Source organism: Bos grunniens, chromosome 11, assembly GCF_055505025.1.
Source record: "Bos grunniens cultivar Pamir isolate PY7600 chromosome 11, Bosgru_T2T1.0, whole genome shotgun sequence".
Classification (NCBI taxonomy): Eukaryota; Metazoa; Chordata; class Mammalia; order Artiodactyla; family Bovidae; genus Bos; species Bos grunniens.
The window spans coordinates 1752656-1807700 of record NC_141175.1 but is presented as its reverse complement, the minus strand read 5'-3'; the positions used below and the strand labels follow the sequence as shown (position 1 = coordinate 1807700).

General features: G+C 65.5%; 4 protein-coding genes and 1 long non-coding RNA gene across 22 annotated transcripts; 3 read left to right on the top strand and 2 right to left on the bottom strand.

The window, feature by feature from the left end:
- The first annotated feature begins 409 nt into the window (after positions 1 to 409).
- On the top strand, positions 410 to 16273 carry TRAF2 (TNF receptor associated factor 2). Of its 6 annotated transcripts, none has more exons than XM_086324140.1 (11): positions 410 to 481; positions 5765 to 5980; positions 6350 to 6428; positions 6577 to 6675; positions 10355 to 10516; positions 10653 to 10727; positions 11920 to 11994; positions 13266 to 13592; positions 14014 to 14191; positions 14576 to 14724; positions 15109 to 16273. In XM_086324140.1, exons 2-11 carry the CDS (start codon positions 5793 to 5795, stop codon positions 15325 to 15327), a joined length of 1551 nt encoding a protein of 516 aa, XP_086180266.1. In that variant the 5' UTR covers positions 410 to 481; positions 5765 to 5792; the 3' UTR covers positions 15328 to 16273. The 6 variants fall into 6 exon arrangements, with proteins under 6 accessions (XP_086180266.1, XP_086180263.1, XP_086180267.1 ...); XM_086324137.1 differs by having other exon boundaries at positions 13840 to 14191; XM_086324141.1 differs by having other exon boundaries at positions 442 to 668.
- A 4099-nt stretch (positions 16274 to 20372) lies between these two features.
- Positions 20373 to 24737, bottom strand: FBXW5 (F-box and WD repeat domain containing 5). Of its 13 annotated transcripts, none has more exons than XM_086324124.1 (9): positions 24557 to 24737; positions 23361 to 23576; positions 23063 to 23220; positions 22601 to 22775; positions 22329 to 22513; positions 21837 to 22254; positions 21488 to 21635; positions 21203 to 21415; positions 20373 to 21111 (listed from the first exon to the last, which is right to left on the bottom strand). In XM_086324124.1, the coding sequence occupies exons 2-9, from the start codon at positions 23551 to 23553 to the stop codon at positions 20868 to 20870; spliced, it is 1734 nt and encodes a 577-aa protein (XP_086180250.1). In that variant the 5' UTR covers positions 23554 to 23576; positions 24557 to 24737; the 3' UTR covers positions 20373 to 20867. The 13 variants fall into 13 exon arrangements, with proteins under 13 accessions (XP_086180250.1, XP_086180253.1, XP_086180260.1 ...); XM_086324127.1 differs by having other exon boundaries at positions 22329 to 22477; XM_086324134.1 differs by having other exon boundaries at positions 22329 to 22442.
- Positions 23744 to 26881, top strand: C8G (complement C8 gamma chain). Its single transcript, XM_086323911.1, has 10 exons — positions 23744 to 23859; positions 24006 to 24961; positions 25151 to 25310; positions 25508 to 25631; positions 25701 to 25837; positions 25941 to 26011; positions 26079 to 26186; positions 26429 to 26530; positions 26619 to 26657; positions 26739 to 26881. The coding sequence occupies exons 1-10, from the start codon at positions 23744 to 23746 to the stop codon at positions 26750 to 26752; spliced, it is 1827 nt and encodes a 608-aa protein (XP_086180037.1). The 3' UTR covers positions 26753 to 26881.
- Positions 26882 to 32145: 5264 nt separating this feature from the next.
- LCN12 (lipocalin 12) lies at positions 32146 to 34776 on the top strand. The gene is made up of 5 exons (XM_086324180.1): positions 32146 to 32343; positions 32705 to 32841; positions 34062 to 34141; positions 34221 to 34337; positions 34436 to 34776. The coding sequence occupies exons 1-5, from the start codon at positions 32227 to 32229 to the stop codon at positions 34657 to 34659; spliced, it is 675 nt and encodes a 224-aa protein (XP_086180306.1). The 5' UTR covers positions 32146 to 32226; the 3' UTR covers positions 34660 to 34776.
- A 5321-nt stretch (positions 34777 to 40097) lies between these two features.
- Positions 40098 to 43773, bottom strand: LOC147362240 (uncharacterized). The gene is made up of 2 exons (XR_015136060.1): positions 43588 to 43773; positions 40098 to 40469 (listed from the first exon to the last, which is right to left on the bottom strand). It is a non-coding gene; the product is annotated as an uncharacterized LOC147362240 (long non-coding RNA).
- Between the last annotated feature and the right edge of the window lie 11272 nt (positions 43774 to 55045).

Here is a 55045-nt window from a genome sequence, read left to right as displayed (position 1 = left end):
TGTAACCCACTCTCGGGCTCAGCTCTGCGCCGGGACCCTGGGCCTGGAGTTGACCCTCCGAGAATGAACAGCTACCACCGGCATAAGGAGCCGCGGAGTCCTTCCAGGACAGAGCCCTCGGGAGACTTAAGTACCCAAGGCGCGGCAGCCCCGCCCAATCGGTGCCCGCTGAAGCTCCCTGCGCGCTTCTGGTAGGCTCCAGTGTCAGTCCGTCAGGAGGCGGGAGGGGTGGGGACAGGGCCGGCCAATCGGGCCCCCCGTGGCTCTCTGCAGGCCCTTGGTAGGCTTTTGTGTCAGTCCGTCAGGTGGGCGGGGGCCCTAATGAGGGGGCGGGGAGAAATCTAGCCAATAGGTGCTCGCTATGGCTTCCTGGGCGCCTCTGGTAGGCCCCCACAGCAGTCCGTCAGGCGGGCTAGGGGGCGGGTCGGCGGCACCCGCAGCGGCTGGCTGGCAGGCAGTTCCGGGCGCGAGGCGACCGTTGGTGAGTCCTGACGTCGGGGTCGGGGTCGCGGTGGGGTTGGGGGTCGGGGTCTAGGGGCGGGGACGCGGGGTGGCGGGGCGCGCGGACCCGGGAGGCCCGGCGGGAGGCGCGGACGCCGCGGCGCGCGCGCCTGAGGGGATTTCTCGGGGCCGGAAACTGAAAGTCGGAGCGGGCCCCACTCAGGAAGGTTCGCGAACGGCGGGGCGTCCGCGGGGGCGGGCCCGGGTCCGGTGGGGCCCCCGCGCCTCGAGCCGCCCGCCAGCTGCGGCCGCGGCCCCGCTTGGGGTGCGGACGGGCTCCCAGACCTCGGGGCCGCCGCGGGCTCCTCCGCCTGCCCCGGCCCCGCTGCGCTTTGGCCTTGCCCGACGGTGACCCCGGGCCCCGGGGCGGATGCGGGGTCCAGAGCGGAGGCAGCTGTCGGGGCGGGCGGAGCCCGGGGACGCTGCTCTGCCGCGTGTGTGGGGCCTCGGGTTCGGTGGACGCCGAGCGGGCTCCCGGTGGACCCGGCGGCGGGCACAGCGGGAGCCGGGGACAGCTGCGCCCGCGCCGGCCGCCGTTGGGCGGATCAGAGTCTGGCAGGGCAGGGGGCGTGCCGGGCCTCGCGCCTGGCCCTGCGTGACTCAGGGGCCACATGTCCCCGGCGGTGGGGCCGGCGACAGCCTTTGCTGCTCAGTCTCTGGCTTTAGGTGGAGGTCCCAGCCTGCCCAGAAGTGTGGCTTGAGTTGTTTCTGTATTTTTTAACAGCTTTATTGCGGTGTAGTTTGCATATCGTAAAACTCCTCATTGCTTGAATTTCAAACTCCTAAGAAGTGCTTTTGTAAAGCCTTTTCTGGGGGGCAGGAGCCTTTTCACACATTTGGGCGTCTGACTCTCTGATTCCAGCCCCCAGCCTGGCCCAGCTCCCACCTCAGCCTGCCCTCCGGGGACCGAAGCCCCGCCCCCCTGAGGCTGCAGCCCGCGAAGGCCGCGCTGGGAGCCGAGCCCCCGTGCGCTCCGGTCCTGTTGCGGGGGACAGCTGCGTGGGCACCTCCTGAGACACCCAGGCTGCACCACGGGCCCTTCGGGCATCCCCCTGCCTGCGTCCCAGACCTCTGCTGTCCCAGGCTGCGTGGTGCCCTGTGACCCCGGTCTGTCGGCTGTACTGGTGGTGGTGGTGCCACTCAGCGTGCCCAGCGCCCTGCGTGGCGCACGGCAGGATGAGGTGAAGGTCACGTGTGTGCATCACTGACTCGGTCACTCTGGGGAACTGAAGGAAGGGGCTGTTTCAACAGTGCTTGTGAGCTGGGGCTGGAGCGGAGAAGTTATAGCCATCACTAGGTGCTGAGGACAGTATTTTGGGGGGGAAGAATAGACCTTTTGACTTGAGTCAGGTGTGGGCCCCTCTCAGCAGTGGGAAAGGCCAGCCTACCTGCCAGCATGGTCAGCGCACCAGTGTGGACTCGGCACAGCCTGGCAGGTGGGTTTCCATGGCAGGATGGCACACACACAGGCAAGGGGAGGAAGGTCAAGAGAAGAAAACTCAGAAAAAAGTGACCTGCAGGCCCCACAGGTCACGTGGAGCGGGGTGCACACATCCCGTCCGTCCCCGAGTCCAGGCTTGGGCTCGATGCCCCGTCATGAAGGGTGCTAGGACTGCCCTTCCGGGAGATGGGTCCAGGGGGCAGGTGTGTCACTGTTCCGTGGAGGGGCTGTGTCTCGGGAGAGGGACCGAGGCAGGCTCCACAGAAGCCTGGCTCCGAGCAGCAGGGCAGGCCCGCAGGTGGTGGAGAGGGGTTTGGGGCAGGTGTTCTTGTGGACTGGCTGTGGTTTAGGAGGTGAATGCACAGCAGTGGTGGGGGTAGGAGGTGAGTAGCAGGGGTGATGTGGTGCGGGTTCCAGGATTGGGGTGCCCTGCTTTGGAACGGGGTAGGGCATGGCTGGGCTAGTGTGTGTGGGGGGCAGCACAGAGGAAGGGCCGGACCCAGGCATGGGAGTTGGTGACCAGCGGGAGCCTGGGAAGCAGGGAGGGCAGTCATAACCCCCTGCACATGCCCGGGCCACTCCTCCCTGCCTCTAGGCCCGTGATGCCCTTGTGCCAAGGGAGCAGGTGAGGGCTCTCTGGGACTCCGAGAGCCTGCTTGGGCAGCCTGGGGGTCTGAGGGAGGAGCCGGGTCCCCGTCACGTGTTTAAGGGCCTGGGGCGGCCCTGCGGTAGGTCACATCGCGGTGGACGGTGGCCTGGCCCAGCGGTAGCATTGTGGTCAGGTTCTGGATGCTGGTTTTTTTTTGGGGGGCAGGGATTGTTGGGTCTTCATTTCTGCAAGTGGGCTTTCTCAGTCTGAACATTGCTGGACTCATGGGGGCAGGATGTGCCAGCTTGGTCAGTGGACGCCAAGCGGGCTCCCGGTGGACCTGGCGGTGGGCTTAGCGGGAGCCGGGGACAGCTGCGCCCGTGACGGCTGCTGCTTGACCAGAGTCTGGCGGGGCAGGGGGCTTGACAGCACGAGTAGCTGCGAGCGGGTGCTGCGAGCGGGTGCTGCGAGAAGGGCGGGCGCAGCATGTCCTCCTGCGCTCTCGTGTCAGCAGTTGCTGGGTGCTGAGTTGGTACCCGATCACGTGGCATCGCGTCGAGCTTGAAGGAGGTGGACGCCGTGTGAACGGTGCTGCTCACTGGGGCTCTGGTCCTGGGGCCGCGCTGCGCACCACACGCAGATGCCAGGCCTTGACTGTGGCCGCGGGAGGTCTGCTGTGCAGGCAGCTCAGCCCTGGGGGGTGGGAGCCCAAGCACTGCAAGCAGCAGGGGCGGCTGTCGGTGGGAGCGTGGGTTTGGGGGAGTTCAGTCCGTGCATTGGGGCATCCCAGAGGGAGGCTTTTGAGTTGAACCCGTGTGTCTGCTGGCGACAGGTGGCCCCCCAGCAGCCGCCTGTTCGACTCTTGATGTGACGCTGGTTTGGGCAGCAGCTCAGCCTTCTGAGATAACTCACTGACACCCATGCAGCGGGCGAGGACGGTGGGGCCCAGCTGCCCAGTGGCCTCGGGCTCAGCCGGGGTCTGGGCGATCTCCCGCAGGGATGGCCCTTTCCACGGGTCCTCCCGCTCTGCACGCAGGTGGGACCTGGGCTTGCGAAGGAGGCCTGCAGTGAAGGAGATGGCAAGGAGCAGTAGGTGCCAGGCGCCTCCACCCTCCTGGGGGCTGCAGCCCACCTGGGGGCTTCTTTTGAGTTTAAGCCCACTTCTAAGGTTGCCCTCCATTGTTAGCGCTATGAAGCAGGGTCGTTCTGGATGAAGGTACGTGAGTGTGCCGTAATTAGGGCTTTCACCATCTTTTTTGGATTCTCTGGGAATACAAGCTCCGTCTCTTTATTTTTAAAATGAAATATTTGTACAGAATCCGTGTCTCCTGCATTGACAGGCCGGTTCTTCACCACTGAGCCACCAGGGAAGCCCTCCGTTTCTCGATGGACACCAACCGGTGTCCTGGCCGCCTGGAGTCAGCACAGGCCCCTCACATTCAGGGCTTGGCCCCACACGGCTGCCCCCACCCCACCTCCGATGGCAGTGGGTGGGCGAGGCCTCCTGTACTTCAGACCCACTGACTGTAAATTGAGGGTTTTCATGACCCCTCCTTGGGGTCAATGATTTGCTAACAGAGCTCGGAAAACTCAGAGAATCTCAAGTGTCGGCCTGCTGGGAGAGACACCAAGGGCCAGGTACGGGGGTGGGGAGGGCAGCCAGACCCCCTCCGTGCATTTCCCGTGTCCAACTAGCTCTCCAAACTCCCTGGTTTAGAGTTTTCTAGAGGGCTCCACTGTGAAGGTGCGCTTGATAAATCATCAGTAAGTCACCTCTAGTTCCCCTCACCCCCAGGAGATGGGGGTGGTGGTAGAGGGGCCATCCGGCCCCATCGCTCAGGAAGCCCTGGGGGGTCTGGGTGCTGCCGGCAGGGAGAAGCCCCCGCGCCTGCTGCCTCAGAATCGCCCCAGGGCAGCCGCCCCCCAGCTCCTTCGTCTCCTGTTAGCTTTGCCTGTCCTCCAACTCCCTGTAACTGGAATTATTCTATAAGTAATTTTTTGTGTCTAGTAGAAATGCCATTTAGCAGAATGTCACTTTGTTGTGTAAAGTCAGTGTGTTCCCATCTGGAGCGTGTTTTGGGGTGTGAGTTAAGTGTGAGGCCAGGGCTGGGCACGCGGAGCACTCCTTGCTTTTTACCACCTTGCCCGAGAGAAGTGAGGACTTGGAAAATAAACTGGAGGCTCGGAAGGCCCAGGAAGGGTTTGGTTCCTGGTTGGAGGCTCCTGACACTTGACCCCTCACATCTGTCACCCTGAGTACAAAGGTGGCCGGCCACCCGCCTGCAGTGCGGGAGGGTGCAGTGCAGCCCGGAGGGGCCGAAGGGGCCGCAGGTGTCTGGGCGGGCGGCTGCAGCAGCGTGCGGTTCGGGTGGGGTTTGGGCACGAGCTTAGAGCCTCTGTGGTGTCCCTGTTATGATCCTTTTTTTTTGTTAGTTCTACCAGTTTATGGCTACCCACCCATGTCCCCCCACCCTCACGCACATGTGCTCAGTCAGGGGACCCATGGGCTGCAGCCCGCAAGCTCCTCCGTGGATTTTTCCAGGCAAGAATACTGGAGTGGGTTGCCATTTCCTCTTCACTCCGTTAGGACTAAGAGTTAAAGTGCATTTATAGATGTGATGGAGTGAAACATTTAAGGCTTTAAGCACTGAGACCTCCCAGGGCGCCCTCGCTCTGGGCCAGGGAGCTGTGACTGCTGAGGGGGACGTCGAGGCCTGCAATGTATTGGGGCTTTTTCCCTCTTTATTGCTCAAAAAAGAGACCGTTGTGTGGTTCTTCAGCGTCCAACAGGAGTAACAGTCTGTGGATTAATGGAATGAGCTCAGCGTGCCACAGGAGGTGTGGCCAGCCAGCCGCATTTGGGTGGAAAGCTGCCGAGGGAGACCGGCTGTCTTGGGGCTGGGGTCAGCGCGGCGGCACCTGGCTGCCCGGGGGCCCCCTGCAGGCGACTGTGAACGCTGTCCAGTGTTTCCCGAGCACTCCACGATCGCCACCTCGAGGAGATGCCAGCCCCAAGAGTTGAGGGCTGCGGTCTCCGTCGGACGTGGGCTGGGCCGGCTGGCCTGGGAGAGGGGCCACCCCGCAGTGGGGGGTGCCCGCTGCCTCAGCCTCGACCCCCGTGTGTACGAGACCAGCGTCCCACCTCTCAGGCTGGACCCCCACAGCCCAGCGGCCTCGGCCCCTGGTGGCCGCGCGTCCCCGGACCCACCCTGACGCGCTGTGCTCTCCCTTAGGGCGTGGGCTTGGTGGGCTGCGGCGCTCATGGCTGCAGCCAGCGTGACCCCTCCCGGCTCCCTGGACCTACTGCAGCCCGGCTTCTCCAAGACTCTCCTGGGGACCAAGCTAGAGGACAAGTACCTGTGCTCGGCCTGCAAGAACGTGCTGCGCAGACCCTTCCAGGCTCAGTGTGGCCATCGCTACTGCTCCTTCTGCCTGAGCAGCATCCTGAGGTGGGCCCGTGGTGGGGGCGAGGCGGTCGTCTCCTCAGGCCAGTCTTCCCGCTCCTCCGTGTCTTTAGTGGGAACCGCACAGTCTGACAGAGTCGCAGGCTCACAGCCCTTTTGCTCCGGGCGCCCGCGTCCCCGAGGGGCTGGGAGGCGGGGGCGGTGGCTGGTCCTCAGGACAGTGGTCCCCGGTCCCCGCGACAGTGTCCCCGGTCCCCGTGTCCGTCTGTGGGGTGCGCTGGCACACACTGCCCTGTGCCTGCTGGCCGCCCTACTTGGTGGCCGTGAAAGCGCCAGGGCCATGGGGTGGGTCTGGTGGCTGGCAGGGGCTGCTCGCCATCGGCAGCAGGCTCACAGGGCCGCTCCCCCCTCCAGCTCCGGGCCCCAGAGCTGCGCCGCCTGCGTGCACGAGGGCATTTACGAGGAGGGCGTCTCAATCCTGGAGAGCAGCTCGGTGAGTGAGCTGTAGGCGCTGCGCTGGCCGCGTCACGAAAGGGAGCCTGGGGGCAGCAGCTGCATAGGAGAGGCGGCCCTTCCCGAGCCTCGGCTCCGGGCCTGGGGTGGGTGGTGGGGGGCTCACCCGAGGGCCGCTGTCTCCCCAGGCGTTCCCGGACAATGCTGCCCGCAGGGAGGTGGAGAGCCTGCCGGCCGTCTGCCCCAGCGAGGGCTGCTCCTGGAAGGGGACCCTGAAGGACTACGAGGTAGGGGCCTCCACGGAGGAGAGCAGCCGCCACTTGGGTGGCCGCACGGAGCTGCGCGCCCGGGGCTGGGGAGCTCACCATGTGTGCATGCTCCTGGGGTGGCCGGGGGGCAGGGAGCAGCAGCATGAGCGGGGCCCGGGTGCGGCCGGAGCACCACGCAGGTGAGAAGTCAGCTTTCTCGCTGCTGGGGTGGTGGTGTCTCCTCGCTGAGCATGTTCACGCTGGAGGATGCAGGAGTGGCCCACTTGTCAGTCCTGGGGTCACAGGAAGGCGTCTTGACAAGGTGCCAGCGACAAGGGCAGTGGCCGGGTGCGTCTCTTGTGGGCCCGTCTGGCAGGTTGGGGAACCTCTGTGCCAGCCACACCCTGGCAGCTGGGCCTACCATGCCGCTGCCTCCTTGGGAGCCGGGCCAGTGCTCTTCCTGGAGGCTCTCCTCTGCGGGGCGCCCGCACAAGCGGTGCCCGCAGCACTTCCCAGTGGTCGGGTGCTCCCCGCGGAGGACGCGGTGCCCACACTGTGGCAGGTCACACCCCGGGCTAGGCCTAGTCTTGAGAACAGGGGAGCCCGCCCCAGGCTGCAGGGGGAGGGGCCTTGGGCTGTTACACCAAGGCCACTCTCAGCCATGGGGTCCTTGACACGGGGTCTGAGGGAGGGGAGCGCGACAGGGCAGAGTGGCCAGGCCCAGCCTGAGGGGCTGGGGCTCGTGTGTCGGGGCGGGGGGGCCCCAGGCTGGGCCCCGGAGGAGGCCTCGATGCCCGCACAGCCCCCTGGCGAGGCCGCAGGGCTGTCTGCAGGGCACCTGTTCTCTGCCCAGGGCTGCCCAGACCACAGAGCAGTCTCCCAGCCGGGGGGCAAGTCCAGGCTGTCCTGAGTTTCTGCCTGAGGGTGGGGCCCGTCGGCTCTGGAGTGGGACCCTGGGTGCCCGCAGACCCCCTCTTCCTGTCCCAGCCTGGGCCCTGCCCAGCGGTGCTGCGTGTTTTCTTGCCCAACTCGACATCGTGGGCTTCGGGCTCTCGGGGTCTGCATTTTGCCAGAACAGCTTGTCCACGTCTGTGGAGGAGCCTGTGGGCAGATGGACAGCACGTATGCTCTGCTCTGATTAGGCACCGGGCCTGGACGCACAGGCCTTTCTGCGCCCCTTCCGGGAGCGGGACTCCATGGGCCACCATGGGGCAGGGGCACGGACGGGTCCCGTCTGTGGACGGGCCTGCGCTGTTGCTGCCCGGGGCTGTCCAGAGAGGAGGCCTTGGGGCAGGGTCTCCCTGCAGGGGTGGGGGGGGTGGGATGCTGTGATGCTTTTTGAGGGGACCAAAGGTCCCTGGGGACAGGTGGAGTAACCCCAGCTCCCGAGTCCTCGGGGGCTTCTGCGTCCGGCTGGCAGTGCGAGGGCAGCTTCGAGGACCTCTGGCTGAGAGCCTGGGACCACAGCCAGCCGTGGGCCCGCCAGCCCTGCAGGCACGCGGGCTGGAAAGTCCCTGGCTGGGCCTGGGAGCTCAGGAAAGTCCCCAAGGGGGTGGTCATGTGGGAGGCAGGCCCGCCTGGTCTCTTGAGTGCAGCCCTCGGTGCAGTTAGCTTAACCTGTCACTGGCTCGAGAGGCCACAGCCGGCGAGGCCCGCCTCGGTGTGCAGGCAGCCACCTTGCTGCGTGGCGGCCCCGCCCTCTGCCCTGCGCCAAGACATCTGCCCTCTGGGTTGCTCAGAACTGGGGCCGTGCTGGGAAATGTTGGGGCTGCAGCTGAGCTCCGGAGAGTGTGGAAAGATGGGGAAAATCCTGTGTAGCCTTTGAATAAGCTTTTCCCTTGCAGTGATGTCTAGCGTTTTCTAAGAACCCAGTGAGATAATGTTCCAGTTCAGTCAGAAGGTGGTAGAGCGCCTGCCAATGCAGGTGGGGGCGGCTGGGGGCTGCTCTCTGGAAGGGAGAGGCAGGGGATGGCGGAGGGAACAGCAGGGAGAGAGGACCTCGGGCTTCAGAGGAGGGTCCGGGCGGACCTGGGGGGGCCAGGCTATGGGGCCGTCGCAGCTGAAAGGGGCGCACAGCGGGGGTGCTGGGCCCTGCCGGGGCGTCCAGAGTTGAAACACCTGAGCATTTGGTTTGAACTCTGGCTGACGGCGTGTTTGTTGATTTCTCCGTGCTGTCCGAGAGGAGTGGGAGCTGACGGAGCCAGCCCGGCCCCTGAACGGGACCCTGAGCCTGGGGGCGGCCGCCGTGGAGTGGGGCCAGGCTCGACCAGGCGGGCCTTCCTCTCCAGGCTTGGTCAAGCTGCCCCGTGCCCAGCCTCCAGCATTTCCTTTGCTTTGATCAAACCCAGGTGCCCCTTGTTTGTGCTTCAGGAGCCGTGGTGTCTCAGGCTTCCCTCGGCCTCCGTGTGGTGGTTTGCCCTGCGCTCAGTGCGGTCAGACCAGAACCCTCTGGGGAGTTGCGGGTGCCCTGGGGGTTCAGGGACGTGCCCCCTGGGCGTACCTGCAGGGCAGTGTTTGAGGCGCTGTCCACGGAGCGGAAGCCCTGGGGCAGGATCCCTCCGCTCTGCTCCCTGCATCCGGTATTGTCCTGCCCACCCGCTGCGCGGCCCGTCTGTGTCCTGGGGCCCGGCCTCCGCAGCAGCGTCCCTGACGCCCGGCCCCCCCCCCGCCCCCCCCCCCCCCCGCCATGTGGGGCTGCCTGGGGGCTGCATCCCATCTGATGCGCACCCCTGGGGCGGCGTGGTCCTGGGGGCTCCCCGGCTGCCTGGAGGGCCCCCCCCGTGCCGAGCCTCCAGGGTGCTCCTGGGGTTCTGCTTTCCCCGCAGCCAAGCCTGCCGCGCGGGGTGGAGGCCGTGTGCCCGCCGTCCTGGACTGTGGGCCGCGTGGAGACGGCCCGAGACAGGCTCCTCCTCCTTCAGGGTCACTGTGGCTGACCTCTGGGGCATCCAGCCCTGCAGATCGGCCCTGCAGCCCTGAGCGGCACCTGCTTGGTGGGGGCCCAACCTGCATCTCCACAGAGGCTCTGGCCCCGTGGGGTGGTGTGCTTGGTGCCTAGCTGTGCTCCTACGAGTGGTCATGTTCACATGATGTGGATTTGACTGCAGTTTTTATAAAAGCACCGCACACAAAGCGTCACGTCCTGTGTTCTGCTTACTGCCTCTTCCTGCGCCCTTTCCGGCCAGGCTTCCTGACGGCTCTCCTGGTCTCCGCCTGTCCCCTGCGCCCACCACCCCGCCCATTTCCCGGCCCACCCTTTCTCTCTGCTCCAGCTGCCTCCGCCTCCTCTCTCACCCCGTGGCCACCCCAGTGCCCGGCAGGCCTGGCTCTCACGGCCGCGGCACAGCCACCCACGTCGTCGCCTCTCCTGGGACAGCCTGGGCCTGGCTGATCGTTCGGAGCCCCAGGCTGGGACCCCGCGTCCCCGGCCACATCACCCATGGCCTCGGCTCCAGGAGGGTGAGGGGAGGGCCTCCGTCTGGCTGTCGCCTGGGCCGGAGTGGCTCTCCTCTGTCTTTCGTCCTCTGAGAGCCTGTCCCTCTGCCTCCGTGCCCCCCTCACCGTCCCCTCTGTGTCCAGAAGGTGGGGCTCCGCTGGCTGGACCCGGGTCCTGATCTCTGCCCTGGAGCAGGGGCGCCGGAGTGAGCGTGGGGGTCCCGTGGCCTGGACGCGGCCAGAATCCCGCCACTGCCCCGCCGACACCCGCTCCCTCTGTTGCCAGAGCTGCCACGAAGGACAGTGCCCGTTCATGCTGACCGAGTGCCCAGCGTGCAAAGGCCTCGTGCGCCTGGGCGAGAAGGAGCACCACCTGGAGCACCAGTGCCCGGAGCGGAGCCTCAGCTGCCGGCACTGCAGGGCGCCCTGCTCCCCTGCCGACATGAAGGTGAGCGCGCCGGGGCGGCACGCGGGCCTGCGTCTCCCTCCCTTGGCCTCCTGGCGTCCAGACGGGCCGGCCCCGAGCCTGTGGATGCCCCCTGCATGCCGGGCCAGGGCCCTGACGGCCGCCGTGCCCCTTTCAGGCGCACCACCAGATCTGCCCCAAGTTCCCCTTGACGTGCGACGGCTGCGGCAAGAAGAAGATCGCCCGTGAGAAGGTGGGTGCTCTGGGCCAGAGTGGGCTCCATGTCTCTCCCGCCCCCCCACCCCCCAAGGCACTGCCCGGTGTCTGCGCCCTTGGCCCGCGTGGGCGGGGACCTGGCGCTTGGGTGTTCCACGCTGTGTTGGGGCTCCCAGTTTGCTGGGGGTCTCTGTCTCTGAGGGCGGGGCGGGGCGGGCAGCAGCTCTCGTCTGCTCCCGCAGCACGTGGTCTCACGGGCCCCTCTCACGTCCCTGCTGGCTGTGTGGGGATCTGACCTGTGTGGCCGGCTGTCTCTCCAGCCCTCCAGCTCTTGGGGGAGGATGAGAGCCCTGTGGCCTGTTTTTGGGGAGGCAGCTGTGGTGCGTCTGACAGAGTCCGTCTGTCTTCTTTTCCTTTGAGTGTCTGGGGTCGCTCTGTAGAGAGAACTTGTTTGTGGCTGTGTTGAGCCGTGACGGTGCTCCAGGGTGAGGACTGGGCGGTGGGTGCTTTCTGGGTGCCTGGGGCTCGGGTCCCTCCCAGGCCGGGAGGGGGCCCGTCCCGCCCCGCCCCACCAGCCTTGGGCCCTCAGGCCTGGCCACACAAGCGGTGAGGACTGTGTCCCGGCTGGTTTCAGGTGGCGATGCTCGGCGTGTGAACATGGCCAAGAGCTTTTCTGCCTTGAGTTTCACCAGCATCCCCCCCAGCTTTTTTTTATATTGGGGTGTAGTTTGATCCCTGGAGGAAGGCATGGCATCCCACTCCAGTATTCTTGCCTGGAGAATCTCATGGACAGGGAAGCCTGGCGGGCTACAGTTCATGGGGTCACAGAAGGTCAGACACAACTGAGCGACTCCCGCTAACTCACCGCTGGCCTTAGAGCCCCGGGGCCATAGACCAGCCGTAGAGGGGAGACGGCAGGGCTGCTTTCTGGGACTCGGAGGCCTGTGCGGGGAATAGAGGCTCCGCGAATGATCTGAGATGTCCTCAGCCTGTGCTGGCTTCAAGCACACACATGGCTGAGTTTGCATGTATGCGTGTGAGTGTGAGCGTGCATGTGCACGAGTGTGCACTGCAGCTTTGGGAGCACCTTGCTGGGCCTTGTCTGGCCTGAGTGTGCAGAAGCCGGTGGGGTGGGTCCAGGGACCTTTGCTCGGACTTTGACCTGGTCGGGGCCGCAGGGGTGAGTGGCCAGAGCAGAGGCGGAGCCGTGTTGACTCCAGGCCTGTCAGTTTCAGGACCACGTCCGGGCATGTGGCAGATGCCGAGTCCCGTGCCGATTCCACGCTGTTGGCTGCCCCGAGATGGTGAGTCCGGGTCTGCAGGTGGCCCGGGTCCTCGTTCTCAAGCAGAGGCCCTTCTGGACACGTCTCCACTCTCACTCCAGCCCGGCCCACGGGTGTCTGGCTCTGTCCATTGTCCTCCCAGTGATCCCCAGTGCCCAGCCTTGACCACCCAGTGGAAAGGATGCCCAGCATGTTGCGCCCCCCGAGGGCTGGCCACGCCCCCTGCCCATCTGCTCACCTCGCTTCACCTGGCTATTCTGGCCAAAAGCCCCATGGTCATCCTGGACCTGCCTCCTGTCTCTCGTCACGTCCAGTCTCCAGCCCAGCTTCTGTTCTTCCCAGACGGCCCCTAGCCCTCCCCACCTCACTTCTGTGGCCTGCGTGGCCCTGCTGTGTGATCTCAGTCCAGCCACTGGCCCAGCTGTCCTCCAGCACGCCAACTTTCTCTGGACCTTGAACCCACCTCCTCTCTGTGGCCGCTCCTGCCAGCTTCTGGGCGGCTCCCTGTGCGTGTGGCCCTGGCCCTCCTCTCTCACTGGTTCTGTGTCCCCGAGGGCTGGGACATGTGCAGGCCTGGCCCGTAGAGATGGGCACCCCAGCCCTCTGCACTCGGCGGGCGCGGCCTGCTGGCGCCGCTGGTACCTGGTGACTTGGCGTCGCCGGGTCTCAGCACCTGCCCTGATTTTCTGAGGTTGAATGGGGGTGGGGCTCCCTCCATCCCTCGGTCTGTGTGTGCCCTCCTGCTTCTGGGCATTGCAGCGCTGGTTATTTCCCACATGGGCCCAAGGGCTGTTAGCGGCCAGCAGAGGGGCCCAGGGCATGAAGGGCCTCTTCTCAGCCTATGGAGGGTCCCGTCCTGTTGACCTCGTGGCTCCAGCAGCAGCCTCGGCACAGCCCCCACGTCAAGCGCCCCAGGTTCCCGGGCACGAGGCCTCCCCTGCAGCTGCGTCACTTTATCTGTGCTCTAGACTTTCTCGGCCCTTTTGACCCTCCACACTCGCTGTGGAGCTTTGCAAGGGACGTGGCTGCAAAGTCAGATCTGTGCGGGGGGACCACCTGAAGGTGAATTTTACCCCCACCCCCTGCCGTGTGGCAGTGTCTTTGATGGCTCCTCCCGCGGCTCACACGCGGGGGCGGCCCGTGGGGAGGTCTGTGTCCCAAGGTGGGGGTGGGTGGTACCGCGCTGCCGCTCAGTGTCAGGACTCACCCTCCTGCCACCACGCGCTCGGGCACCGGCGCCTGCTAAGGTCTGCACCCGGGGCCTGCAGGGCTGAGCGCTGTCGCCCCGGCAGGTGGAGAGCGAGCAGCAGCTGGAGCACGAGGCGCAGCGGCTCCAGGAGCACCTGGCCCTGCTGCTGGGCGTCCTGCTGGAGGCTGGGCGGCCCCCGGGGGACAGCCGCCTGCTCCTCAGGCCAGGCGAGGGCGCCTTGGAGGCCGGCACACCCTCCAGGGTGGCGGAGCTGCTGCAGAGGTGCGAGGCCCTGGAGCGGAAGACGGCCACCTTCGAGAACATCGTCTGTGTGCTGAACCGGGAGGTGGAGCGGGTGGCCGTGACGGCTGAGGCCTGCGGCCGGCAGCACCGGCTGGACCAAGACAGGATCGAGGCCCTGAGCAACAAGGTCCGTGCTGAGGGCAGGGCGTGTGCCCACAGTGCCCAGGCCTCCTCAGACAGGGGCCAGGGGCCGCGGGGTGTCCGAGCCAGGGATGGAGGGTGGCGCTTGGGTGTCCGGCAGGCTCCCTGCTCCACCAGGGCCTGAGCAGAGCTCCTCTGAGCCCCTCCTCCGACGGGGGCAGAGGTGGCCACAGGGGGTGTGCTTGCTGCTTGTGTGCACCCACGCGCGTTTCCTCCTGGGGTGGGGGTCTCAGGGGCATGGAGCCCACCTGCGAGCAGCTGAGCCAGGAATGCTGAGGCGCTGGGCGAGGGGCATCCTCCTGGAGATGGGGACAGGCATGGAGGTCTGTGACAAGCTCGTGTGTGCTGGACGCAAGTTGGTCTCTGAAGGCCTGGTGGAGGCCCGTCCTCACAGCCCCGCACCCCAGGTGCAGCAGCTGGAGAGGAGCATCGGCCTGAAGGACCTGGCCATGGCCGACCTGGAGCAGAAGGTCCTCGAGATGGAGGCGTCCACCTTTGACGGCGTGTTCATCTGGAAGATCTCGGACTTCTCCAGGAAGCGCCAGGAAGCCGTGGCCGGCCGCACGCCCGCCATCTTCTCCCCAGGTGCTCTTGGGGGCTTTCCCGCCCCTGCCCCGGGCTGAGGTCTGCCGCAGGCCTGCTCCCTGCTCCTCACCCCGCTCACTCTAACACGGCCGCCCCTGCTGCGTCCAGTGCTCAGCCCTCCGCTCCTCGCTGGACGGGAGGCTCGTCCAGACCGGGGGTGGCTGGCCTTGGCCCTCTGCCCAGAGCCCTGCGAGCTGCGCGTTGACCCAGCCTGAGCCTCCCGGCCGGCAGCAGAGCCAACGTGGGCTCACATTCAGGCCCCGTTTCTCAACGCTCTGTGTCTGTCTGTGTCGGTGGCTGACCCCTCCTCGAGCCCGGGCTGAGTGGCAGGCGCTGTGGGGGGAGCCGCACGGCCGGCCTGAGCTCACGCCTGCCGCCCCGCAGCCTTCTACACCAGCAGGTACGGCTACAAGATGTGCCTGCGCGCCTACCTCAACGGGGACGGCACGGGGCGTGGCACGCACCTGTCCCTCTTCTTCGTGCTAATGCGTGGCCCGCACGACGCCCTCCTGCGCTGGCCCTTCAACCAGAAGGTGCGTGCAGGGCTGCCTCAGAGAGCTTGTGTGCCAGGGCGGCGGGCAGCCGGGCTGAGCCGGGCACCCAGGTGTGGGTCTAGGTGAGGACGGAAGTGAGGGGACGCACAGCCCCGTGGCCCTCGAGGAGGATGTGGCGTCCCCGAGTGCAGGGCAGGGTCGCGCTTCTCCCCGGGGGGCGCTGCTCCTGGGCCGGGGCAGCTGGGAGCTCCTGCTGAGAAAATGCCCATGAGAAGAGTGTCCTCAGAGAGAAGGCCCGAGGGCCACGCATCGGCGCCAGCCTTGGGCCTCTGTCAGCAGACAGGCCGGGACGGGCCCAGAGGGACACGCCCAGCCGCCCGCGGAGCCGTGATTGCCTGTGGCCCCCGGGCGCTGTCCTCCCAGGTGACCCTGATGCTGCTGGACCAGAACAACCGGGAGCACGTGATCGACGCCTTCAGGCCTGACGTGACCTCGTCCTCCTTCCAGAGGCCGGTCGGCGACATGAACATCGCCAGCGGCTGCCCGCTCTTCTGCCCTGTCTCCAAGATGGAGGCCAAGAACTCCTACGTGCGTGACGACGCCATCTTCATCAAGGCCATTGTGGACCTGACCGGGCTCTAGCCGCCTCTCATGCAGCGCGGCCCTGTGCTGGCTGCACGCCTGCTGAGCTCAGTCCTGAAGTGCCCGTCCTGAGCGGGGCCGGGCTGCGGGGCTGTGTGTCCCTGGCGGGTGCGCCCCACGGCCCTGGAGCCCTCAGCCCACAGCAGGGCGGCCGCGGCTAGGAGCCCGGGAGAGGAGGGTCGGCCTCGGGCCTGGCTGCCGCTCGGAGGAGAGCCCTGCTGGGCCAGCCTGACAGGCTGCACGCGGGGGGTGCCCCGCGTCCCCGGCCCTGCAGGGTGTGTGGGGGGCCCAGCCCTGCCAAGAGACACGTCAGCTTTCCCGTCCGTGCGGGGAGGTGTTAGCAAACCCTCAGCTCTCTGTGCTGAGTGCTGTCCTGGCTCTGGCCCTGGGGGCAGTGACCCTGGCCGTCTCCCTGAGTGTCCCGTGGCTCCTGGACACCGCGGACCTCAGGGAAATCGGCTGTTCTCCTGGGAGACTGCTTGTTGGGCGGCTTCCCTCCCTCAGGTCTCACCAGGAGCTGCCGTGGAGAGCAGGGCCCCGGGCCTGAAAAGTGTCAGTGGCTTTGTCTTCAGTGGGGGCCTGATGTGGTGTCGCCCCAGGAGCAGCCTCGCCCACCCTGGGGGTCCCCTTGACAGCGGCAGAGCCCGGGCGGCCTGAGCACGGGGTGCAGCTGGTGGGCCCTGTCGGGGCCTCAGCCTTGGGGCCCCCGGCCAGGCGCAGGTCCTGGCCGCTGGCTGTCCACACCCAGCTGTGCTTGTGACTGCGCCTGGGAGACTCGAGGGCCAGGTCCTCAGAGAGCCCGGGACACGCTCAGCACTGCCACTCACGTCTCTGGTCTGAGTTGTTAATCAGCAGCAAAGCACGGAGAGATATAAACTCCGTGCCCAGAGTTAACCATGTACACGTTTTGAATTACATATTTTAATTAAAAAGGCATTGCAGAAAAGCGGAGTCCTGCTTCCTTTCCCTCGTGCCGCCTTAGCTGGCCAAGGCGCTGCCCTTGCGGATCGGGTCTTCTGCTGTGTGTGTGATTTCTGTCTCTGTGTCTGGTCTCCCACGCGTGACATGTGTGCACTGGGTCCCCTGCCCCAGGGTGGAGAGCCTGGCGTGCTGAGCACGGTGGGGGTGTTAATGCCAGCCCCCCAGTCTGTCGCCTCCCCACTCCACTCCCACAGGCACACACCTGCCCGCGCCCGTCTCCGGGGCTGGCCGGACGTCCCTGCTGCCCTGCATCCCATCCAGCCCTGCGCACAGGCTCACAGCTTCGGCAGGATCCCTCCTGGCTGGAGGAAGCGCCTGGAATCCCGTGCCTGTCTGTGCTGCTGTGGTCGGGGAGGGGAGCGTCCTGTATGTACCAGATTTGTGGCTGATACTCGTCATGGGGTGAACTGTGTCCCCCAAAAGCTACCAAGTACTGTTTCTCGGTGCTTCTTAGAATGCGACCTCGTTTGGAATGGCAGCCTTTACAGAGATAAGTTAGAGGGAGGCGTTAGGCTGGGCTCAATCCAGCATGCCTGGAGTGGACACGCAGAGCGGCGCGCATGTGCAGGCCTGGGGAGCGTGCTGCGTCGGGGGGTTGGGTGCGTGTCTGTGTCCGGAGCCCTGGAGACCGAGGGCGAACCCAGGAAGAGCCCGGGAGGGCACCTCCCCAGGAGCGGCCCTGCCAGCCCCGTGAGCTCCAACCTCAGCCTCCAGGACTCGGAGAGGATCAGTTCTCCATTTTAAACTTCCCGGTGTGCCGCTCACTGTCTGGGCCGCCTAGCCCGGGGAGGGCTCGGCTGTGTCTCCACGGCCTCTGCCCACTGGCTTCATCTTTTGCTGAGAGGAGCGACTGGCCTCTCCGGCGGTCACTTCCGCCGCATCTCACTTTACTGCCATGTGTGTTTTGAGGCTCTGCTGTTAGCTACACACACGTGTGGGATGGTTCTCTCTACTTGATGAGTCAGCTGCCTCACCAGACATCGTAACTGGCCTCTTCCTAGTCAGTCGTCACACGTGTTTGGAGAACTCGGGAGAGGGTTCCCGTTGCTGCCGCTGCCGCCTCCTGCTCACATCGTGTCCTTCCTGTCGGGAGAGCGCCTCCACCACGCCCAATGGAGTGGGGCCTTCTCACTGGAGACCTAGTTCTGGGCTGTCTCCGTTTGTCCAGCACTCGGAAGATTCTCTGCTTCTGGGCCTCCCTGGCGGGCCAGCTGCTAGGGCTCCAGTCACTGCCACGGCCCGAGTTCAATCCCCGGTCGGAAGTGGAGGTCCCGCAAGCCGAGGCATGCCCACCCTGAGTGCTGCTTCCTGTGGCCCCGGGCCTCTGGGAGGACCGCACGGCCCCACACGCTGTCCCCTGGGGTGAGCTGCGTCTCCTCTCTGCCGTCAGTGTCCTGCCTTCAGTTTTCACCTCTGGTTACTTGTGTCCGGATGTGTGTGCTTGTCCCGAGTCCTGCTCAGCTTCTTCGATCTGTAGGTTTGTATGTTCCACCAAATCTGCGGACGTTGTCAGCCACTACTACTTCGAACCGCTTCCTTCTGCCCACAGCCCTCAGACCCTCACTCGCCCTCCCCTGCTCTCCTCTCTGCCCTGTCCTCAGTCACGTTCACTGGCTCTCCTCTGACTTCATCCTGCTGTTGAGTCTGTCTAGTGAGTTTGTTTCTTTGATGAGACGTATCTGCCCTAACGTCTGTGGCACGGCGTGTGCGATGCTCGCTCAGGTGTCTCAGCAGCCGCCACAGTCCCTGTATGCTCACGCTGACACACTCGGCACCTGTGGGCGTGTCTTTCCCCCAGTTCTATGAGAGCCACCTAGCTGTGCATTAGACTCTGAACATGGACTTCATCTGGTCTGGGTCTGGTTAGGCTCAGGCTCACGGCCCCACTGCAACCTGTGGGCTGGACCCCACATCTGCTGCGCCCCCAAGCCCTCCTCTCTGGACGGGCCACGTGTGCACCCCCAGCCCTGGGTGGGCCCCCTGTGTGTGCACCCCCAGCCCTGGGCGGGGACGCAGGCACTGCTCTGTGAGCTCACCAGGCATTGGGTCACATCCTCGGGAGCAGCCCCACAGCCAAGGGGCTCCTGGGCCTTGCGAGCCCTGCACGGGCTGTTTCTCAAGCCGCTCCCTCTGGCTGGTTGCTGGCACCCCGTCTGGCCCCCCCGTCTGGTCCCCAGCCTGAAACCTGTGGCCTGTGGCCTGGCTGTCAGTCCTCTCCTCAGGCCGCCGCACCTGGGGCCACAGAGCCCTCAGGGGTGCCCCGCCTCTCAGCACTCAGTCCGCTTCGTGAGCCCCCTTTCCTGCCCCTCGGTGGGCTGGTGGCCATGCTGCAGGCCCAGCAATCAAAGATGGGCGCTGGGGAGAGGTGCGGTGCTGGGGCCCAGCTGCCCCGGTGCCTTCTGCAGAGCCTTGGGCGGTGGGCCCGCCGCGCTTTGCCCGGGAGGGGCGGGGCCTTGAGCTGCTCCCCACCGAGCTTGGAGGCTCGAATGGGGCTCCTGCCCTCCATCAGACCTCTGTTCGCACCCTGGGGACAGTCTCCTCTTCAGAGCCACCTCCCAGGCCCCCCTGTTCCCCTGTTCTTCTGGCAGGTTTCTGTTTCTCTGCTTTCTGTTGTCTGATTCCACAGCAGCTGGTCTGGGTCCAGCCTCCTTTCCCTGCGTGAAGCATTTAGCCCAGTCGCTGTGCCTCTTCCCTGTCAGCTCCCTTTTAAATGTCAGTTTCTGCCTGTTCTCAATTCCTATTCTGCTGCTTCTGCTTTACAGGTTTTGTATTTCCTTGATGGCTTTCATGGAGAAGGCAATGGCACCCCACTCCAGTACTCTTGCCTGGCAAATCCCATGGACAGAGGAGCCTGGTAGGCTGCAGTCCATGGGGTCGCTGAACAACTTCACTTTCACTTTTCACTTTCATGCATTGGAGAAGGAAATGGCAACCCACTCCAGAGTTCTTGCCTGGAGAATTCCAGGAACAGGGGAGCCTGGTGGGCTGCTGTCTATGGGGTCACACAGAGTCGGACACAACTGAAGCGACTTAGCAGCAGCAGCAGATGGCTTTCAATTAAACATATCCCTGGTCTTTTCCAGAAACTGTTTCATCTTGCAGCTCCTCCGGACAGTAGCGTCCATGGGGTTTTTGCTGGTTCCTGCCCATGGCCAAGCACAGGCTCCGGACTGCGGCTCCAGCGGGTCCAGGGCAGTGCACCCCGGCTCCACTGCTGTTGGGGCCCCTTCCCTGTTCTCACGGGTCCAGCGGTTTGCAGACAAATCCAGGGATGTGAGCGCCCCTGCGTCTGACACAGCGCTGGGGCTGTCCTTGGGGAGCCGCTATGCTGCTAGCTGGCTCCTCCAGGCACGTTGAAGTCCTCCCAGGCTAGCTCACCTGTGTGCGCCTGGCCTTGCCTGGCCCGTCTCCCTGCGGCCGGCTTGACTATGACCCCGCAGGCGACTGGGCCAGCCTCTGCTCACCACTGCCCCTGGCTGGAAGGATGTAAGGTCCCCGAGGGCCTGTCCATGACTCTCTCGACCATCCTGTTGAGGCGCCGTGTGTGGGGCTGCTCGGCAGGCCGTCGCCACGCCAGAGCCCCGCCACGCCAGGGCCCCCACCCCCAGCGTCCCCAGACGAACACACGGGCCGGGTGAGCCCTGGAAGGGCCGGGGCCACCCCTGCCCCTCTACTGTCCACTGTCACGTGCCAGGCGCCACAGGGCTCTGCCACTGCCCCAGCCAGGGCCCCCTGAGGACTCCAAGCCCTGAGCCGGTGGCTCCACAGGCACCCAGGGAGGCGGAGCTCTGGTTCCCCAGCCTGCTGCCGGCCCGCCTGCCGTCAGTCCTCCTGTGCCCCCTGCTGGCGGGGAGCGGGCACACAGTGGGCCTGTTCAGGAGTGGGTGCCGGGGCCTTGTTTAGACGCCGTGGGGGCTACAGCTGGGGACACAAACTTGAGTCCCCACTGGCCGGCTCAGGGCAGCTCCAGCGTGTGGCCTGGGGCGCCCCACCCCGTCCAGCAAGCACACCAAGGGCCCGAGTGGATGCCACACCCCTCCCTGCACAGAGACTGGTCAGTGCTGTGCTCTTGCCAACTGTTTATTCAGACCCTGAACAGGTGACCAGTGACATGCACGTCCCCTGGGCTCATGACAGCCTGACCTGCATTGCAACCCTGATGCTGGGCAGCTCCCAGAGGAGGGAGCCCCAGCTCCCTGGGCAAGGCTGGGCCCAGTGAACAGCGCCAGGCCCCACAGGGCTGCCAGGGGACACGTGGTGCTGAAGGGCCCAGGGCCCAGGCCCAGGGGAAAGGGGTGGGTGAGGAGCGGGGGGCAGGGACACAGTGTCCTGTGCGCCCCGGGCCAGTCAGACGTGACCCTGGCTGCCCGGTGCTGAGCGGCACAGCTGTGGGAGGCGGTGTGTGTGCGCGAGCGTGGTGGGGGCCAGGCCGCGCTCCCTGCGGCCTCCCGGCCCCCTTCCTAAGGCATTCCTGTGGCGAGCTGCTCTGCCCCTGTGCGGTCTGGGCAGCACTCAGCCCTGGGAAAGGGTCCCGGGCGTGCTCGGCGGGCCCCAGCGCCTCAGTGCTTCTGGCTGGTGAACCAGGAGAAAAAAGGGCGCGGGCGCGGGCGCGGGGCCTGGAGGACGCGCACGGTGCGGGGCGAGCGCCAGGCTTTGATGGTGGCGTCGTCGCTGGCCGTCAGCAGGAGCTCTTGCTCCTGGGGGCTGAAGACCACAGAGTTGACCACATCCTCGTGCCGCAGCTTGGCCAGGCAGATGTTGTAGTGGCGGTCCCAGATGTAGCCGTGGCGGTCCTCGGCCCCACTGGGGAGGGGACAGTGCGGTGAGCCCCGCCCCGCCCCCAACCCCGCCCCGCCCCGCCCCGCCCCGCCCCGCCCAGGCATCACCCCACCACCTGGCCACGAAGTCCCTGCTGACGTCCAGGAAGATGAAGAAGCACTCGTCGTTGGGCGTGTAGGCGCGGTGCGCGCGCAGAGCCCGCTTCACCTCCCGCATGGTCTTGAGATCGAAAACCAGCAGGTCGATCTCCTCGGCGATGGGTGGCGGCTGCATGGGGTCAGCCACCACCGAGCCGCTGGGCCAGGCGCGGCTGTTCACGTACAGGTACCTGCGCCGGCACGCAGTTCAGTGCGCGCCCACGGAGCTTCCCCCCGCCCCCGGGCTGCCCACAGAGGCCCACCTGTTGTCGGGGGACAGGCCCATGCCGATGATATGTCCGTGCACGTCGATGACGTGGTCCAGCGCATCGAAGAAGGCGTCGGAGCCCCGGCCCTCGCCCAGAACGGGCCCGGCTGTGGTCATCTGGTGCGGTAAGATCTGCTTGATGCCTGCAAGGAGGGCGGGGGTGGCGGCGGCGCCTCGGTACCTGGCAATTCCCAGACGGCTAGGGTTCTGCCTGCCCTGCATCCCCAGATCTGAACGTGTGCCTGCCCAGGGGTGAGTGGGGGCAGCGCTGGCCTAGAGCTGGGCCCCCGGACAAACGGAGGAAGGGGCTCTGCCCACAGGCGGGCCCGCCCCAGGCCCCTCACCGATCTGGTGCGGTGAGTAGGTGAGGCAGCCGGTGGTGAAGATGAGGAGCTTGTTCCCGGCGGCGGCCCTGCCCTGCTCCGGGGGCTTGGTGTGGCCCTGGGCCAGCAGCTTGGCCACCTTAGTTTCCAGCGTGCTCTCCGGCAGCGGGGGCTGTGCCCGGCCCTCCAGGAACCCGTCCAGGAGGCGCCGCAGGCCCTTGGCGCGGGCCGGACCCGGGTCGCTCTCCTCATCCTCGCCATCGCTGCCCAGGTCGAAGACGCGGCTGGAGTCTGTGCCGGGGGCGCCGGCGTCCAGCAGGAGGTCGGGGCTGTCGAAGCGGCTGCAGTCGGCCACCATGACGGTGCGGATGGTGCTGGCGTTGAGGTTCTGGATCTTGAAGAGCCGCTTCACCACGTTCACGTTCTCCGACTCCACGTCCTGGGGGCGGGAGCGCGGAGGTAGGCGCGGGCTGCGGGAGGCCGCGCCGGCCACAGGGCGCCCCCCGCGCGCACCTGGAAGGCGTTGTTGAGCCAGAGCACTGAGCAGGACGTGATGTCCCCGATGCGGTGCAGGTTCCCCGAGATCAAGCTGGTGTCGGTGAGCCAGCAGCCAAACACGTCGTAGGGCTTGTTGCGGACCCGGGACAGCAGGGCAAAGGTGTCTGGGGGAGCAGAGGGAAGGGGCGGGGCGGGCGGGGCTGGAGGGGTGGGGCGCAGGTGTCTGGGCAGAGGGTGGAGCGTTAGGGGCGGGGTGGTCGGGCCGCCCGCCCCCAGCCCTCTCTTACCTAGGCTGATGACCGCGATCTCGCCTGAGGAGGAGTTGTGGGGCCCTAGGAACACCCCAGACGCCAGCAACAGCGAGTCGTCCTGGTTAAACTGGGAGAACTGGGTGTAGCTCCAGTTGTAGGGCCGCATGTCCGCGCTGTGCAGTAGCGAGATGGTCAGGTCGTTGTTCCAAATCTGCGTGTGGGGGCGCCCAGCAGGCACGCCTGGTGAGCCCGCTCTGCTGGCGCCCGGAAACCGCCATCGGGTGGGGGTCCCTTGTCTCTGGCCTTCAGACCACCCGAGGCCTGTGAGTACGTGGTGCTCCAGCGAGCTCTGGCCTAGCTGCACGCAGGGCCCCTGCTCACCTGCAGGCAGTTAGGGCCGCCCAGCCCCGGCCTCCCAGCCCGGGCGGTCGTCCAGGTTCCGACCCTCGCCGTGGGCTGTCAGCCCTGACCCTCTCCCCCCGGGGCCGCCGCCCTCACCTTCACTGTGCAGTCCTTGGAGCAGGAAGCAAACTGGTAGCCTGAGTGGGAGAAGCTGAGGTGCAGGACTTGGTCGGTGTGCTCCCGGAGCGTCTGCACCTCCACGCAGGGCACCGCGTCATAGAGGCGGCGGAACTCCTCGAACCAGGACGTGGCCGCTGTCGGGGGTGGGGGGGTCATGCTGGGGCTGCGGGCCTCAAGCCCAGGCCCTGGCAGCCGGGGGCCGCCCTGCCCACCCTCCGGGCCTGCTCCCAGGCCCAGCCCGCCGTCCCCAGCCAGCGTGAGGGCCAGTGCTGACCTGGGTGCCGGGGCACATCTCGGGCCACTTGGTAGTAGCGGTAGAACTGCTCCCTCCACAGGCACTCGTCCCTGGACACAGCCTGCCACTGGCGGCACGCCAGCCCGGCGGCCAGCACGTCGGCCGGGCCCAGGCTCAGGAAGATCTGGTAGACCAGGCTGTCTGGAAGCAGGGGTGTTTCCCCCTCGTCCATCGTGACATTCTGCCCCGGCGGCCCTGAAACACACGCACAACCCCTTAGCTGCCGGTGGGACCAGGGAGGACACTGGCCCCCAGGTCCAAGGAGAGGCACAGGAGCCCGGGGCTGAGCGGAGCCGAGCCAGCCCAGTGGGTGCTCCTCCTGCCCCACCAACTGCCCTGCTGGGCATTATATTGGACTGAGCATGTGCGGAGGGCCGGCTGGCACTGCCTGCACGGCCAAGGAGCCAAGAGCTTCCCCAAGCCCCCCTACACAGCCGTGCTCCTCGGACCCTGCACTCCTGAGGTCCCCCAAGGCCCAGTGAGTCCCTGAACACGCAGCTTCCCGGCCTGGTCCAGCTGGAGCTGGAGTGGCCGTGGGCTCGGGGGACCCACTGTCACCCCAAAAGTTCCCCTCCTCAGGAGGACAGGCTTTCTGGGTGGGGCCCTCTGACTTCCCCCCCATAGGATCCCGGGGAGACATCTGGTTGCCAGAGCTGGTGACCGCTCCGAGGCCCAGAAGGGAAGGGTCGGTGACCCCTGCGCACCATCTCTGACCTTGCTGCCCCAGGCTTCGGAGCGGTCAGCATGGGATAGAGGTCCTTCCCAGGAGAGACTCGGGGCCGGCGGGACGAGGGCCGGCCCGGCCGCCCGTCCCACACGCCGCCAGGAACACCAGCCGGCCCTGACCTCTGCCCTTTGGCCTGGGGGACCCTGCCAGGTTGACCGCAGGCCAGCGCGGACACGGCCGGGCGGGGCGGGGCGGGGCGGGAGCGGGGCCGCCCAGCGCCCCCCACCCTCCCTGAGGGGCTGCCGGGGGCGGGGCCGCGGCTCGGGCCCCGCCACCCCAGTCCCGGCGGCCTCGGCGATTCATTCATTGGCCAAGGACGCGTCCGGGGAGTTGGGGGGCCGGACCAGGGGTCGGGGCGGGGTGACGACGCTCTCCGGGCTAGGCTGTGAGGGCCCGGGCCGGGGTCCGGACGCCGCCGTGACGACGTTCCCCGGGCGGGCGCACTCACCAAGGCCGCCTCCGCCCGGATGCGCGGCCCCCGCCCCGGCGCCCGGCCTCAGCCCACGGACCCTCTTCCGCCCTTCGTCGACGCTCCGGCCGCCGCGTCTCTATGATGGAAGCCGCCAGGCTGATGCCACGAGCCCCGAGGCATCGATGACCGTCGCCGGCCGAGCGCCACCGCCCGCGTCGGCCGTTCCTGCGCCTGCGCGTCAGGACCCCGCGGCCCGGGGCGTCCTTGTGCGCCTGTGCGCGTCCGGCCTCCCCTGGAACAGCGGCCCTGGCAGCGGGGAGGGGCGGCGGCCGTGGGCGTGGCTGCGCGCGGGGCTCAGGGTCGCGGGTTCGAGACCGAGCTCCGGCGTTCCGCGGCCTCACAGGCCCTTGCTTCGCTGTGGGGAGATGAACGTGCAAAGGGGTGAGCACCCGCCGCAGTGGAAATCACCGGGTTTGTGGACAAGAGAAAGAAAGGGAAGGTCGCTCAGTCGTGTCCGACGCTGTGCGACCCCATGAACTGCAGCCCACCAGGCTCCTCTGTCCATTCATGGAGTGTACAGTTCGTCGCAGTCTCCAAGCAAGAATCCTGGGTTGCCTTTTCCTCCTCCAGGGGATCTTCCTGACCCAGGGTTCAAACCCGGTTCTCCCGCGTTGCAGGTGGACTCAGAGCCACCTGGTGGACAAAGACCAGAGGTCAACTTGGACTTTGGACACCGGACATGGCGACCGGCCCCTGCCGGGAAGCGCAGGGCCAAGGTCAGATGTCCAGGGTGAGGCTGAGTTCACTGGGAGGCTGAGTCGGGGGTTGCCTGGCCCAGGGCAGAGGTTTCTGGTGGCGGGAGCATGGGCGGACTTCCTGGGCGGGGCGGCTGGGCAGCAGTGGGCAGTGGACTCTGACCTGGGACGTGGCCGTCCTGCCCTGCGGGTCCCCTCGCCCTGTCGCCGCCATCGCCATGCTGACCCCCAGGATTGCAGCCCTCTTGACTCTGCTTCTGGCCAGCAGCTCCCTGGGTCAGCGGGTGCGGAGACCCCCGCGGCCCCCATCCCCTATCAGCACCATCCAGCCCAAGGCCAACTTTGACGCCCAGCAGGTAGAGCCGGGACGAGGTGGGGCAGGGGCCCACCCGGCTCTGCCGCCCCTCACACAGCCTGCTCCCCAGTTCTCAGGGACCTGGCTCCTGGTGGCCGTGGCCTCCCCGTGTCGCTACCTGCAGGAGCAGGGCCATCGGGCTGAGGCCACCACTCTGCACGTGGCTCCTCAGGGCTCAGCCATGGTTGTCAGCACCTTCCGAAAGCTGTGAGTCCCAGCGAGGACCCCTGAGCCCATCCCAGCTGCGGCCTCACCCGGGTCGGTGTGCCCCAGCCTGCTGGGCATCCTCCCATGATGGCCGTGCCCCCAGGGATGGAATCTGCTGGGCAGTGCGGCAGCTGTACGGAGACACGGGACGCCCAGGGCGCTTCCTGCTCCAAGGTGAGGCGGTGGCCGCTGGGGGTGGGTACGGCGCTGGCGGTGGGGCTGACCCGCCGGCTCCCCACAGCCCGGGGCGCCCGCGGACCGGTGGATGTGGTCGTCGGGGACACGGACTACCGCGGCTTTGCCGTCTTGTACCTGGAGAGGGCGCGGCAGCTGTCGGTGAAGCTGTACGGTACGTCCTGGGGCCCTGGGTCCCGGGTCTGCTGCGCCCGCAGGGCTGTTGGGTGGGCTGGGTGGGCCCTCTCCTCCCTCCCGCCTGCCCCTGCTCTTCAGCCCAAATGTGGGGACAGAACGGGACGGGGAAGCGGGGGAGCAGGGGTCAGATCGCAGCCCGAGGCACACAGCCCAGCCCCCAGAGCGCCCTGCAGGCCCCTGCCCCGTGGGTGCCCAGGAGCCCGTGTGTCCTGCACGCAGTCCGCTCGCTCCCTGTGAGCGATTCCTTCCTGAGTGTGTTTGAGCAGCGGGTCCAGGGGGCCAACCTGACCGAGGACCACACCCTGTTCTTCCCCAAGTACGGTGAGTGTCATCCCCTGCCCCTGTCTCCCCCTGGCTCGCCGCCCACCCCCCACCTCCGGCTGCCCCTGACCCCTGGCCCGGCCCCCAGGTTTCTGCGAGGCCGCGGACCAGTTCCACACCCTGGACGGTGAGCGGGCAGCTCCAGCGGGCAGTATGTAGGGGGTGGTGCCCAGGGCCCCCTCACAGCTGAGACGCGTCTGTGCTGCAGAAGTGCGGAGGTGAGGCGGGTGGCCGCCACGCGCGAGGAAGGAGCCGGCCCGGAGCTGGACCTGCCACCCCTCATCCACCGCCCCCGCGAAGCTGCCCCTCCCCCGGGTGCTCCGTGGGCTCTCATTAAACGTCGCAGCCTCAGTCGCTGCCTCTTCCTTTCCACCCTGGAACCCCGCGTCTGCCCACCTGTTCTGCTTCCCTGGTGGGCTGGAGGGCGGGGGCCCACCTCCTGGTGCCGAGCCCTCCCCAGGGAGTTGGGGGTGGGGAACAGCTCCTGGCCACGGCCTAGGGCACCTGGCACCCTGCCCTCGGACCCCAGTGTCCCCTGCTCTGTCCCGTGTACTGGCGCCTGTCTCTCCTGCTCCCTGGCTCTGAGCAGGCCTGCCCCGTGGCCCCACTGGGCCGTCGTGCTGGGCAGACGCCCTGGTCTTCTCCAGAGCCTTCCCTGCAGGTCTCCCTTGCCTCCTGAGACCCCTCCTGGGAGCCAGGGCCCAGAGCCCCAGGGGCCCGTAGCCAAGGCAGGAAGGGCCCCTGGGGAGGAGCATGTGGCTTCAGGGGGTCAGGCAGGGAAACCACCCCCCATCACTTCCCGGGTCTGGGGCCCATCTGAGGCAGCTGGGAGCCTGCGTGGCCCTCACGGCCGCTCCAGGGGCAGACAGGGCCAGACGGGGCACAGGACTGGCTGGTGAACAGGACTGCCCCCCGGGGCGAGTCCACGTGTGGCTGCGAGCAACAGGCGCCCCTGGGGGCAACCACGTCGGTGGGCCGGCAGGGGGCCCAGAGTGCCGGGGGAGGGGTGCCTGGACAGACGGGGTGGCCCCCAGGAGCCCACACCCAGGGTCTGCCCAGGGTCACCAGTCATGAGGGACCACAAGATGGTCTCTAGCCTGTAGAGAAGAACTTTCTGGAAGGTGGGAGCCCTGAGGTCTGGGGACAGATGGGGGCTGGTGTCCCGCCCCCCAGCCTCTGCCTGGAGGGGCTTCTCCGCACAACCGCAGGCTGTTGGTAGAAGGTCAAGCGTGGGGATGGGGCCTCCCGCGGTCGACTGTGCGCCCTCCACACGTGGGTCCCGGCCAAGCTTCCCGGGACCCTCACCTGTGTCCCTGACAGCGGAGAGGACGCCAAAGAAAAAACCCGCGGTGCAGAGCCCTGAGAAGCAGAGACCAAAGGGCAGGAGCTCTGATGGAGCATCCGCTCCACCCCCCGCCAGGTCTGCTGGTGTGGGGGTGCCCAGCTCCGGGCCCACTGGTGAAAGCCCGCCCCCTGACCCGTCCTTTGAAGCTGCAGAGGACGTGGGCCAGTTCCAGCTGCCCCCAGGCCCGCCCGCCCGCGCTCCGATGGGCCCCGGACCTGCGCCCTGCCCCCACTGGAGGCTGGCCTTCTTCCCCCACCTCTCTCCCACCTTCTTCCCCGCACAGCAGCCCGTGGCGGGCGGGAGCCAGGCCTACGCGACGGCTGCTAGTCGTCCCTGGGGCACTGCAGGCAGCTGTGCCTGGCACACACTGCCCAGCCCGCCCCGTCCCACTGTGCCCCCCATGAGGAGGAGGGTCGGCCCTCCTCAAGAGGACTTGGGGAGACCTGAGGGCAAATGGCGGCCCCCATGCTGGGGCCACACTGGGGCAGGAGGTCAGGGAGTGGGCCTCAGCTCGGCCAAAGCCGCCCCGTCCGGGGAGACTCAGTGTCTGCCCGATGGACATCTCTGAGATGCCCACTGCGTGTCAGGCCCCTGCCCCTGGGAGCTGAAGTCCAGGGCTCGCCACTCCTGATGCTGGTGAGGCAGAGTGGGCACAGCAAGACGGACCCCCCCCCCGGCCTCCCCACCTGGGCTGCGGGGAGGCCAGGCCACCCCGGGTGAGCTGCAGGCCACAAACAGGAGGGACCTCCGTCTGGTCCCTGGAGAGCAGGGTCGGAGACCCCTGGGCCCACCTCCGCGTGCCCACCTCCCTCCTCCCCCCGCGGGCCCGTCCAGACCTGGGCAGGGGGTACGGTTGCTGGGAGGAGCCCACAGCCCTCCAGGGCCCAGTGTCCACAGTGGGCAGGGACCATGTCCCTTGGTGCTGGGCTCCCAGCCAGACAGGCAGATGGGGCTGGCAGGAAGGGGAAAGTCAAAGACCCCGCCGAGCTGGGCACCTCATCACCCGGGCTGCGGCTCTGAGCTGGCAGTTCCCAGAGGCCCCCGCAGGCCTGGCCGCATGTGCCCAGGCAGGAAGGAGGGTCTGTGCCCTGAGTGTGGGCAGCTGCGGGCAGGAGGCCAGGCTCCCTAGAGCCTCCTCGGGCTTCTGGGGAAGGAAGGGTGCTCCCAGCGGGGCTGGGCTCCAGGGGCTGCGCCAGGCCTCTCGAGGGCTCCCAGGGCCCAGGCCGAGGGCAGCCCAGCCCCGCCGCAGCTCTTACACAGAGCTGGGGGCCGGGGACACCGTAGCGAGCGCTACGGCCTCAATGTTTTTTGATTTCACTAAAATGTGTAACGAGCTCTAGTTACACTTCAGGAAACGAGGTGAAGCAACTGTAGTCCTGGGTGAGTCGTTTTATATGCTCAGCCGCTCAGTTGTGTCCAACTCTGCAACCACACAGACCGCGGCACACCAGGCTTCCCTGTCCACCATCTCCGGAGCTTGCTCAAGCTCATGTCCGTCGAGTCGGTCACGCCCTCCAGCCACTCCATCCTCTCTCGCCCCCTCCTCCTCCTAAGTTTCAGAATCTAGGGACTTCCCTGTGCTCCAGTGGCTAACTGTGCTCCCAACGTAGGAGGCCCCAGTTTGATCCCTGGTCAGAGGACCAGATCCCACACGCTGAAACTAAAGATCCCTCGTGCCTCAACAAAAATTGAAGATCCTGGCGGCCACGAGACCCAGCACAGCCAAATACATTTTTTTTTTAATTGTTTTCAAAAACTAGGTGAGGCAGTTGCAGTTCTAGATGAGTCGTTTTTACGTGTGTGCTCAGTCACGTCAGACTCTGCGGACACGTGCGACCCCATGGACTGCAGCCCACCAGGCTCCTCTACCCCCGGGATTTCCCAGGCAAGAATGGTGGAGTGGGTTGCTATTTCCTTCTTCAGGGGACCTTCTCGACCAAGGGATCAGACCCACATCTGCAGTGGCAGGTGGATTCTTCACCACTGCACCACTGGGGAAGCCCTGAGTCGTTTTGTGTAAAGATTTTATCGGTTATAATTGAGCTTTGCTTTTTAATTGTAAGAGTTGGCTTTTTATCGGGCTTCCCAGGGGTGGTAAAGAACCTGCAGCTCAGGCCTGGGGTGGGGGAGGATCCCCTGGAGGAGGGCCTGGTGACACACCCCAGCACTCTTGCCTAGAGAATCTTATCAGAAAGAGAAACCTTGAAAAGCTTAGGGAACTCTGACTGGCAGTCTTGGTCAGGGAGTCTGGAAGGGCCATGCATGCCTGAGCTGCACTGACTCGGACCCCCCACCCGCCCCTCGGGGATGAGGCTCCGCGTCCCAGCCTCCAGCACCGCTTCCCCACCGCGGCTGCAACACCAGCAGGCGCTCGGCGTTTTCTGGCCACGCGGCTGGCGGGAGTTCCCAGACCAGGGACTGAACCCGGCTGTGGCCGTGAAAGCCGGGAATTCTAACCACTGGGCCACCAGGGCACTCCCTGTGCTCGGCGCTTCCCGGTGGGCACCTGCTGTCCCTGCCCCCGCAGGAGCTCCGGTGGGCAGGGGGCCAGGCCCCTGCGTGTGGGGACAGGGCCAGATGTCCCCCACCGCAGAGGGGCCTCCAAGTTCCCCAGCTTGAGAGGGCTTCACGGGGGCTCACTCACCCTTCCCGCTCCCCTGCAGCAGCGTTCCTACTCTGCTGGGTGCACATGTGGAGGGGGGCGCCCTGCCTGGGGTGGGGGGGGCAGGGCCTGGGGGGGAACAGGGCCTGGGGGAGACAGGGCCTGGGGGGGACAGGGCCTGGCGGGGAACAGGGCCGGGGGGGGGGGACAGGGCCTGGGGGGGGACAGGGCCTGGGGGAGACAGGGCCTGGGGGAGACAGGGCCCACGGGGGTACAGGGCCCGGGGGGGGGAATAGGGCCTGGAGGGGGACAGGGCCCACGGGGGGACAGGGCCTGGGGGGGACAGGGCCCACGGGGGTACAGGGTCCGGGGGGGAATAGGGCCTGGAGGGGGACAGGGCCTGCGGGGGGACAGGGCCCGGGGGGGGATAGGGCCTGGAGGGGGACAGGGCCTGGGGGGCGGTGGGAGCCCTGGGCCTGGGGCTCCGCTCAGGGCTGGGTTGGGGTGGAGGCCTCGCCTGGCCTCAGCCGCTGCAGGAGCTAACCGTGGCAGGTCAGGTGGTCACAGGGCCCTGGTGGGATGGCGGCACTTGGGGGCGGGCTGTCCCATCTGACACGCTGCTGACCGCCGCTCTCAGTCTCCCTGGAGGGCCCAGTGGGCGGGACGGTGGTAGGAGGAGGGCCCGGCCTGGCGCGGCAGAGTGCCCACAGCCCGAGGGGCCAGGTGCCGCCTCGGCCGGGTTGAGGATCAAGTGGGGTCAGCGGAGTAGGATAGGAGCTTTCAGAGGGGCTGGGGGCTGCCCCCCAGCTTAGGCGGAGCGTGACGGGTCCTTCGGGAGGTTAACCACCAGGTCGCTGAGGCCAGAGTCTGTGAGCAGAAGACCTGGCTAACCGGCCAGGCTCAGGGAGGTCAAGGCAGGGGGCTGAGCCCCCCAGAGCCCCCGCCCCACCCCAGGGCCAGGCCCTTCCCAGAGGAGAGGAGGCGGCCTGGGACTGAGCCAAGGCCTGAAGCCTTGGGCCCGGAGGCCAAGGATGGGGGGAGGTGGCCCAGGGCAAGCTCGGGGGTCGAGCACAGGTCCTTCCCACGTCTGACGGAGCCCAGCACCCAGTGCCCGGCTGGAGTGGAGAGGAGGGCTCTGTCCTCCCCCAGGGGTGTCTGAGGCCACCCACGCCCTCCACAGCTGCCCTCCAGCCCCCAGGACCAGCGTGTGGGGCCGCCCCCGCCCGGCTGGCCTTCCCTGTCCCCTCCTCCCCTGCCCGCCTCCTGGGCGGTGACTCAGGTCCCCCCAGCCCTGTTCTGGCCCCACTTCGGTCTCGGGGCTGTGGAGCCGCCTGCGGGCTGGCTGCCCTGCCTGTTCCAGAGTGAGAACGCCCTGGCCCTGACCCTGACCCCTGGGTTCCCGCCTGGGACACAGCATTCTGTCCTTTGGTGCAGCTGGGCCGGCGTGGGGAGGCCCCCGGAGGGGGCAAGGGGCGGCCGAGCCCGGGAGGCTGGCTCGGGCCTCCCCGGGAGGGCTGGACCCAGTGGGCACCCCACCTGCCCCATTGGCTTCCCACGCTGTCCAGGCTGTGACCCAGATGCCCCCATCTCTGGTGGGCAGGGCCTGATTGGGCCCCACCCCTGGAGCCCACCCCCAGCCTGGTCCTGAGGAGGACGGTGCCAGGTCACACCCCCAGGCAGGCCCATAAAGAGGTGGGCGAGCCTGAGGTCAGCAGCACCAGCGGCGCGTCCCACCCCATCCCTGCCGGGATGGGCCCGTGGTTGGCCCTGTGGGTGCTTCTCTACCTGCCGAGAGCCCTCCAGGGACAGAGCCCACACACCCGGGCGGCCCCCAGCTCTGTTCTGCAGAGTTTCGAGGACAGCAAGGTCAGGGCCAAGGAGGGACAGGAGGTGCCCGCCAGGCCTGGGTGCGGGGAGTCAGCCAGGCCAGGTCTCTGGGCACCCCCACCATGGAGACCCCTGGCCTCTGGCAGCAGAGAACCCTAGACTCCCCTGTAGTCCCCACCTCTCCCTGTGGAGTTGGGGGGAATATCTCAGTCCCTCTGCCCAGAGAGCCCCCCCGGCCAGCATTACAGTCCCTGTGGGGCACCCCCAGCCAGCGTCACAGTCCCTGCGAGGCCCGGGCTCTCTCGGGCTCCTGCCAGCGTGACCGAACACCGGGAGCTGTTGCCGAGTGCAGCAGGGTTCCCGGCCAGCCCGGCCCCTGCCTACCCCCGGCCCCCTGCAGTTCCAGGGGGAGTGGTATGTCCTCGGCCTGGCGGGCAACACCCACACGGTAGCAGACAGGTCCCTGCTGAGCCCTTTCACGGCGACGTTCGTGCTAAATAAAAACAACCACTTGGAAGCGGCATACGCCATGATCCGGTGAGTGAGGGGCCAGTGCCTCCGCGGCAGCTCCACCAGGGGCTCTGGCCGCACTCTCCCAGGGCCTTCCTCCTAACTTGATGTCCAGCACGAGCCGCTAACAACCTCACCCGGGTCTAGGGGGGCGTCTTCAAAAGAGGGGAGGCACGGACTAGATCACAGACTCAGGAGACCCCAGGGCTGGTGGATGCCAGGTTCCACTGGATCCAAGATCTCACACACTGTGATCAGAGACTCCTCACCCCCTCCCTCTCCTCCTCTCAGCTCTGCCTGCCCTAGACTTCCATTCAGGCAGGTTCTCCCCTCACAGGGATAAGACAGTGGCTTACACTGACGTCCTCTTCAGGATCAGAATTCCAGAACAGAAGAAATATCCAGGCCGGCCTGGCCGTGGTGTCTGATCGGCTCTTCTTGAGTCCTGCGTTCCCCTGGACCCGTCGCTGTGCTGTCCAGGGCGACAGGCACTCTGCTGGGCCAGCCGGGATGACTGGTTGGGGAGAGTGGGGAGGCTTGATGGACAGCCCTGGGGGTGCCCTGGGGGTGCACAGCCCCCCTGGAGACGCTGAAACCACAAGGGCTTCCTTCCCGGGGCAGCTCCTCCAGCAGGTCCCGAGGCCTTCCTCGCCCACCCACCCAGAGATCTCTTTCGCTTGGGGTTCTTGGATCCCGGCATGAGACAGGAAGCCCGGAGGCCAGCAGCGGGGCACAGAGCAGCCCCCGGCCCCAGCTCTGTGCAGGCTCAGCCACGCCAGACCCCAGCGGGGAGTCTCCAAATCCTTACCAGCTCCCGATCCCTCGGGGGGCAGGGACTCAGTGCAAACACCACCTCCAGAAGCCTCCACTGTTGCTGTCAGTCGAGTGTGTTTGCCTGGCAGGGTCAGGGCACCAGGTCCTGCCTCCCAGCTCAAGTCCAGGGCCCAGCCAGAGCTCTCCCAGGCACGTCACGGCCCAGAAACACCGTCCCTCGAGCGTGTGCCTCGGGTGCATTTCGGGTCTGGTTCCAGGCCGAGGAATGGTCAGCGGGTGGACCTGATGGAGGCCACAGATGGGTGGGCCACACGGCGCCAGAGCTCCCAGGGCTGAGGTCCCCTCCACGGGGCAAAGCCCCAGGGCTGCTGGGGCTCGTGAGTGGGCCCTCCTGGTGGGTCCACCTGGGGGCAGCCCCTGGGAAAGGCCCGGCCGGGTTCTGGAACCTTCTTCCTGCCCGTCCCCCTCCCCAGGGGCCAGCGCTGTGTCACCTGGTCGTACGAGCTTATTTCGCAGTCCCAGCCTGGGACGTTCTCGGTGGATCACAGTGGAGGTGAGGGGGCGGGGGGCGGGGGGAGGAGGGGGCAGCCTGTGGGCGCTGGCGGGGAGGCCTGACGAGGCTGCCTCGCCAGAGCCCGGGGCGGACCCCGAGGAGATCCAAGTGTATGACACGGACTACGCGTCCTTCGCCCTCCTGCTCTCCAAAAAGCAGTCGGACCTGCAGAGGATCCTCAGGGTCAGCCTGCTGTGTGAGCCCCTCGCCCCAGCGCGGTCAGTCAGGGTGGGTGGGGGGCAGGGAGGCCAGTCTACGTGTGGCTGAAGCCAGGCCATGCTCCTCGGCCCCCAGGCAGAATATGGGCTATTCAGACCCAGGTGCTGGACAAGTTCGTCTGCCTGGTCCGAGCTCAGGGCCTCTCGGATGACAGTATCGTCTTTCCAGACCTGACAGGTGGGCTTCTGCACCAGCTGGCGTCTGCCCGGGGCCTCGGAGCCCTGCGGGGGTCCTGCGGGAGCCCGGCCCACACCTGTGGCCCAAGCGTGGGGTCCCAGCTACCCCAGGGTTCAGCCTGAGTCCGTATTGGGGGTCTCAATGCTCCTTGGTCTCCTCCCTACCTGCGTCCCCTTCCCCGGGGCCAGCCCCTCCCCCACGGTCTCCCTTCCCCTAGGTCCCCCAGTCCTGGGTCACCCCCTCCCACTTGGGACCCCTCCCCAGGTCACCCCACCACACCCAGGTCACCCCCTCCCACCTGGGTCCCCCTTCCCAGGTCACCCCTCCCATCCGGGTCACCCCCTCCCACCTGGGTCCCCCCTCCACACCCGGGTCACCCCCTCCCACCTGGGTCCCCCTCCCCCGGGTCACCCCTCCACACCCAGGTCACCCTTCCTACCCGGGTCACCCCCTCCCACCCAGGTCCCCTCCCCCAGGTCACCCCCTTCCACCTGAGTCCCCCTCCCACCCAGGTCACCCTTCCACACCCAGGTCACCCCTTCCTGGGTCACCCCCTCCCACTCAGGTCCCCCCTCCCCCGGGTCACCCCTCCACACCCAGGTCACCCCTTCCCGGGTCACCCTCCCACCCGGGTCCCCCTCCCCCAGGTCACCCCCTCCCACCTGTGTCCCCCGCCTACCCAGGTCACCCCTCCACACCCAAGTCCCCTCCCCTGGGTCACCCCCTCCCCAGCCAAGTGCCCCTCCCGTCACCCCTGAGTTTCCTTCCTCTGCTCTTACACATGACAGCCACATGCACATATACCACTTCACGCTTGAACATATACCACTTACACACGCATGCACACACACGTGCACAGGGAGGATGCCCTCGGGTACACACTCACTCACAAGCATGTGCACGCCCACCGCACACCCACCATGCTTGGCCACCAGGGTCTGCAGTGAGTCTGGCCCCATGGGCACTTCCCCCCAGGAGGTCAGGCTGGCAGCAGGGCAGCCCCTAGAGGTGCCTCGGCCCCCACCCCAGCCCCTGCCCCCTCCCTGCCTCCTCCCCATTCCCTCCTGAAAGCGACTGTGTGCACGTGTGTGTGCGTGTGTGCACGTGTGTGCACGATGCCAGTCTGTGTGTGTGCACGTGTGTGCGTGCGTGTGCATGTGCACGCGTGGTGTGCATGTGTGCATGATGCCAGTCTGTGCGTGTGTGCGTGTGTGCACGATGCCAGTCTGTGCGTGTGTGCGTGTGTGCACGTGTGTGTACATGTGTGCACGATGCCAGTCTGTGTGTGTGTGTGTGCATGTGTGTGTGTCTGTGTCTGTCTTGGTTTCCCTCCCGGCTCTGCCCCGTCCCCTGCGGCCTCCATCCCGAGGCTCTGTCTCTCCATCAGAGTGGTCAGTCCTGCCTGAGAAATGCTGAAAGATGAAGTCACCTCATCCCCCGCCAAACCCGGCCTCACTGCCCCACTCTCCCCGCCTCCACTCCCAGCATGAAATAAACTCGCTGTGCTGGGACCTAGGAGTGTGAGCGACCGTGACCTTGGGGCAGGTGGGGAGGCACCCGGGTGGGGGCTGCCCTCAGAGCACCCATGCCCAGCCCCTGCCCACCAGGGGCATGCGCACGAGGGCGTGAATGTGTCTGCATGTCCTTGTGGGCAGTACTAGGTGGTTCCCAGGACAAGGCCCCTCATCCTCCCAGCTCCTTGCTGGGGGACCTCAGAGGCCTCCCTCTGCCCCCAGAAGGCCTGGAGGACCGGACACAGAGGCCCCAGGCTGGGGAAGGGGAGCTGGGCCTCCTGCCACTGACGGTGCAGGGACAGGGACGCCGCAGGGCAGAGGCTGCCAGCCGGGACACCAACCGCAGTCTGAGCGCTGGGCACCACCCCTTCCCGAGTCTCTTCCCGGTGCACCCCCGGGTCTACCAGCCGGGAGGTGTAGGGTGCGCCCAGGGCCGGGGTGGAACCGGCCCCAGGAGAGGGTAACAGGCATCCAGAGAGACCCTGCTGTGCCTGACCTTGGCCTCCAGGCGCATCTACCCTCAGGAGGACTCCACGAGGGGGTGGTCTAAAACTCCTCTGAAGGCAGCCCTTCCAGCATCCCTGGGCGGTGGAGCCTGGTCTCATAGACACGTCCACCGAGCAGGGTGTCGCAGAAACCAGGCGGGTTCTGGGACGGAAGCCTTCCTTGATGGCCCAGATTGACCCTGTAATAGACCCCAGGGGCACCACGTGTGATGGCCTCCTGTGGTCACGGTTTGACGTCCCTCTGTGCATCTGACTCTCCAACAGCTCGGGTTGTCCAGGCACAAGCCTGCTCTGCCCGCCGCTGTGTCCCAGACCCCGAACGGCAGCGGCCACAGAGGAGGCCGTGAACACCTGCCTGCTGGGGGCAGGGGGCGGGCCCTGAGCGGATGGACGGACGGAGGTGGGGGGGTTAGCAGAGGGCTCGAGGTGTGCAGGTGGGTGGCTGGTGGGAGGACGGGTGGAGGAGGTGGGCGTGAGGGTGGCTGTGTTCTGACCAAGGGCTTGTGGTTGTGGGGTGCAGCCTTCCTTCCTGCGTGAGGATGGGCCTCTCCGCTGTGGACTGGCTACTGGGTGATGGTTCACAGGGTGGACCCTCCGCCGTGGTCCCTCTCTGTCCCACTGTGTTTCTTCCTCCGTCCTTCCCCCGCTGACCCGTGGTGTTCTCCGTGGACGGGGCCATCCTTAGAGGCAGGTCTAAGCCCTCGCCGGCCTGGGGCCCGGGCCAGACAGGGGACAGCAGCTGGGTGGGGTCCAGGCCCCGGGCGCAGGCAGAGAGGTGGGGCCCCACTGGGCCCCCAGATTCTTAACCCTGCACAGCCCTGCGGGGGCGGGGGGTGCTCCTTGGTGCCTCTGCACAGATGGGGAAACTGAGGTTCAAGGATGCTGGCCGACCCCTTGGCAGAGTCACCAGACCTCTGGCCACACGCACGCCCCTCCTGTCTGGTCAGTGGGGTGGGCCTGGGGTTCACTGTCAGCTGGGCTGGAAGCACTGCGAGGGTGGGGGTGGATAGGTGCTCCGGTCCTGAGGGGACGGAGCCGGGGTTGGGCAGAGACGGGCGCTGGAAGCATGTGTTCTGGCCTGCGGCTGGCCCGATGGTCTCCGTAGGAAGACAGAGGGGCCTGTTTAATCGTCTGAAGAGCAGTTTCCAACTCTGAGCTGCCAGGCCCCGCCCACCAGTGACCGGCAGCGCGCTGGGAGCCTGGGGGGGTGTCCCGCAGCCCCGCCTCCGGCCTGCCCTTCCCCCAGCCCCGGCCTGGCCCCGCCCTCCAGTCTGGCCCCGCCCTCCGTGCCCCGCCCTCCGGCCTGGCCCTGTCCTCCAGGCTGGGTCTCTACCTGTCCCCATGGGAGAGTGTGGGGCGATGGCCCTGCCCGGCAGGCCCAGATGGCTTGCTTTTGGCTAAAGTCAAGACGCAGCTGCGCAGGGTCACTGCAGCCGCCCCACCCCTAGCCCCGCTGGCCCGAGTGCTGCCACAGCTGTCCTGCTGGCCGTCTGTCCAGGTCATGCCCTCGGCCCATGCCACCTGCCGCCTCTCTCTGAGGCTGGCTGGACGTCCCTCCCTACATTCTGGGTGGCTCGGTTACCAGCCTGTCCCCAGGACGGGTCAGTATCACCTGGAACCCTACCTCTACCCTCTGACAAGCAGAAACCCTGTAAAGTCGAAAGCGGGGGCCTGGGGCCAGGGACACGGGTGGGTCCAGCCAGTCCCTGGGCTCAGACTCGCTGGCACCTGAGCCTTTAGAGGCATGAAGATGTCAGAAGACCCCAGTGCCCTGGGGAGCTCAGCCCCTTGGTTCTCTCAACCAAGCCCCCTGCAGGCAGGGCAGTGTGGCGGCCGCATGCCAGCAGGGCCAGACGTGGGCGAGGGCCCAGACCAGGCCCCGACTCCGGCCATGGGATTCTAATCCTGCTGGCCGGGTGGACACACGGGCCCTGCTGAGCTGTGGCCGTGATGTTGGTTGGTCCAGGAACCCGGGATTCAGCGCAGTTCTATTTCCCAGGTCTCTGGGGCCCCTGAGGGCGGTGACATGGCTGGGAGGACAGAGCTGCGTCTGGGTCTGGGTGGCCGCAGTGACCACCCCGGCACAGGAGAGACCACCCCGGCCCCCGGGGGACCGTTTCAGGGAGAGCAGAGGGCCCTTGAGGTCTCAGGACCCTTTGAGGCCCCATGTGTGCAACTGGGCTTGCTGGGGTCTGACCACTTGAGGGGGGACAGGGCAGGGCAGCCAGAGGGACAGCTGCATGACCGTGGGGCCGGGGAGAGGGCACAGGGCGGGACCATGGGCGGTTGACCCCCATCACCTTCCCTAGTGAGGAAGCCACAGTTCCCACCTGTGGTGGGGGAGGGCTGGGGCCATGCTGAAACACGGGCTCCACCTCCTCGGCCTTGCCCAGGCCCCCCGCACACACGTCACATGCACAGCACACACACACACACACACACACACACACACACACACACACAGCACATGCAGGCGCACACATGCCCCCTGCTCACGTGCCCACACGGCTCTTGTTCCTGGTAACTTGGGGGCACCAGCTGTGAGGTCTGAGGCCTGCGGCAGCCCCGCCACAAAAACGAAGAAGAGTCTGACACGCGCTGCACCAGCGTGAACCCCGAGGACACTGGGTAAAAGGCCAGACACGAAAGGACGCAGAGCGTGTGGCTCCGTTTACACGAAGCGTCCAGAACAAGTGGGCCCACAGACAGTGGAGTGGTGGCTGCCAGGAGCTGGGGGCGGAGCGGCTAGGAAACCCTACGTGGCTTCAGAGTGCGGGCTGGAATCCAGGAAGACCAAGGCTGGCTCGGGGCGGGGGTGCTTCTGGCCCCACCCGGACCTCCTGAGCGCATCACTAACAGCCAGTCATTTAATCGCCTGCATGATGCAGCCTCCCCAGACCCCGCCAGTGAGGTCCGGAGAGGTCCTGTTGGGTGAACGTGCAGAGGTGCTGGGAAGGCAGTGCACCCCGGCCGTTGGCCGATTCCACCTGTACCTTCAGGATACACTGCAAATAGCAAGTGAGCCGTGGGCCTGCTCGTGTGGGCTGCAGCAGCTAGTACTGAGCCCCAGGAAGGGGTCCCGGGAGCCCCTGATTACAGCTGGTGAGGTGGTGGCGTCCGATGTGTGGGGACAGCCCTGTGGGACGGAGCCCTTGGTCTGTGGGGTCTGCACTGACGCCGGGGAGTTAGTGTCAAAATCAAACTGTGGGACACCCAGCTGGTGCCAGAGAACCAGAGAACTGGTTGGGGTGGAAACCGCCACATTTGCTGTCAGAGTGCTGTCTGTAAAAACGGCTCAGAGCTGCGTGCTCGGGATGAGGCTGCTGGGTCCTAGGAATCCCACGTCTGGAGTGCATAGATGCTGCCCACAAACATGTACGTGTACGCACACACACATATACATACATGTGTACACGCAGCAAAACCTGCGCACGCACGCACACAACTACACACACACACACACGTAAATATATTGCTGCTCAGCCGCCCAGTCGCGTCTGCCTCTTTGTGACCCCGTGGAAAAAACAGGTGGGAAAGACATAAAGCACCAAGTAAGAAAGTACATTTAAATCCCAATGTAAGTTGTTACATTAAATAAAGTTATGTCTTAAAAGTCTCATCAGATAACATTTTTTCTTAATTGATTTATTTCTGGCTGTGCTGAGTCTTTGTTGCTGCCCAGGCTTTCCTCTGGTTGCGGGGAGCAGGGTCCTCCTCTTGTGGTGCCCGGCTGCTCGCTGCAGCGGCTTCTCTTGCTGCGGAGCACGGGCTCTGCCGTCTGTGGGCTCAGTGGCTTTGGCACATGAGCTGAGTTGCTCCATTAACCAGGGATCCAACTCATGTCTCCTGCACGGGCAGGTGGATTCTTTCAGGGAAGCTCCCAGACAGGATTTTTTTTAAATGCATCATAGGCTGTTTTATGAGAGAAACATTTAAGACAAAATGGTAAATAAATGTTAGGAGGAAAAAAAAGAAAAACAAAAACAAAAAAATATTAAGAGGTAAAGGAAAAAGATTCCCTAGGTTAATATCAGTCCGGTGAAAGTTATACTAATACCAGACAAAGAAGACTTTAGGACATAAGAATTACTAGTGACGAAAGGGTGATTTCATAATGACAGTGGAATCAAGAACATACCAGAACTTTTCATTTGTATGAAGTTAATAATATGGCCTCAAAATAACAAAAGCAAGAAATAACAGAACCACAGGAGACAGAAACCCACAATCCTTGTGGGACTTTACAGACCTCCCTCCGCGGATGACAGTCCTGGCTCGCGGGCTCATCCAGGACATGAGGTCTGAATAACGGGGAGTGGAGAGGGCACTGCACTCACCAGCCGCAGGTCGTACCTTCGCCCCAAGGACACAAGGAGGTCTCCCGACAGCTTTACTGAGGTGAAACGGACATGCAGCAAGCTGAGCACATTTCTGGGGACAAGCTGATAAGCTTGTAAATGTGTGTGTGTCCAGGAAACCGTGGTGATGAAGCTGAGTAAGTGACTCTGTCACCTCAAAAGTTTCCCTGAGTCCCTCGCCCCACAGGCACGGCTGTTATCACAGGTGAGTTTGCATTTTCTAGTCTCATCTCAGTGGAAACACACAGAGCAAACGCTTTTATTGCCTTCCTTCACTGAGAAAAAATGAGCTTGTGATGCATCCACATGGTTGCTTGAATCAATGGTCCATCCCTTTTTGTTGCTGAGAGATGGGCATACCAGACCACCTGACCTGCCTCCTGAGAAACCTGTATGCAGGTCAAGAAGCAACAGTTGGAACTGGACAGACTGGTTCCCAATTTGTAAAGGAGTACACTAAGGCTGTATATTGTCACACTGCTTATTTAACTTATATGCAGAGTACATCTTGTGAAATGCTGGGCTGGATGAAGCACAAGCTGGAATCTCGTGGAATATTGGAATATTGCTGGAAGAAATATCAATAACCTCAGATACGCAGGTGACACCACCCTTATGGCAGAAAGCAAAGAGGAACTGAAGAGCCTCTTCATGAAAGTGAAAGAGGAGAGTGAAAAAGTTGGCTTAAAACTCAACATTCAGAAAACTAAGATCATGGCATCTGGTCCCATCACTTCATGCAAATAGATGGGGAAACAGTGGAAACAGTGGTAGAGTTTGTTTTCTTGGGCTCCAAAATTGCTGCAGATGGTGATTGCAGCCATGAAATGAAAAGACTCATGCTCCTTTGAAGAAAAGCTATGACCAACCTAGACAGCATGTTAAAAAGCAGAGACATTACTTTGCTGACAAAGGTCCATCTAATCAAAGTCATGGTTTTGCCAGTAGTCATGTATGGATGTGAGAGTTGGACTATAAAGAATGCTGAATGCCAAAGAATTGATGCTTTTGAACTGTGGTGTTGGACAAGACTCTTGAGAGTTCCTTGGACTGCAAGGAAATCAACCAGTCAATCGTAAAGGGACTCAGTCCTGAACAGTCATTGGAAGGACTGATGCTGAAGCTGAAGCTCCAATACTTTGGCCACCTGATGGGAAGAACTGACTCACTGGAAAAGACCCTGATGCTGAGAAAGATTGAGGGCAGGAGGAGAAGGGGACGACAGAGGATGAGATGGTTGGATGGCATCACTGACTTGATGGACATGAGCTTGAGCAAGCCGTGGAAGTTGGTGATGGACAGGGAGGCCTGGCATGCTGCAGTCCCTGGGGTCGAAAAGAGTCAGACACAACTGAGTGACTGAACTGAGTGCTTAACCTCACAGATGTACCAAAAGTCGGTCATACATCTGCCCACTGATGGGCATCTCGGGTTCACAGTTTTCACTTCAGCTCAGTTCAGTTACAGGTTTTACTATGACCGATACATCTAGTTTATGTGGGTATTTACAAAAGTTAACCAACTACTAGACCACAAAGCAAGTTTCCATACACATAAGGATTAAATGGAGGAGTAGGGGACCTCCCTGGTGCTCCAGTGGCTGAGACTCCACATTTCCACTGCAAGGGGTTCAATCTCTGGTGGGAAAACTAAGACCCCACAGTCGGCACGGCCAAAACAATTTTTTTTAATTTTTGTCTGACCACAACACAAACATATTGTAAATCAAATCTTCTTTTAAAAACATCTCTGCAGGTCTGGTAATTAAGAAATGTTCTTCTAAGAACATTATAAATTACCTGTAGTTCAATTTTTAAAAAGGAAAAAAGGAGGGGAAAAAGTTCTTCTAAATAGTTGATGAGCAATTAAAGAGGAAATGAGGTGGAAATCAGAAATTGTCTAACTTTATTTATTTCTGGCTGTGCTGGGTCTTGGTTGCTGCAAGGGCTTTCTCGGTTGTGGAGTGTGGGTGTTACTCTCTGGTTGCGGAGCAGGGGCTCTAGGCACGTGGGGTCGACAGTTCCGGCTCCCGGGCTCAGTTGCTCTGCAGCCCACGGGATCTTCCTGGACCAGGGATCGAGCTCATGTCTCCCGCATTGGCAGGCGGATTCTTTACCACTTAGCCACGAGGGAGACCCTGAAGATATTTTTCACTAAACACTTTAGAAAACACTTTATGTCAAAGCTAGTGCCCCATCCCTGGGGCTGGCAGGGTGGGGGTGGAGGGTGGGGAAGGGGTGTGGGGTGTTGGGGGGGGAGGGCCCCCCCCGCCGCCCCCCCCCCGCCGGCCCCCCCCCCCCCCCCCCCCCCGCCCAGCAGCCGCCCTGCACGTGTTAGCGGAGCGGAAGGGGGAAGGGTTAACCGCCTCGGTCAGGAAGTGGAGAAAACGGCAGCTCGCCCCGAGGGCGTCTCAGGAGGAAATAAGGCAGTCGGGCCAGGACCAAACGGAAAAACAGCAGAGCAGACAGCAAAGTCCCCGGCGGTTCCTGCAGCGGTCAAGTGGACGGACGGCAGGCAAGGCTGCCCGAGGAAGGAGATAGGCAGCACCCACCGCCAGGCTGCACAGCACTGCCGGAGACCATCCAGGCTCACGAGAGGGCATCACGGGCACCGTCACACGCCCAAAGGGAAAGTTTAGATGAAATGAGCAAAGTCCAAAACAAAATACCTACTAAACTGTCGCACGAGAACACAGAAAGCGGGGAGGGCTGCCGTGTCCCCTAGAACTGCAGACCGGACCCCCAACCCCGCGGCTGCTGCACTTGCCGGGACTCGAGGTGCGGGAGTGGGGGGCGCTCCTCGGGATCCCCGCTGCCGCTGGGCCAGGCTGGGAGGGCAGGCCAGGGGGAGGGGCCGGCGAGGGAGAGCCTCCACCCCCAGGGCAATCCCCGCCCCGAACCAATGTCAGGCCAGCATCAGAGAAGACCTGCTCGAGGGGTGAGCTCCTCCGAATAAACGGCAGAGAGGGCAGGTTTGCATGAAAGGCACCTCACTGATGAACGGGGCACCTGTGCGGGGCCTTTCCGCTGTCTCCCAGGCACACGCGAACTTCCGACAGCAGTGGGGAAGGGCGATCTCCCCCGTAGGAAACCGGGGTCCCTGCACAGCTGAGGAGGTGCCCCTTTCTCCTCACCTGCGGGGCTGCTGGGTCCCCGCGGAACCACCTGCTTGCTGCTGTTGGCCACAGGCCCACTGAAGGCTCTGTGTTTTTAAAAAAAAAACTGTAAAGTTAATCTCCAAGGACATGGATGTGAACGCTAACAGGAGGAAGGAGAAACAGAAAGGAAACACCAGCAAGGGCCGGGCCCCAGGGCCGGCTGCCTGGTTCTAGGTCCGGATCTGGGCTGGGAGGCCGTCAACCCCAGGGACCCTGCTTTCTCTGCAGCCGCTCCACTTCTCCTGCCCTTCATCCGCCCGGGTTTGCACCTGATGGACGGACCTGCCCCTCAGTGTCCGGGCAGCCGCGCCTGTGCTGGCCGAGGTCCCGCCCGCCTCTCCTGCAGGCGTGGGCGTCCTGGGGGGCCCTTTGGGAGCTCCGTGCTTCCCCACCGCCCTCCCGGCCCTCCTGTACAGAAACCCACTTTCCCCCACGACTGGGTCTAGAGCCCCATCCCTGGCCCAGGGGCTGTCACAGCCTCCAGTTCAGTTACTGTGTCCCTGGAGGGGAGCCGGGCTGCAAGCTGCCTGGACAGGAGGCGGCCACAGGAAGTGCTGATGACCGGGACCCCCGCACTCCTGTTGGTGTCCCCTGGCTCCTGGGGAGGTGGTGCCTTAGGCTCGCTCCCGGGTGGAACACAACCCCGCGTCCCTCGAGACAGAAGGGGTCCCCCGGGCGCTGCCCCGTGGTCACTGCCGTTGGCCCCCCTGGGAAGCCAGCCCACAGATCAGGCACAGGGCCTGTGGATGCGGCGTCCGCGGCAGGGCCGCCCTGCCTGCTTCCTTCTGGGCAGGATGCCAGGGCCTGGGTAGGCGCCCCACGGGCCTGGACGGTGGATATGGGCCCGCTCGACGTGGCCAGACCACTGGACCCAAGTGGCCTTGGGACAAGGCGGGAGGCAGGTGCCTGGCCCACTCGCCCCTCGTGTGGCCCCCACCCCGTGAGCAGGCACAGGGTGAGGAAGCGTCAGGAGGGGCGGGCCTGGGCGCAGGGCGGGCCTGGGCACGGGGGCGGAGGCTGTGTGAGGCCGGGGGCCCCCCTCCAGTCCCTGAGGCGGGGGAACGGGGAGGACAGGACAGGAAGGGCCCGTCCTGGAATGTTGTGCCCTGGGGGGGACTTGGGAGGCTGCAGGCTGGAGCTGTGCAGCTGGCCCACTGTGGGCCCGGGCCCAGGCCCTGTGGGCGGCAGGATCAAGTCTGATCCTGGCCCCAGAGCCCCCAGCACCATCTGGGCCTGCTGGCCAGGGACCAGACCCTGGGGGCCTCCAGAGCTGACGCTGCCTGTTTCCTGAGACAGGAACGGGGTGGGCTGGGGTGTTCGGGGTCCTGGGGGACCGGATCTGTGGGTGCAGAGCTGAGCAGGAGCCCCCGCCGCCCGCCTTCCCTCCTGGGCCCATGCTGGCCCCGGGGAAGCACCTTTCCCAGTAGCCACCCCCCAACAAAGTGCAACCTGGGCTTGCTTGCCTGACTCCCCAGGAGTCACCCCTTGGCTCCCAAACACACAGTGAGGACACAGGGCCCCCAGGGAGGGTGATGCCACGTGACTGAGGATCCCGCTTGCTGTGGGGGCACCCCGTCCAGCTGTGGCAGGGAGACCGTGGGGAGTCCTCCAGATGCCTCTGCTGGGAAGACAGAAGGGGCAGCCTGTGTGGGGAGCTCTGTGAGGGGCCTGTGCACCCCTGGGTGGCCATGGGGCAGGTCCCCAGGAACAGGGCTGGGTGAGGCCTCCAGGCCAGTCTTGTCCTGGAAAGGGGCCCCCACCATGCTGACCCTTCTGCAGACCCTTGACCTGACCTGGGAGCCAGGCGGGGCGGCCTGGACTCCCAACATGGAGGGAAGTGCGGGGCTGACAAGCCAGGCTCCCCCTGCCGCCCCTGCCCCATGCAAGCTGACCAGTTCCCAGGAGCCAGAAGAACAGACAGACCCTGGGAGGGAGAACAGGCCCCCGCTCAGCAGGTAGAGCCCTCCTGCCCTCAGCCCCAGAGCACCCCGGAGCATTCACACCCCTTCTTTCCTCCCTGGGGGGGCTTGCTGAAGGCTGGCAAGGCCAGGGTGCCAGGCGGCCAGAGCTCAGCCAGCAGGGTCCCCGGCTGGATGTCAAGGTGTCCAACGTCACCCATCATCTGTGGCTGCCCGCACAGCAGGGCTCCTCCCGGGCAGCCATCTGGGGACCCCCCTGGTGTTCTCTTGGACGGGAAATGGCGGTGGGCTCGGGGAGGGTCTTGGCTCTGGGCACCGCAGATCCAGCCCAGGGAACTGCCCGTAGGATCCCGGGGGGTCTGAGGGCCACCTCCCTTCCCTGGTGAGGAGGCCACAGTTCCCTGGGTGCTGGGGATAGGAGGGCGCAAACATCATTTCCACCGAGTGCACGCACCCAGACACGCATGCACACGTGTGCACTGGCGTGCCTGCGTCCACAGACAGGCTGTCTCTTGTGTTTCTTCAGGATGATCACCCCGCAGGCAGGCTGCTCGGGTGGCTCAGGCAGGAATGCTGTGGCGGGAAGCTGTTTTGTTTTGAAGGAAGTAATTGTATTTCTTAGGTCTGGGCGGATTAGCCGAGAGTCGGGTTTTTTCCACTCCAGCAGTTACTGGAGCCCCTGGACAGCAGATGTCCCCTGAGGTGGCTGCACATGGCGGGGTCCCCTGGCTGCCCCCCGGGGAAGGCTGGGCGGGTGGGCTGGGGAGACCAGTGTGAGGCCGCAGTGGTCCCAGAAGCGACCCCACTCTGGCGTGTCCGGCTAGCCTGGTCTCGGGGGCCCCACACCCTCCTTCCCCTGCGTCCTAGGGCCTGGGTCACGTCTCACCCCCACAAGGCCTTGGGGGGGGTCCCTGTGTGCCCCTGGATCCCACAGCACCAAGTGGCATTCATGCCCACCCTGCTTGGGCTGAGGGGACAGGGTGACTCCGAGGCAGGGAGTGCCCCCATCCAGGACCAGGCCTCCGGAGACAGCTGAGCCCTGAGAGCGGGGCGTGGGCGCTGGGCATGGGAGGGCATGGGTGCAGGGCGGGGGCACGGGGCGTGGGGCGCAGGGCGCAGCATGCGCGGGGTGTGGGCACGGCGTGGGTGGGGCATGGGCGAGGGGCATGGGGGTAGTGGGGGCGTGGGCGGGGCATGGGTGGGGCGCCGTGTGTGGGCGCAGGCGGGGTGGGGGCGTGGCGTGGGTGCCTGGCTTGGGGTGTGGGTGCTGCCCTCTTCTCACCCCCATGCTGGTTTCACAGACAAAGATGCTGTGAGCCCAGACCCCAGACTTGTTTGATTCTGGGAGTGGGTAGGGGCACCCCACGCCTGTCCCTCCCCTGGCTGGTTGGGGGAGGAACCACGTCATCCCCTAGGGTAACCAGCCTGGTGGTGAGGAGGCACGTGCACACACATGTACACGCACCCTACACACACACAGACACACGCAGCTCCCAGGAGGGGAGGAAGCAAAGGGGCAGGGGAAGGGCTGAGGGATGTGCACCCCAGAATGCAGACCCGGTAGCTCTGAGTGAAGGACAAGCGGCCGTGTGCACCTGGGTGTGTGTGAGCAGGTGTGTGTGTGTGCACACTTGTAGGTGTGTGCGTGCGTGTGTCTCCCCAGGAAAGGGGCGAGGGCCCACGCCTAGTAGGAGGTGGGGCTGACCCACCTTGGCTCTGAGCCCGGGAGAAGGGAAGGAAGGACGGCCCTGAGCCCGCAGCCCCCCAGGCAGAGACGAGGGTCTTGCTCCGCCTGGGTTCCAGGAGGTCTGGCCGTCACCCTCAAAGGGCCCTGTGTTCTGAAGCTGTGTTTGCATCCATCTGGTCAGTGCTAAGGGACGAGGCCTCCCCTTGCCCTTCCTGTGGCTGCTGCTGGCCAGGCCAAGGACGAACCACAGGGAGCTGGGGGTAGGCAGAGCCCCCCACGCCAACCCACCCTGGGGAGCCCAGGTCAGGGTCCTTCCCTCCGCAGCAGGGCCACGACTGGGCCAGCACCAAGGACTTTGGCCGGAGCCGTGGGCTGGGGAGGCCGCTCTGCGTCCAGGACTGAGACCTGAATCCTTCCAGCAGGGCCCCGTCCACGGCCCCGCCGCGCTCAGCCCTGCTTGAGGTCAGAGGACCTCAGGGCTGAGGGCCTGGCTGTGGCCGGGCCGGCCAGAGCTCTGAGCCCACATCTCGGCCACGGGGACCAAGCCTGGCAGTGAGACCCCACCAAGCCCGCCGCTCAGCCTCCCCGCTGCCCAAACCCCAGCTGGTCCAGCCTCCCTTAGGGCTGAGCCAGTGTCTCAGGCGGTGAGACCCCACCAAGCCCGCCGCTCAGCCTCCCCGCTGCCCAAACCCCGGCTGGTCCAGCCTCCCTTAGGGCTGAGCCAGTGTCTCAGCCTCCCTTCACGGCCAGGCGGGGTCCCGGCGTGAGTGTCCGGGCAGCCCCGAGGCAGCTGGGGGCGGAGGCCAGGCTCCTCACTCAGGAAGAGCCACCTGCCCGGGAGTGGGCAGGGCCTGGGTCCTGCTGCCCACAGCCCTGCTCTGGGCCATAACCTCTGACCTCCCTTGATCTCGGATCTCAGGGCCCAGTCTCTTCCTCGAGGCCCGCAGCCCGCGGTCCTCCTGGTCCCAGGGCCCCATGCCCACCCCAGCCTCCCCGTCTGCAGCCTCCAAAGAACCTGTTCCTCTGCGTTGGGGCCCGGTGAGCCCTGGGCACAGGCCTCCAGCCCACTCTGCCACCATCTGAGTCCTGACGCCAGGCCTGGTTCACGTCCACCCCGGGACCCCGCTGTCTCCGTTCTGCTCCTGCTGCAGGCCAAGGGAGCCCCAGCACCCCTACACAGCCCCCTTCACCTCCCCCAAGATCTGGCAACTGTGCCCCTCTAACCTCGGGTGCCCCAAGGACCTCATCCAAGTGCCACTGAGACAGGCCTTGGCTGACCCTTCCACGATGGCCCGTCCCACCTCACCTCTGCCCAGTGTGGGAGCCCCGCTGGCCGCTGCACGGGGAAGCCTGCACTGCCCCCAGTGTGGCCTAGCCAGGGGCCAGGGTGCACCTGGAGGGCCTGATACCCGGGAGCCACGGAGTCACAGCCCAGAGGACACTGACGCACGTGGAGGGGTGGGGGGTGTCCTGAGTTCCAGGCCTGCGCGGCGTCTGAACTCAGAGGCCGGGGCAAATCGGCCACAGAACGCAGAGAACAGGCTCCAGGACTAGGGGCTGCCGGACCAGAGAAGGGGTGCTAGGCCCTCAGGCCTGGGGCCCCCGTCGACGCAGCCGCATCCTGGCGAGGCCCAAGGGAGCTGGCAACAGCCACGGATGCAGAGGCTGTGGCTTCTGCGTTCTGGGCAGCGGGTCGCGGCCACGTGGCCACTCTGCACCAGAGACCTGTGGTGACTTCCGCACCTCCCCAGAAGCCTTCTGAGAGAGGCGCGCCCTGGTCCGTCCTCGGCGCTGGTGTGGGGAGGACTGAGCCCGCAGCGCACAGCAGAGGCCACCCACAGAGCTGATGAGCCGCGGGAGGGTCCGTGAGCCGCCAGGCGCCTCCTGGGCTCCAGCCGCCACCTCCGGGCTTTTACATCAGAAACAGACTTGGGTCTCGTCTAAGCCACAGTCGTGCTGGGTTCTCCGCCCAATCCCAGCAGAGGGGCAGCCTACGAGACCCCTCCCCAAGCCTGCAACCGTCAAGCTCAGGGAAGGCCAGGGGCGAGTGTGTGAACAGTCACAGCCCAGAGCATCCGAGGAGCTGTGATTGTCAGCCGTCACATGGGACAGGAAAGGAAGATTGGGGAAACTGAGAAAGTAGGATATCCACATCCGTGCTCAGCTGCGTCCAACCCTTTGGGACCCCACAGACTGTAGCCCACAGGATCTTCTGTCCGTGGGATTCTCCAGGCAAGAACACTGGAGCGGGTTGCCATTTCCCCCTCCAGGGGATCATCCTGACCCACGGGTTGCCATTTCACCCTCCAGGGGACCGTCATGACCCACGGGCTGCCATGCCCCCCTCCAGGGGACCGTCCTGACCCACGGGTTGCCGTGCCCTCCTCCAGGGGACCATCCTGCCCAGGGGTCATGCCCTCCTCCAGGGGACCGTCCTGCCTGAGGGTCGTGCCCTCCTCCAGGGGACCATCCTGCCCGGGGGTTGAGCCCTCCTCCAGGGGACCGTCCTGCCTGGGGGTCGAGCTGAGTCTCCTGTGTCTCTTGCACAGCAGGTGGATTCTTCACTGCTCAGCCGTCAGGGAAGCTGTGGGATAAAGCACAGACTTCGGTTAACAGTGTGTTAGCGTTCGTTCGTTACCTGTGACCAGTGCTCTGCACTGACGTGACACGTTAATAACGGGCTCGGGGCTCGATGGGCAGGAGTGTGGGTGAACTCCAGGAGGGATGGACAGGGCGGCCTGGCGTGCTGCAGTCCACGGTGTCTCAGAGTCGGACATGACCGAGCGACTGAACTGAACTGAACTGAACTGGGGGCTTTACGGGACCCCTCTGTACCATCTTCACCAGTCTTCTGTAAATCTAAAACGATTCTAAAGTTTTTACTTTTTAAAATCTTACTGTTCAAACACTGCAAACAGGCTCAGGAGGCGCAAGTCAGTGAGCCCCCGGGCCCGCCAGCAGGAAGCTTTGTGGACGGAGGCTGCCTCTGCTCGCTGTTCTTCCTGAATCCCTTGGTGGGTCTGCTGGGAAATTCCCCGTTTTTTCAAGGAAGCTCTCTCTCCTTCTCCTCTGAGTGTCTGTGGGCTTTCCCCTCTTCCTGCCCTGTTGATTTGCGCTTCCTCGTGTCTTGAGCAATCATCCCGGGCTTCCTCCTTTTTCTTAGTCTTTCCTGAATCTCAGCATTTGGCTCTCATATTCTACTGTCTAACTAATCCTTGGTCCTCACGGCCCCGCAGAGCACCCCGGCTGCCCGCACCCCCAGGCCCACCCCTCCACGCAGCAGCTCCTCCTCTGTGCTGGCCCAGAGCCCCAGGGTCAGAAGTCAGCCACCACCCGCTCCACTCCGGGTTGTCTACAAGCCCCGGTGTGTTCTGCAGAGAAACAGGACCCACAGGATATGGTCTAGATGCCTGCAGGGAGATCTATTCTAGGGACAAGCTCCCCAGTCTGCTCGCTGGGCCCGGGGGAGTGGGGGTGTGACTCAGCCCGAGTTCGAAGGCCTGGGAACCCAGGGCTGCGCGGGACCTGGGGGCACAGGTGTCTGTGGGTGGGGGAGGGAGGACACGGCTTAGGCCGGCCGAGAGACGCCCCCCCAACCTTGTGCTCTATTTGGGCCCTCGCTGCTGCTCTCTCTCAAATGCCCCCCAGACACACCAGGAACGAGGTTCTTTCGGCTCTCTGGGTGCCCTGAGCTCAGGCAAATGGCCAGCCTGGGGCACGGCCGAGCCCCCAGCCCCCAGCCGAGGGGCTGCAGCTCCCCTCACAGGCCAGGCTGCCCGAGGCCCCCGCTCCTGAGGGGACCCCAGGTTTCTGGAGCAGGCCAGGGAGTGGGCGGCTGAGGGCAGGGCCCTCGGGCGTGTGAGCAGAGGCCAGCCGGGACTCGCAAACGGTGAGGACGGCTCAGCCCGGCTGAGAGCTGGTGCTGCGCCTGGGGGTGCAGGGACAAGCTCTCTGGGTGAGGGTGCCCCCCGGAGTCCAGGCACCGAGCCCTGAGCCCAGAAACTCCCAGGTTCCTCCCAGCCCCCAGCAGTGCTCTGCCAAGAGAGCAGCCTGTGGTCCCTCAGGGGCCCCGGCTGGGTCTACCTCACCAGGGGCACCCGTTTCAGGACTAGGGGAGGGGAAGGCCCTCCATGGCCAGCCAGCAGCCACCACGGGGCAGGGGGTGGGATGGGGGCAGCAGCCCTTGCCACTCCGCTGGGCCTGGGGGGTGGGGCTGGAGAACAGGGCGGTGGCCGCAGGCAGCTCTGGCTGAGCCCCAACCTCGGTGCAGAGTGGGTCAGTGCCCGGCCGGCCCGGCACAGTCCGTCTCCACCACCCACCTGCCCCCCAGGACCAGAGCACGGCTGGGCCGTCTCCCAGTGTGGGTGGCTGGGCCACAGCTGTGCCCGCCAGACCAGGACGGGCGGACACGTGTTCCAGGGTGGCCGTCCAGCTGGGCACAGGTTGTCCTTAGCTCCGGTGCTGGATGTGATGCCCCCAGGCCCGGCTGTAGCTCCCAGCTGCTGTCCTGGCCCACGAGACCCAGATGTCTAGGATGGCGTGCTGACTGCTCAGACTGTGGGGTCAGGGGTGGGGGCAGCAGAGTGTCAAGAAGCCACGCCAGGGACCCTAGCACGAACTGGCGGTCTCAGCAGGGGCCCGGCCCCACCCCATCTGGGATCAGAACCCAGAACGGGGCAGGCTGGGCAGAGGGACCCACGGCCCCCCACCAGGGCAGCCGCCGCCCAGGCCTCTCAGGAAAGGAGTCTGGGGCCCCAGTGGGTGGCATCATCCTGCTGGGAGCGTGCAGAGCCAGGCCCTGGGCCCCAGCCAGCTCCAGGGCTTCCATCTCCCCGGGGCCCCAGCGGGCCTCTCCAGATCTGTCCTGGGCACAAGCTGAGGCGGATGGGGTGAGAGGGCACCCGGCCTGAGGGTCCTGGAGCTGCCAGGATGGAGGGAAGAGGGTGAGAGCAGGCAGATGGGACCCGTGGAGCCCTGGGGAGGCGGGAACATCTCCATGCCTCCTTACATAGGAAGAGACCGCGGCTCAGGGAGGCCAGGGTCGGCCTGTCCTGTCAACCCCGGGGAGCCTCTGGCCCTGGTCGGTGCCTCAGGACAGCCCCAGCACGGGCTCTGTCGGCTGAGAGGGTCCCTGGCTCTGGGATGCCCGGGCGGGGTGGACGGGGCTCCCGGGACCCGGCTCAGCCCCAGCCCCCACGGTTTCAAAGGTGATGTTCCCCACCTTGGCCCAGCGGGCAGCTCCTTTAGGGAGGACCATGCCTGATTCAGGACGACCTCGACCATCTTCAAGCTCAAGGATGACCTTCACTTTCCCATCACTGCTCTCTGCTTGGGGGAGGCTGGATGTCAAGGGCCCCTGCCGGGAGGCAGGGCAACCTAGGGTGACCCCCGTACAGACAGGTGGGAAGGCCGACAGCGCCCGGTGGGGAGGAGCCAGGCAGGTGCAGCCGGAGCTTGGCGGGGGGAGGAGGCGCCCGGGCGGGGGTTGGTGGTAGACGGGTGGGTCCAGTGACACTGGGACTTCACCCAGGGCACCCCAACTTCACTCAGGACACCCCGACTTCACTCAGGGCACCCCAACTTCACCCAGGGCACCCCGACTTCACCCAGGACACCCCAACTTCACCCAGGGCACTCCGGCTTCACCCAGGGCACCCCGACTTCACCCAGGACACCCCAACTTCACCCAGGGCACTCCGGCTTCACCCAGGGCACCCCGACTTCATCCAGGACACCCAGACTTCACCAAGGACACCCCGACTTCACCCAGGACACCCTGACTTCACCCAGGGCACCCTGACCTCACCCACGATACCCCAACTTCAAGACAGCCTGACTTCACCCAGGACACCCTGACTTCATCCATGGTACCCCAATTTCATCCAGGACACCCCGACTTCAGTACCCACGAGGCTTGCCACCCTGACTTCACCAAGGACACCCCAACTTCACCCAGGGCACGCCGACTTCATCCAGGACACCCCGACTTCAGCACCCACCAGGCCCCTCCGAGGGTTGTGGCCCCTTGGGAAACATGTGGGCACAGGACCTTCCTGAGGCGCCCCAGACTCCCCACCCCTCTCACCCAGCCTCACGCCGTCCCCAAAGCCCCTCCATCCGGGAGACTCACCCCCTTCCCTCCGCCTACCTCTCCCCACCGGGCCCCACCCTGCAAGCACTGAGTCCATATCCTGTCCCTGGGGGCCTGGAAGGTGGGTCCCCCACCCAGGAAGGACCCAGAGCTGCTCCCCAGGTCACAGGGCAGCCAGGGGAGGCCTGAGGGGCACCCAGAGGTGAGCCATGGTGAGCAGCCTCACTGGCAGGAGGAGGCAGATGGGAGGCACGGTCAGTCAGCATCAGCCAGGCCCTCTGTGTGGAGGTCAAGGCAGGTCCCCGAGAGCAGAAGGCGGGCTCTGGAGGGAGGGTCCTCCCAGGGCTCACGTCTCCTGCTCACAGGACGATGGAAGAGCTGAACAAACTTGAGGGGAAATTCATCAGGTTTGTCCGGAGCCTGGGCATCACCTGTGACCACGTTGCCTTCCTGCCCAAACCCTGGCCCAGGAGGCCGAGGCGGGCGGGGTGGGGGCCCAGAGCCCCAGGGGGCCGAGGCGCTCGGGTGGGGTGGGGTCCTTTGGGGAGGGAACGACGCTGGACCCCAGGCCCCTGTGTCCTGGCCCAGGCCCCCTGGTCAGGAGTTCATCAGGACCCAGGCAGCTAGACTGGGTGCAGCGGCTCCGGAAAAGGGTCCAGGGCAGGACTGGGGCCCCTGGAGGCCCCAGAGTGGAGCACAGAAGGTCCTGAACAGCAGCCAGGAAAGGGCACCTGGGGGCGGCCTGGGGCAGGGGGCTGGGGGAGGGGACTGGGGGAGGGGACTGAGGGAGGGGACGGGGGAGGGGGCTGGGGGAGGGGAGGGGACTGGGGCAGGGGGCTGGGGGAGGGGACTGGGGGAGGGGACTGAGGGAGGGGACGGGGGAGGGGGCTGGGGGAGGGGAGGGGACTGGGGCAGGGGGCTGGGGGAGGGGACTGGGGGAGGGGACTGAGGGAGGGGACGGGGGAGGGGACGGGGGGAGGGGGCTGGAGCAGGGGGCTGGGGGAGGGGACTGGGGGAGGGGACTGAGGGAGGGGAGGGGACTGGGGCAGGGGGCTGGGGGAGGGGGCTGGGGGAGGGGACTGGGGCAGGGGGCTGGGGGAGGGGGCTGGGGGAGGGGACTGGAGCAGGGGGCTGGGGGAGGGGACTTGGGTGGAGGAGGACAGGGCGGGGGAGGGTCACCCCGAGGGCAGAGAGGACTTGACTCACGGGGCCATCTGTGTGACTGGAGGAGGGAGGGCACAGGCCCAGGGGACGTGTGCGGGGGGCTGGGCAGGGG

Bases quoted from the DNA above. Each gene is read 5' to 3' on its own strand.
- TRAF2 (XM_086324137.1), top strand. From the start codon at position 5,793: ATGGCTGCAGCCAGCGTGACCCCTCCCGGCTCCCTGGACCTACTGCAG. The intron at 13,593-13,839 runs GTCCGTGCTGAG...TGGGGGTCTCAG, and splicing joins TCGAGGCCCTGAGCAACAAG to GGGCATGGAGCCCACCTGCG. The intron at 14,192-14,575 runs GTGCTCTTGGGG...GCCGCCCCGCAG, and splicing joins GCCCGCCATCTTCTCCCCAG to CCTTCTACACCAGCAGGTAC.
- FBXW5 (XM_086324124.1), bottom strand. From the start codon at position 23,553: ATGGACGAGGGGGAAACACCCCTGCTTCCAGACAGCCTGGTCTACCAG. The intron at 23,221-23,360 runs GTCAGCACTGGC...CACCCCCGACAG, and splicing joins AGATGTGCCCCGGCACCCAG to CGGCCACGTCCTGGTTCGAG. The intron at 21,636-21,836 runs GTGAGGGGCCTG...CCCTCCTTGCAG, and splicing joins CTACTCACCGCACCAGATCG to GCATCAAGCAGATCTTACCG.
- C8G (XM_086323911.1), top strand. From the start codon at position 23,744: ATGTGCGGAGGGCCGGCTGGCACTGCCTGCACGGCCAAGGAGCCAAGA. The intron at 23,860-24,005 runs GTGAGTCCCTGA...TCCCCCCCATAG, and splicing joins CTGAGGTCCCCCAAGGCCCA to GATCCCGGGGAGACATCTGG. The intron at 25,632-25,700 runs GTAGAGCCGGGA...CCTGCTCCCCAG, and splicing joins CCAACTTTGACGCCCAGCAG to TTCTCAGGGACCTGGCTCCT.
- LCN12 (XM_086324180.1), top strand. From the start codon at position 32,227: ATGGGCCCGTGGTTGGCCCTGTGGGTGCTTCTCTACCTGCCGAGAGCC. The intron at 32,344-32,704 runs GTCAGGGCCAAG...GGCCCCCTGCAG, and splicing joins AGAGTTTCGAGGACAGCAAG to TTCCAGGGGGAGTGGTATGT. The intron at 32,842-34,061 runs GTGAGTGAGGGG...CCCCCTCCCCAG, and splicing joins GCGGCATACGCCATGATCCG to GGGCCAGCGCTGTGTCACCT.